The sequence below is a fragment of the Solanum verrucosum genome, unplaced genomic scaffold (assembly GCF_900185275.1).
Source record: "Solanum verrucosum unplaced genomic scaffold, falcon-dt-bn FXZP01000277.1, whole genome shotgun sequence".
Taxonomy (NCBI): Eukaryota; Viridiplantae; Streptophyta; class Magnoliopsida; order Solanales; family Solanaceae; genus Solanum; species Solanum verrucosum.
Genome location: NW_026019945.1, coordinates 901,251 through 973,339, shown reverse-complemented (window position 1 = coordinate 973,339; position 72,089 = coordinate 901,251). Strand labels below are relative to the sequence as shown.

At 33.3% G+C, this 72,089-nt stretch overlaps 4 protein-coding genes across 7 annotated transcripts; 2 read left to right on the top strand and 2 right to left on the bottom strand.

Moving 5' to 3' along the window:
• Positions 1–20,243: 20,243 nt before the first annotated feature.
• Positions 20,244–25,289, bottom strand: LOC125808286 (poly(A)-specific ribonuclease PARN). 2 transcript variants are annotated; one of them, XM_049488010.1, is made up of 7 exons: positions 24,865–25,289; positions 23,988–24,118; positions 22,691–23,019; positions 22,270–22,383; positions 21,865–21,991; positions 21,513–21,783; positions 20,244–21,066 (listed from the first exon to the last, which is right to left on the bottom strand). In XM_049488010.1, the coding sequence occupies exons 1-7, from the start codon at positions 25,233–25,235 to the stop codon at positions 20,262–20,264; spliced, it is 2,148 nt and encodes a 715-aa protein (XP_049343967.1). In that variant the 5' UTR covers positions 25,236–25,289; the 3' UTR covers positions 20,244–20,261. The 2 variants fall into 2 exon arrangements, with proteins under 2 accessions (XP_049343967.1, XP_049343975.1); XM_049488018.1 differs by lacking the exon at positions 24,865–25,289 and having other exon boundaries at positions 22,691–23,000.
• A 2,003-nt stretch (positions 25,290–27,292) lies between these two features.
• Positions 27,293–43,120, top strand: LOC125808276 (E3 ubiquitin-protein ligase UPL1-like). Its single transcript, XM_049487999.1, has 15 exons — positions 27,293–27,596; positions 28,975–29,070; positions 29,174–29,380; positions 30,460–38,388; positions 38,474–38,791; positions 38,963–39,164; positions 39,244–39,530; positions 39,628–39,941; positions 40,125–41,262; positions 41,357–41,503; positions 41,592–41,672; positions 41,807–42,032; positions 42,116–42,255; positions 42,711–42,817; positions 42,948–43,120. Exons 1-15 carry the CDS (start codon positions 27,564–27,566, stop codon positions 43,048–43,050), a joined length of 11,328 nt encoding a protein of 3,775 aa, XP_049343956.1. The 5' UTR covers positions 27,293–27,563; the 3' UTR covers positions 43,051–43,120.
• A 3,637-nt stretch (positions 43,121–46,757) lies between these two features.
• Positions 46,758–51,476, top strand: LOC125808371 (protein NOI4). Of its 2 annotated transcripts, none has more exons than XM_049488078.1 (3): positions 46,758–46,903; positions 49,112–49,297; positions 51,172–51,476. In XM_049488078.1, the coding sequence occupies exons 1-3, from the start codon at positions 46,898–46,900 to the stop codon at positions 51,214–51,216; spliced, it is 237 nt and encodes a 78-aa protein (XP_049344035.1). In that variant the 5' UTR covers positions 46,758–46,897; the 3' UTR covers positions 51,217–51,476. The 2 variants fall into 2 exon arrangements, with proteins under 2 accessions (XP_049344035.1, XP_049344039.1); XM_049488082.1 differs by having other exon boundaries at positions 46,778–46,903; positions 49,115–49,297.
• A 2,663-nt stretch (positions 51,477–54,139) lies between these two features.
• Positions 54,140–71,712, bottom strand: LOC125808355 (transmembrane emp24 domain-containing protein p24beta2-like). 2 transcript variants are annotated; one of them, XM_049488075.1, is made up of 12 exons: positions 71,431–71,712; positions 70,045–70,357; positions 69,575–69,715; positions 69,196–69,327; positions 68,905–69,114; positions 68,589–68,816; positions 68,169–68,516; positions 67,555–68,063; positions 57,262–57,466; positions 55,359–55,545; positions 55,168–55,275; positions 54,140–54,468 (listed from the first exon to the last, which is right to left on the bottom strand). In XM_049488075.1, the coding sequence occupies exons 1-12, from the start codon at positions 71,700–71,702 to the stop codon at positions 54,335–54,337; spliced, it is 2,787 nt and encodes a 928-aa protein (XP_049344032.1). In that variant the 5' UTR covers positions 71,703–71,712; the 3' UTR covers positions 54,140–54,334. The 2 variants fall into 2 exon arrangements, with proteins under 2 accessions (XP_049344032.1, XP_049344026.1); XM_049488069.1 differs by lacking the exons at positions 67,555–68,063; positions 68,169–68,516; positions 68,589–68,816; ... (3 more) ...; positions 70,045–70,357; positions 71,431–71,712 and adding an exon at positions 57,562–57,664 and having other exon boundaries at positions 57,262–57,471.
• Positions 71,713–72,089: the final 377 nt, after the last annotated feature.

The window sequence follows — 72,089 nt, the reverse complement described above, 5'->3', positions numbered from 1 at the left end:
CGCGAGGATATTACTGCGTGGTCTAAAATCATTACCACCATCATTGTCAGTCTTAAGAATCTTATAGTCATCTCTAATCGAGTCATATCAAAATCCGTAAGTGCTAAAGAATGCATCTTCGTAAGTGTGTCTAAGTTCAGAATTAGGAAGTAGTATTGATTCACTTGTGGAACGGTTCCATAACAACATAATATTTCGTAGCACCTCTTTGGCTAATAATTTAAAGGGAAACCACTAAACTTTTGTAATGGTTGAGCCGATGATAAAGAAGAACAATAACATGAAATCGTATCAGAATGTGGTCGCGCAATAAGATTTTTTTTATTCTTCTTAGCATGATTGAAATGCTTTGCTTTAAAGTAATTCGAGGTGATCAATGTATTCCAAGATTTTGATGCACATTTAAATTGAGGAAGAGACTGGACAAGTAATTTGATGAGGATTTCCACAATTATTTCTTCTAAGAAGTGGATTTTGATGGCCTAGATAGAATAATTAAACCAAATTATTTGCTATAAACAAATAACGAAAGAAAATTAACTTAAAACAAGAAATAATAACGTGTGCATAATAAAACTCACCCCATCAACATCCATTTGATTTATCTTTAGAGCTTTCCTTTTCTCTATTTGCAAAGCGACAGCAAATAAACAAAAAAAAAATGTGTGAAGATTTTGGATGACGATGTTTATTATAAAGATTTTTCCTCAATTCCTTTTTATTGTGAACCAAAGTACGAACAAAGTTATTTAATAGTTTCATATATTAGTTAACTAGGTAATGTTGCCCGTGCTATGCACGGGCACGGGCCTAATAATATAAATGGTATGTTTTGGGGCTAATAATGGAGATTTTGAAGCGATTGTTTGCGTGGATAAAGGAATAAGTTTTTTTTTATCACAAACTTGTACTTTATTTGACGCTATTCAAGGCACAATAAGACTATCCACATACAACATTTTTGAAATATTTTATGTTGTCAATTATCATGATTTATAGTATTTTTACGATAGATTCACTTAAAGAATGAGTGGAATTTTTTGTATTTTTTTTCAAAACATATTTTATGTTGTCAATTATCATGATTTATAATATTTTTACGCATTTTTTAACTATAAAAAACCCAAAAAAAAATAAGACAAATAAATTAAAATGGACCCAATATACTCCCTCCGTCCCTATTTAGTTGTCCATATTTCCTTTTTTAGTTGTCCCTATTTAGTTGTCCATTTTGACAAATTAAGAAAGGACAACAAATTTTTTCCTATTATACCCTTATTTACACTTCTTGAAAATTGTAAAAGTGTATGTTGTTTCTCTCCAATTTATTTCACTTGAATTCAAAGAAGTGGTTGTAATTTTGAAGTGAAAAGTTGTCATAAGGGTAAAATTGTAACTTCAATGTGCTAATCATTGTTGCCTTAATCGGTGTGTCATTTCTAAAGTGGACAACTAAAAAGGGACGGAGGGAGTATGTTATTTTTGTTGTCTCAATTTATGTCACACAAATAAAATTTGGAGAGTCATCCAAATTTTAATTTTTTTTTTTAAAATGTTTTAAGTTATTAATTATTGTGATTTATAATATTTTGATGTAACTTTCAAATAACCAACATTACTGGTCACTTTGTCCTGATTTATGTGATATGGATAAAATTACAAAATTAACCCTTTTAAAATGTCTTTCAGATATTTTAAGTTGCTAATTATTATTATTTATAATACTTTTTTGGTAATTTTAAAATGATATGTGTTATTTTTTCTGTCCTAATATATGTGAGCCTGAAAGAATTCTGAGAGTGAACCTATTTTATTAAATAGCTTTTAAATATTTTAAATTGGTAATTATTGTAATTTTTAATGCTTTTTAAGTCATTTGTAAATGATATATGTTGCTTCCTTTGTCCCATTTTATATAGTATAAATTATAAAATTTCCGAAACCAACTAAATTTTTAATATATTTTTAAAAATATTTTAAATTATTAATTATTGCGATTTATAATATTAAAAAAAAAAGTACAAAACTTGTATCAGCCTAAAAAATGACCACGATAATTCGAAGCCTACAGAAAGCAATATGGTTGTACGTAATTTTTAAATACTTAATATATATTACTCCACTTGTCTCAATTTACGTAGCATTGATAAAATTTCAAGATTCAATCAAATGTTGTTAATTGTTAACATTTATAATACATTTTACGTAGTTTTCAATAATTTCACATTAAACAATACATATTACTACTTTTGTCTCATTTTATGTGACATTGATAGATTAATTTTAAGAATCAGTCAATTTATTTTTTCTTTTTTTTTAATAAATATTTTAAGTGGTCAAAATCACTATTATTGTATTTTATAGATAATTTTTAACGATAGATTAATTTCAAGAATTAATTGAATTTTTTATATGTATTTATTTTTGAAATATTTTATGTTGTCAATTATCATGATTTATAGTATTTTTACACAGTTTTTAAATATAAAAAAAATTAAGACAAATAAATTAAAATGGACGCAATATATGTTATTTTTGTTGTCTCAATTTATGTGACACAAATGAAATTTGAAGAGTCATCCAAATTTGCATTTTTTTTTAAAAATGTTCTAAGTTATTAATTATTGTGATTTATAATATTTTTATGTAACTTTCAAATAACTTACATTGCTGGTCACTTTGTCCTAATTTATGTGATATGGATAAACTTACAAAATTAACTCTTTTAAAATGTCTTTCAGATATTTTAAGTTGTTAATTATTATTATTTATAATACTTTTTTGGTAATTTTGAAATGATATATGTTATTTTTTCTGTCCCAATATATGTGATCCGGATAGAATTTTGAGAGACAACCTATTTTATTATATATCTTTTAAATATTAAATATTTTAAGTCATTTGTAAATGATTTATTATATTATATTATTATATATTATATTATATATATATATATATATATATATATATATATATATATATATATATATATATATATATATATATATTATATTTATTTCTACTATATAATAAAAGGGGTTTTATTATGATATTATATAATAGTAGAATATATATTATATAAACTCCCTTTTATTATATAGTAGAAATTACAATTACAAAATTAACCCTTTTAAAATGTCTTTAAGATATTTTAAGTTGTTAATTATTATTATTATTTATAATACTTTTTTGGTAATTTTAAAATGATATATGTTATTTTTTCTGTCCCAATATATGTGACCCGGATAGAACTTTGAGAGTGAACCTATTTTATTATATATCCTTTAAATATGAAATATTTTAAGTCATTTGTAAATGATTTATTATATTATTATATATTATATAAACTCCCTTATATAATAAGAGATAAATATATATTATATAGTAGAAAAAATGATTTATTATATTATATATTATATATTATATAGGGAGTTCATGATTGGACATTACAATGTCCCATCATAAACTCCCTCTTATATAATAAGAGAATTAATATATAAAGTTGTTTTGATAGTAATTCTTAGTTTTTTTTGTTTTGTTTTTTTAGCGTTGATACTTTTATTTAAGTATGTGTTTAATTGTATAAAAACGATGTATGCGTCAATATTTATTGTGTCTTTCATTATTAGCTTAAGTACGTTAAATTAGTAAGAGTAGTTTATTTATGTTAATAAACTACTCTTACTAAATAAATCAGTAATATGTTACAACGGTCCAAAAATGTTTATTTATGTTAATAATGATACATGGAGAACTTATGCCAGGGTTAACACCGAACAGATTGTTATACATGAATTACTTACTTTGAATGGACATATTTATCTTTAAATACTAATTTAATTCTTGCATAACTTAATTTAAATATTATTTAATGCTTGTCAATCAATTGTACATTAATAACAGCAGGTTTTTATGACTGGATACAAAATTTTAAGATATAAATAAAGATTTTTGACTTTTGTAATTTTAAATTAAATTTGTGTGTAGTATTTTAAGTTTTGACATCTTAAACTTGTTAACTAAAATGTTAAAATCGAAAAACTTATAAACATATACTTGTTAAGACGGTAAAGTAAAATACTTAAATTAGGGAGGGAGTATAATTAAGATGGCCATGGAAATATAATAATTAATGGTTCACTCGTCAAGGGTGATTCATACTACATTAATCAAAATTCCAAATCAACTTCAGAAAGAGAATCAAAGAAGAAGAAGTAAATCTAAAAACTTAAAAAAAGAAACAAAGGCCAACCACAAAGCCTGACAGGAAGTATAGCAATAGACTAATAAATAATACTCCCTCCGTCTCTATTTAGTTGTCCATATTTTCTCTTTTAGTTGTCCCTATTTAATTGTCCATTTTGACAAATCAAGAAAGGACAACAAATTTTTTCTATTATACCCTTATTTAAAGTGAAAAATTGTCATAAATAAAGTAAATAAACTTATGAACTTCACAACATTGATTAGTTATCTTGAGTGAATTTATTTTGGAATTGTAAATTGTACTATAAGGGTAAAATTGTAACTTCACTATGTTAATCATTGTTGCCTTAATCTGTGTGTCATTTCTAAAGTGGACAACTAAATAGGAACGGAGGGAGTAATACAGTTACTAACTTTAAAAAAATATTAAATGACCTCAAAGTCAAATTATAAACAACTTGGCAGATAAATAAAATTAAAACTAAACAATTATCATGTATAAGTCTCCCCATATATAGAAAGTTGAGTAGAAGCAGGGGCGGCTCAACGTAACTGGGGGCCTAAAACGAAATTTTCTTTGAGGCCTAAAAAATTTCATACATATTTATTTAAAAATTATTTTTCTAATTGTTTAGATGCACATTATTACTTCAACTTTTTAATAGATGATTTATTTGAGTACTTTTTTAAAAAAAAATAATTAATTTTAGGTAAGATTTTATCAATTCAATGCTGAAAAATATCATTTTACTAAAGTAATCATTATATGAATTATTAACATAATTCTCTAAGGAATAAGTTGACAAACCTAAAGCAAAATAAGAGTTAGAACCATAAAATCTGATTCAAGACGTTGATAACTTGATATACCTAACTTTGATTGAAAATTTAAGTAAAAAAAAATTGCGATTCACTTTGTTCAACATTGTTCGACTAATGATTTAGATTTATGATAGAGTATTACTTTAACTTATCAAAGATTTGAAGAAAAAGAGTGAAAAAGGAGTTTTAAAATAAATAAATAATGTGAATGTCAGAAATGTAATAAGACAAAACAACGTTTTCTTGATTTCTTCTATTTGAGTGGAGTTAAGGAGAATAAAATAATATATATATATATATACTTTTTATTATAAATAATTATTATTTTTATAAAAATAAAAATACATTATTTATTCTTCGTTAAAATTTGAGGCCTCCCAAAATTAGGGGCCTAAGGCATGTGCCTTAGTTTTTCTAAGCAAGAGCCGCCCCTCAGTAGAAGTATCAGCTTTTCTATTAAAAAAATGGTGAAATTATATCTCGTTGACAAAATGATCTATTATATTTTGAATAAATCAGAAGCAAGAATAGTCAGAGCACATAGGTCTTTTCCTTTCTCACCATAGTACAGGCCTCTCCTATATATACCCCCGAATTGTCTTCTCAAAATACATCCAATACTCCCCAAAAGGTAAAAATTAGTAAGCTCTCTCTGTTAACCTAGCTCATTTCCTTATTGAAAATTCAAAGTAAAAAAGAAAAAAGATGTCTGGGCAGTGCTCATTGTGTTCTGATGTTTTTGGTTTAGAATGTAGTGGTGATGATAATTGTTTTTTTTTTAAATATGGACTAAGAGAGAAGATGATGGAGAATAATGAATATGTCGTCAGCTTCAAAAATCTCATAGACAATGTTTACCGTCGCTCTATGGATCTGGTTCAATTCCAAACTCAGCTAACTTGTCATATCAAGTAATAGCTTGAAACTTTTTAGTATTACTCCTCTTTTTTTTCTTTTAAATTTCTAATGAAACTTTTTTTTGTTTTTTTATCATTTTAAACAGTAGCCATATAATAGGAGCGGAGGTAGCTGCTAAGATTGCTGCAGCACAATTTTCTGCTTCCCAGGCCGCAGCTTCTGCTTCCCAGGCCGCAGCTTCTGCTGCCCACGCTGCAGCTTCTGCAGCCCAGGCCACAGCTTCTGTGGTTCAGGCAGCAGCTTCTGCTGCTCAGGTTGCGGCTTCTGCGACTCAAGCCTCTGCTACCGTCGCAGATCAAGAAGCAGCTACTGTTGGAGCTGATGAGGTGGTCAATGAAAGCGCTGGTATCAGGTTCTGGAATAAGACCAAGGCCTGTTTAGGTCATGCTATTCATCTGTTGGTGATATGTACTGCTGCAGCGTGTGACTGTGCATAGTCTGGTTACTGCATGGTGTTTTTCATGTGGGTTGTGGAGGCACCACTCGTGCAGCTTTGTCAAGGAAGGAGGTCACTGCTAATTAATGCTTATATTATAAATAATTGGCCTGCTGTTTTAATTTGTTGTTGCGATTTAAGTAAACATTTTCATGGATCCTATGTTTTGAATTTAGATGGTGTTAGGCCCATCTTTCACTTTGTGCTTATGGATACATCGCAATGTTTTGGTTTTAGTTTTCATTTTGTTTGATTAATTTGCTGCTCTAGATGCTTTCAACACAGATCTTTGTGGTATATCTTTTTGTTTGATTTAATTTCTTGCAAAAACAAATTTTGCGTTAGATGGTAGATCTGTTAGAACTGGCAAAAGGCGAATGGGCTGGTGGTCTCCTTGGACAAACCTCTCTCATGAGCTAGTTTTTGGAGTTGAGTTAAGTGCAAGTGTCATATTTTTACATGGTATCAGAGTCAGATCCATCCCGTTTGGACTCCCGATCCACGTCCCAGTTAAGTTTTGGGTGTGTGAAGGGGGTGTTAGAGTGGTCAAAATTTCACATTTATTGGGGAATAGCTTCATTAGGCCTAGATATATTGTTACAATGTTTATTTGATGGTTGAGTTTTTTTTATTGTCAACAAGAACGAAGGTCTGTTGAATTGGTGGGTAAATTACATGAAATAATGAAAGCAATAGTCTTTCGATCGAGTTTGATCAATCTCTTTTAGCTCGTTAATAGCAAAAAGGTTCACATCCCCTCTATCTTCTGTAAGAATTTTTACTTATATATCACATGGTAGGTCTAGCAAAAACCCTATTGATGATGGCATTTAAAAACAAAAAATTGTAAAAATAAAACTACGTCACATAAAATGAGACGGAGGGAGTAATTTATTTTGGTCCCGGTAAACAAGAAGGTCTCTACAAATCATTCATCTGACTAATAATAGCAAAGAGGCAACTTGACATGCCTGTAAGTCAGATTCGTGTGATCGCAATTCACGGTTGGGTGCCAATTAGTATCCCACTTCACTGTTTTTATTGCTTCTATCCCTAATTATTTGTCCATTTTATTTTCTTTCTAGTTATCTCTAATTACTTGTTCATTTCTACAAATCAAGAAAGGATAAATAATATTTTATCTATTATATCATTAATTAATTACTTTGAAAAAATAAATTTTTTTGAAAATCTTAAGTTTTTAATTTATCAATTTCATAATTAATAGGGGTAAAATGGTAAACTCTCTATGTCAATAATTGTTTCTTAATCTTAATAGGTGTGTCAATTCAAAAATTGACAAGTAATGAGGGACCGAGAAAGTATTTGATTTTTGAGTTTTAAAAGGGATATAGACTCACGATTATTCGGTAATTGAACTATCCTACTCAATTATTTTCAGAAAGTTAAAGTCTACCTGTTACCTTAAAAGGATTAAATTCATATTATAACAAAGTAAAATTTAAGTATTAACTAATGAGAGCTCATATTTGATTTAGATATTTATATTTAATATTTTTAGTGTTGTACAACGTATTAGTGAATAGTGACCAAATCAAGTACGATACTATATTAAAGTAACAATTAATTGTGATTGAAACTTTCACTATCATTTAAATTAAGATGATATTAATACACTTGCATGCGGTCTTTAAATCCTAAGCTGTGATTTGAGTCACCGCAGTATAGTCTTCATGATCAAATCTAGTCTAAATAGATAACAATTATTTTTAAAAGAAAATTGTTTATAGCAAGAACTTCATTTGTTGCAACAATTATATTTGAGGAAGACATTAAAACTTACTACTTAGACATTTATTTTAATGCTATAAATGTATTCATTTCCCATACATAGATAAAATTGACAAAATAGAAATTTGTTTAATAAAGTAGTCAGTACTAATCATATTTAGATTATTGTGGCTAAAAATTTTCGATCTCCACAAGGTATACTACTTAGACATTTATTTTAATTCTATAAATGTATTCATTTCCCATACATAGATAAAATTGACAAAATAGAAATTTGTTTAATAAAGTAGTCAGTACTAATCATATTTAGATTATTGTGGCTAAAAATTTTCGATCTCCACAAGGTATACTACTTAGACATTTATTTTAATGCTATAAATGTATTCATTTCCCATACATAGATAAAATTGACAAAATAGAAATTTGTTTAATAAAGTAGTCAGTACTAATCATATTTAGATTATTGTGGCTAAAAATTTTCTATCTCCACAAGGTATGTCACATCATTCATTCAATAGGTACAAACTTTAGTTAAGATGGTTAAGTGAATTGCGTGAATAATTTTATATCGATACATAATATCTCCGTAAATGTGAGACAAAGGAAAGTAAGAGAGTGAGTGAGTGAAAGAAAGAAGAAATAGGAGATAAAAGATTAAAGAGTAAAAAATAGAAAATGATTGGGCACTTATGATGGAAAAGATGGGGACAATGATCATAAGAAAGGAATATATCATAAATGCTGTACGGGAAAGGAGACAAATAATAAATACTTTTATTGACTAAATTTTGTTGGACTACATCCTACAGGGGCACGTGGTGTTTTTCATGGAAGTTGGTGAATGAAGGAGGTCAATGCTAATTAATGCTTATAAATAATTGACCTGTTTTAATTTGTTGTTGCGATTATAGGTAAACGTTTTCATGGATCCTAATGTTTTGAATTTAGATGGCCTCAGCCATCTTTCACTTTGTGCAAATATTTTGTTTGATTAATTTGTGTCACACAACAAAGAGATGCTTGCGGTATATCTTTTTGTTTGATTTAATTCTTTTCTTCTTTCTTTTTTGCTATTACGAAGTAAATGATTAGAAACTGGTTTGTGAAGGAGCAACAGAAAATTGACAAAACCAAATTTAGCATTTTATGTAGAAATATAAAAATGTAGAGAGTTAGAATAATATGATTTAATTATTGAATTTGATAATCGTGTATTTATCAAAATAAAAATATAGAGGTTTTTAGATAGTTTATTTATGTGGATAATGGGCAGGTATTTGAATTTTAGGTTAAATAATTGGTCAAATCGGGTTGAGCTATAGGATTGCGTCATGTGTACTCAATATGTCTTTCGTAAGTGGGAGGGGTAAATGCGCACTGATTTTTGGACGGCAACAGTACTAATGAACGAAAGGTATGACAGAGGTATTTGTATACCATTAATGATAATTCGAGGGTATATTTGTCCCTTTCCCCATTAAAAAAAGTCATAATTGCATCATACTAACACATTACACATATAGAAATATATATTCAAAATAAAATACAAACAACTCCTTTTGTTAATCAATTACATTTCAACTTCTAGACATTTAGTTTATACTAATATTAAGTTGCATATTTGTTAGTATTTTAATTTTTATATATATATATATATATATATATATACATACTTCGATATGATATTCAATATTTTGATATGTTATTTTTAAATATCAAATACTATATTAAATATAAAAAAATATTAAAATATATACCGTATAATATCAAATATCATAATTTCAAAATCATGATACTAAAACTTTAATATGATATGATAATTCCGTATATATCATATCATGTGCGCTCTTAATAATCTCTTGGAAAAGTGGAGGTACTATGCATTAAATGCAAGACAGAGAATATCAGAAACTTCTGGCCTCTGGGTAATATATACTACCTTTATCTCTAATTACTTGTCCACTTTTGAATTGATACATATATTAAAAAAATAATTATTGACATAATGAATTTATCATTTTATCTCTATTAATTATGAAGTGGGTGACTTAAAAATGTAAGGTTTTCAAGAAGAAAAGTGGAAAAATATTTAATGAAACAACAGTCAAATCGTACTTGTATGAGGCGTTGTGTGATTGACAAATCGTAGTTGACTTAATTGTTCTTTTCTTCTTCCTTCTTGCTTCAGTCATTTGCTATTAGCTTTCTTTTTTTCTTTATTCCTCTTCCAACATATTTTATTTTTCCCATTTTACTGAATATTTTTTAAAAAAATTTACATAAGTTCTTATCTATTATTTGTAATATGGAATATTTTAGTATCTTATTGGATTGATTATTTGAATTTTTATTTTATTGGTAAAGGTTCAATTCTCATATACTTGTATACTGATATTGTGTAATATTCTTCACTGTATCCTCTATCTATTTTTTTAAAAAAATATATATTTGTATGACACTATTTAAAATCTTTTCTTATTTAAAAAATTTAATTTTAGTGAATGATCTTTCAAGAAATTGATTAGCCGATCTAATTAGTTTATCTGTTGTTCCTTTTCGATTAGTGAATTTTCAATGATTTTTTTGTGATTAATATATAAGTTTTGAGCTGGATAATTTTATATAAAATGTGCTAAGCCCGTGTTGTAGATAATTAGAGGTTGTGAGCCTAAAAATTCGAAATTAATTATTTGAATTGTAGGATCTATAGAAAGAAATCGACGAATTGTGTACCTTATATTTTGCAGTGGAAGTCGATTGCTCCAAAGTCCTGCTTTGAATCACTAGGAAGCAAAGTTTGATTCACAAACTAAATGTCTATCTTCAGACAAAAAAAGTTTCTTTTTTTTCTTCTGGTTTGTGTTATCTTTTGTTTTTACGTTGTCTGTCTCCCCTTTTAGTGTAAAGGAATAAATCCTTTTTATTAAGAGGGGCTGAGAAGTTTTTAGTTTTCATAACGGTTCCCCCCTTCTTTTTCAAATAAGAGATAAGTGTTCTTGTCTATTATCAGATTTCTTGGGTCTGATCGGATCGGTCCACATAGGTGACTCACGACCCAAAACTTACATGAATGGTTGTTTATATTTTGAAAATTGTCTATTAAAATCCTTTTTGTTTCTTTTTCTTTTATTTTTTGAATTTATTTTTATATATAAATTCCCTTGTATTTTATTAGAAGTTTATTTAGTTAAATTAGTCTTATTAGTTATGTTTTAAAATATTATGTTTGAATATTAATATCTTATGCATTTATTTAGTGATAAAACAATATTAAAAAATAATATATATAATTTAAGAGAAAAGAAAATTTATTTTTATGATAAGCAAAAATTAAGATGAGGCAAAAATAAAATTGGTTTCAAAATAGATAGTACTAAAATGGTGGAAAATGAAAAGGGAGGAAAGAGAAAAAAAATGGTTGAGAAAAAGTGAATTGACATTGTGGTTTCACATATTACATTAAAATGAATATAAAAACGCGCTTTTCATTAAATGCACAGAGAATAAATTGTACGAAAACTAACCATACTTACATTAGAGATTGTCTTTTCGGAGGCCCACCTATAGATAGACATTCACTTAAAAAAATAATTTTTAAAATCAAAAATAAAAAGTCTAACTTGAATTACTTTTAAGTTAAAAATGTAAAAGTATTAGGAAAACCTAATTTTGATTTTCTTAACTTATTTTAAGTTGTTTTTATCCTTGTTAAACACTTTCTAACTTATTTTAAGTTATTTTTTATATTTGTCAAACACTTCCAGAAGTTAAAATGACTCTAAAATAGGTTTGACCAACTTTTAAACCAATCTAAACACCCTCTAATTACTTTGTAGTTTTTCACATTCTAATGATTGTTTGATAGAGTGTATAAAAAATAATGCTAAATAAAGTTTATTAGTAATATTTGCATTAGTAATGCTTGTATTAGTTACACGTAGATTATTTCTAGTGCATTGTTTGATTTGGTGTATTAAAAATTACATGTATTGTACAAAAAATTATTTACCAAAATATCCTCCAAAATTATGGTGAAAAGACGTAAATATACTTTCGAGGGGTAATTTTGTCTTTAAAATGCTAATAAATGCATTAAATTCCTTTGTATTACTAATACCTACATAATATTACTAATACACTCCTTAATATAGAATGCATAACTAATACAAATATTAGTTATACCTAATATAAAAAAGTGCACCAAATAAAATACTACTAATACATATATTGGAATAACACACACATTAAGTTTTTAAAAAAAAAGAAAAGGAAAGTGTTGTTAGACAGTTGTACATTCAGTAATTAGGAAGACATATAAAGCAACAAGATACAAAAGCCCGGGCCCAACATATATTACTTTATTTGTTTTAATTTACATGATTTTGTTGTTAATTATTTTTATAATATTTTAAACGTATTTTTCAAATAATATATGTGGCACATGTGATATTTTGAAAATTAATCAATTTAAGTATATAATTTTAAAATAATATACGTTATTTCCTATCCCAATTTACACTTGAAACTTATGAAATTCCGAGAGTTGATCAATTTTTTATATGTTTTTAAATACTATAAGTTGTGGTTTATAATATTCATAACGTACTATTCAAATAATATATGTTACTTCCGTTATCCCAATTTATATGGCACATGTGAAATATGGAAAGTTAATCACAATTTAATATGTTTTTAGAGACTTGTTTTAGAATACAAATTTAAAATGCCGTTTTTTTCTTTTTCAAACTTTTGTATCTAATCAAATAATGTTTCTAAAATTGGAATAAACGTAGTATTAAATTTAAAATTTATATTTCTCATTAATTAGATCAATTATTTATATTTCTGAATAATCATAGGTTATAATAATTTACATTTCTCATTAATTATTAATTATAAGAAGTTGGAATAAACAGCAGCAAACAAAGATAATTATAAGAAGTTGGAATAAACAGTAGCAAACAAAGATAATGAAGGAAGAAAGAATGACTTTAAGCATCTTTAAAAGACATAAAAATGTAGCTTTATTTACAGAAAAGTACAAAACAACTGAAGTAATTAAATACAACATTAAGGGGAAAATATAAATTGGAAAAGTACTGCAGAAGCATTCTAAAAAAGCACCAAAATAATATAGAAAAAGAAGGGCAAAATATAAATCTACTTGTATAAGTATGGAAACCACATGTATCATGTTGACTGCGAGCTGTGTGATTATCACGGCTTATATATTAGTAGTAGATGAGGGTAAAAATTAAAAAAACAATGAACTTTATCATTTTATTCAAAGTGCCTAATGATTTTCACCATGCCATGGTAGATTGCCATTTGCCTCTACGTGAAAGAGGTACACTATAATATGCTTAAAATGTAATAATGAAAAAGCAATAACTCTAACTCTACATGCAATATCAAGTAACTAGTGAACTTGTACGTGTGGCAATAATAAAAGACGGTCAAATTTCAATAATTACATTAAGTATAATATAGATAGAAAAGGTTTTTACAATCTCTCTCCATATATAAATACTTACAATAAAGTCATAATATACTACTTTGAACAAAAAGATATTACTCCTATAAACTTACTATTGTCAGAAATTTATATAAAATATAAAATAAAGAAAAATCAAAAGAGTATATAAACCAAATGCAACATCTGTCTTATTACCTTATATTAAAAAGTAGAAGAAAAAAACACAAAATTAATACACAATTTTTGGTAAGTTCTTATTCTTAAAGTGAAATTTTTCCTATATAAATTCAAATGGTCAAACACCAAAACAAATATGAATATTCAATGAAAAAAAGCTAACTCAATTATTGATCCATCTAAAAACTGTATCTTATTTCTCGTTGAGAATTTTTTAAAAAAAACACAAAATTAATACACCTCATTGATTATTCTTCTTTTCTTTCTTTCTTTTGAAGTTGTTTAATTTGTGTTAACATTTCATGTCTTTCTTTATTGATGGTTTGGTATGGTGTATAGTTTGCAGATGCTTGAATGAAATAAACTTTGTTTTTTAATTTTTCAGATCACATCTTTTATTAGAACAAACACATAATTTGAATTACTTAATACGTGCAATTGGTCACTTATATAAGTGAATAGTTTCCAACAATGCTTTGCCTATATTGAGAATAATAGACTAATTATGTTTATGTTAGCACAGGCCATGCTCCTCTAGTATAATATATATACTATACTTCTACCTAACTTAGCAGAGACACAAATCGGCAACTTAATTATTGTTTTAGTGACATGCAACATGACTAAAAAAAGATAGTACTTCACATTCAGATATACTTCTACTTAACTTACTATACTATAATTAGTAGTCCTTTTTGTTTCTTTTTTACATTAATGGTATATTGTACTTTAAACGCTAATCAAATTTATAAAAACTCATGTTCAAATTAATTAGAAAATGTACCATTGAATATTGATCCTTAATACAATTTTCTTCCTGAAATCTATCGATCTATTTCAAATTTTTTTTATTCTTTTCCCATCAAGATGTATAAATCCAATTTATAGACTACTTTCTTTTCTTTAGATAGATTGATCAATCTCGTTTGCTCGTTAAAGGTAAGGTCCATGTTCCCTCTAATCTTCGGTAAGAATTGTTACTTATATATCACGTGGTAGGGTCTAAATAAATCCCCAACAACCAATGACCAAACCAATAGGCTCACTACCTTCCTATTGATGATGACTTTTGAAAAAAAAAAAAAATTGTGTTAGCCCTCTTTAATTATCTGAGAGGATATAAAAATGAAAGAAGGTACAAAGACTTGGTAATTGGTATACATGTAGTCATTCCTGAATTACCAATTTAAGAATGCAATTTTACTCTTTTTATCACTGAAATATGAACTTTAGCACAAGTTGTCAATTTTTCTTCTCACACATTCATCTGTTAACTACGTACAAATCCTTTTCTTAAACGCCAATTTTTCGTGCAAAATCCTTATCGTTTTAAATTGTAAAACTATACAACATATTTATCATTTTAATGTAAACAAACAAATTTACACATTTATGTAATGGAAAGAAGCTAGCTAAGCTATTATTGAACAAATCTCTACTGGCTGTATCACAGTCATTATTTCTGAAACAAGTTTTCAATAGGGACCATTACGTTTTTCAATAGGGAATGATAATTAACATAAGAGCCCTACATGTTTGTTTACAATACGTGTCTACGTGTGGCATAATTTGAATTTTTGATAGTTAACAATTTTAGTTTGATTGTGAATTTTGACATGAAATATTCTAAGTTTTTTAAATTTAAATTTATATATTTGAAAACTACGTAAAAAAATATATTATAAGATATAACAATTGTCAATTAAAAATATTAAAAAAATATATGAAAAATTACGATCAAATGACAATTAACTAATACCGGTAATGAGGTTTAGCACTCTTTGTTAATGTGCATGTTTATTGCCACTAAATTTTTTTTGTTGTTGTAGTGGTAACCCACTAACACTATGAGTAAAGTTTCGAGAATGTTGGATGTACGCACACCTTATGAAGTAAAAATGTAAATAATGAAAATTTTTAATGAAAAAATATAATATAAAGTTTTAGGATAAGAAAACCTGGTCCAAAAATTTAAGAAGTTTATATAATGATGTTGAAAAATTTAAGAAGTAACTAGTGAACTTGTACGTGTGGCAATAATAAAAGACGGTCAAATTTCAATAATTACATTTAGTATAATATTTATAGATAGAAAAGGTTTTTACAATCTCTCTCCATATATAAATACTTTCAATAAAGTCATAATATACTACTTTGAACAAAAAGACATTAGTCCAATAAACTTACTATTGTAAGAAATTTATATAAAATATAAAATAAAGAAAAATCAAAAGAGTATATAAACCAAATGCAACATCTGTCTTATTACCTTATATTAAAAAGTAGAAGAAAAAAACACAAAATTAATACACAATTTTTGGTAAGTTCTTATTCTTAAAGTGAAATTTTTCCTATATAAATTCAAATGGTCAAACACCAAAACAAATATGAATATTCAATGAAAAAAAGCTAACTCAATTATTGATCCATCTAAAAACTGTATCTTATTTCTCGTTGAGAATTTTTTAAAAAAAACACAAAATTAATACACCTCATTGATTATTCTTCTTTTCTTTCTTTCTTTTGAAGTTGTTTAATTTGTGTTAACATTTCATGTCTTTCTTTATTGATGGTTTGGTATGGTGTATAGTTTGCAGATGCTTGAATGAAATAAACTTTGTTTTTTAATTTTTCAGATCACATCTTTTATTAGAACAAACACATAATTTGAATTACTTAATACGTGCAATTGGTCACTTATATAAGTGAATAGTTTCCAACAATGCTTTGCCTATATTGAGAATAATAGACTAATTATGTTTATGTTAGCACAGGCCATGCTCCTCTAGTATAATATATATACTATACTTCTACCTAACTTAGCAGAGACACAAATCGGCAACTTAATTATTGTTTTAGTGACATGCAACATGACTAAAAAAAGATAGTACTTCACATTCAGATATACTTCTACTTAACTTACTATACTATAATTAGTAGTCCTTTTTGTTTCTTTTTTACATTAATGGTATATTGTACTTTAAACGCTAATCAAATTTATAAAAACTCATGTTCAAATTAATTAGAAAATGTACCATTGAATATTGATCCTTAATACAATTTTCTTCCTGAAATCTATCGATCTATTTCAAATTTTTTTTATTCTTTTCCCATCAAGATGTATAAATCCAATTTATAGACTACTTTCTTTTCTTTAGATAGATTGATCAATCTCGTTTGCTCGTTAAAGGTAAGGTCCATGTTCCCTCTAATCTTCGGTAAGAATTGTTACTTATATATCACGTGGTAGGGTCTAAATAAATCCCCAACAACCAATGACCAAACCAATAGGCTCACTACCTTCCTATTGATGATGACTTTTGAAAAAAAAAAAAAATTGTGTTAGCCCTCTTTAATTATCTGAGAGGATATAAAAATGAAAGAAGGTACAAAGACTTGGTAATTGGTATACATGTAGTCATTCCTGAATTACCAATTTAAGAATGCAATTTTACTCTTTTTATCACTGAAATATGAACTTTAGCACAAGTTGTCAATTTTTCTTCTCACACATTCATCTGTTAACTACGTACAAATCCTTTTCTTAAACGCCAATTTTTCGTGCAAAATCCTTATCGTTTTAAATTGTAAAACTATACAACATATTTATCATTTTAATGTAAACAAACAAATTTACACATTTATGTAATGGAAAGAAGCTAGCTAAGCTATTATTGAACAAATCTCTACTGGCTGTATCACAGTCATTATTTCTGAAACAAGTTTTCAATAGGGACCATTACGTTTTTCAATAGGGAATGATAATTAACATAAGAGCCCTACATGTTTGTTTACAATACGTGTCTACGTGTGGCATAATTTGAATTTTTGATAGTTAACAATTTTAGTTTGATTGTGAATTTTGACATGAAATATTCTAAGTTTTTTAAATTTAAATTTATATATTTGAAAACTACGTAAAAAAATATATTATAAGATATAACAATTGTCAATTAAAAATATTAAAAAAATATATGAAAAATTACGATCAAATGACAATTAACTAATACCGGTAATGAGGTTTAGCACTCTTTGTTAATGTGCATGTTTATTGCCACTAAATTTTTTTTGTTGTTGTAGTGGTAACCCACTAACACTATGAGTAAAGTTTCGAGAATGTTGGATGTACGCACACCTTATGAAGTAAAAATGTAAATAATGAAAATTTTTAATGAAAAAATATAATATAAAGTTTTAGGATAAGAAAACCTGGTCCAAAAATTTAAGAAGTTTATATAATGATGTTGAAAAATTTAAGAAGTAACTAGTGAACTTGTACGTGTGGCAATAATAAAAGACGGTCAAATTTCAATAATTACATTTAGTATAATATTTATAGATAGAAAAGGTTTTTACAATCTCTCTCCATATATAAATACTTTCAATAAAGTCATAATATACTACTTTGAACAAAAAGACATTAGTCCAATAAACTTACTATTGTAAGAAATTTATATAAAATATAAAATAAAGAAAAATCAAAAGAGTATATAAACCAAATGCAACATCTGTCTTATTACCTTATTAAAAAGTAGAAGAAAAAAAAAATTGACTTGATAATACATAAGCTAAGGTAATACTATATAAGTAATTTTAGAGAAATCAAACTTTCTGTATAAACGAATCCTCTTTGATGATCACCATGATATATAGAAAGCAATTTAAATGGTCCTTTGAATGTCCTAAATCCAAAAGAAAAACCCTTACTGTAATGAGCAGCACCTCACCATCTGCAAACATATATTTCGATATGATATAATATAGACAGGCCGCTCTTTCTTGTATAGTAAATAATTGAGTCCAAGATTCCTTAATACCGTAATTTTTCATTACTCATAACTTAAAAGTGCTCCCCTCTATATGTTGGCAAGTACAATAAGCACAAAGCATTTCATGTATTACTGAAACAACACATTTTATAAGCCTCATATTGGGAATATTGCAAATTTCATGTGGCAATGATATCTCTATGTACACCTCATTTGATATATTAAATGAAATCACAAAATAGTTGGATAAATCATCCATCCAATGAAACGCACCACGAACAAATGCTAAAGAGTCATCAGGGCGTAGACCATTGTGAAAGGCACAAGGATGTTTGTCAATTTTTCTCCAAGAATCACTCTTTAGCGCGAGGATATTACTGCATGGTCTAAAATCATTACCACCATCGTTGTCAATCTTAAGAATCTTATAGTCATCACTAATCGAGTCATAGCCAAATCCGTAAGTGCAAAAGAATGCCTCTTCGTATGTGTGTCGAAATTCAGGATTAGGAAGTAGTATTGATTCATTTGTGGAAGGGTTCCACAGTAAATAGCCATCACGATACAAAACAAGAGACAAACCATCACAACAACATATTATTTCGTAGCGCCTCTTTGGATAATAATTTAAAGGGAAACCACTAAACTTTTGTAATGGTTGAGCCGATGATAAAGAAGAACAATAACATGAAATCGTACCATAATGTAGTCGCGCAATAAGAATTTTTTTATTCTTCTTAGCATGATTGAAATGCTTTGCTTTAAAGTAATTTGAGGTGATCAATGTATTCCAAGATTTTGATGCACATTTAAATCGAAGAAGAGACTGGACAGATAATCTGATGAGGATTTCCACAATTATTTCTTCTAAGAAGTGGATTTTCATGGCCTAGATAGAACAATTAAACCAAATTATTTGCTATAAACAAATAACGAAAGAAAATTAACTTAAAACAAGAAATAATAACGTGTGCATAATAAAACTCACCCCATCAACATCCATTTGATTTATCTCTATGCAATATTTGTTGCCATAACTCAAACTTGTGAATCTCGTTCAATTGTCAAACAAGAACAAAAAAAAATTAAAAATTAAAACAATACTTCACAACAACCTTTAAGATCTGGAAAAATCTGCTTCTCCCTTTTTGATGAAGTATAAGGAAAGAGTTGAAGGTCATAATTGATTTGAAAAGAGCTTTTCCATCTTTAGAGCTTTCCCTTTCTCTATTTGCTCTGATTATTGATGTGGCTAAGAAACACAATTTCACGTGAGAAAGAATTGTGTTTTATGGAGAGTTATATATATGATAAGACCTTTGTACCCGCAATGACAGGATCAGAATTTTTCATTAAGGAATTTAAAATATATACGAAAAAAAATAAAGAGGTTTAAATCTGCTATATATAAATTGAAAAAAAAAAAAAGCATTTAGCATTGTGTAAAACTTATTATAAGGAGAAGAAGAACAAAAAGGTAACAAAATAGAAAGAAACACACACTTAAATGAAGAGACAAATAGACTGATGTCTGCTCATGAAGAAGCATTAGAATGATTAATTGATCTTTTGTTCTTTGATAATCTAAGTTACACAATCTCACTATACATGCTGTAGTCTGTAGATATCAGAGAAACAAATCTCTATACCTGCCCAAAAATGATCTAATAGATATACATGATACATAAACTAGGAATAACTACTCCTATTTGCTTGCCAGAACTTCATCTAGATAAAAAGATTCCGCTGATCGATCTGTTTCAGAGCAGCCATATGGTGAACTCATCAGATCATCTGCTTTCTCATCGAACATCCTAGGTTCTGTTTCTTTATCAAATACCTGGTTCCCCTTTTTTCCTCGTTCAGCCCTGGACGACACTGTTTTGTGCTTTATACCAACAGCTTCAGCTTGATCTGCGAATAATTTCTTTGAGATGGATGAACTGCATATTTGTTGATATACATCGTAGGTAGCTGCATGAGTGTTTTCTCCGTTCAGAATATTTGAAAGAGGATGCAACACGGAAATTGGATCACTGTTCCTACTTAGAGTTTCCTTCAATTCTAGAAACTTAGAAACCAGTTCTGGCTTGCTAAACAGAATAAAGACAGCGCTTTCATCCAAATGGTAGACTGAGGAAACAGAATTTGGGCCAAAGGCTTGTGCTATACAAGCTCTTATCTCCTTTGCTTTTAGTTTAGATGGCAATCCCCACAACAGAATGATGCTAGGAAATGAGAAATTCTGGTACCGACTTTTGAGGTTACTAGAAGCTGAGGAGTCTGGTGTACATTTCCCACTACTTAGATCAATGACGTTACCACTAACCCAGCTAAGGTAAAGGCGATTGATATAATTCTGAAGCTTTGTCTCCTTCACTAAATCTCCACCAAGCACATGGAGGGTGAAATCAATGCCTAGATGATTGCACGCCTGTGCAAAAATGCATCCAGTCATGAATGCATCATATCCAGCTTCATGCTTGGCTCCTGAGTTCCAGTTCGAGGATCTGCAAATCAACTTAAAAAATTAGTGACAAGGATTATTCACATTGTTCATTTTGATTTATAAATTCCAGTACGAGGATCTGCAAATCAACTTTAAAAATTAGTGACAAGGATTATTCACATTGTTCATTTTGATTATAAATCGAGATACAGCGCAATAGGTTAATGCTATAGGAGTGCTGAAAGAGGCGAAAATTTTTTCTTCACAATCCTAATCAGATAGACCAAAGATGCAAAGCAAACACAGTTGAGACACACATAACATCACAGTGTCAAATGCATGCAGAATTCTAACAGGAGAAAAAGAAAGATATGCGTAAAAGATGTAAATCAAAATCAATTGTCACGCTAGAAACAGTCAGGCAAATGGAAATGGTAAGCACGTACTGAAATAACAAATTGCATCACGTAGATTCAGTCTCAAGAGTAGAGTAGGATTGGTGGTAACCTTTTTTCATCTACTTGAACCTCCACTTCTACACATGGTCTATCAGCCAAACTAGATGTTTTGATACCTAAAGCAATATGAGGACAGATAGAGACAAATGCTCTGGATAGTGAGGTGTTGCTTTTATTTAAAGTCTGTCGAAAAACACCGTTTGCATTCAAGAGTATCTTGGTGTCCACTATGGTAGGAAAGAGCTTCTGAAGGGAAGATACATAATCCTCAGCGGTTGAAGGTAGTGGACCAATGAATTTACTGTACATATGCGCCACATCTGCACTCATTGTATAAAGTGTTGAGCAAAATTTGAAATATATAATGTAGCCTTTCCATAAATAAAAAAGGAAATATTTACCAAGAAAGCAATTGTGACCGACAATCAACTTTCGCTTTGATGAAAGAAGATCAATAACATGTCGAAATCCAACAGCAGATTCGACCTTCATTTCCGCATCTTTACGAAGGCCGTCCTTCACCTCTTTCTACTTGATATTAAGACATGAATAGCTTTGATGAGATGTAATCAAGGTACTGAGAAGATGAGGAGTCACTTATATTGGAAAAAATGAAGAGAATAGATCTCATATTGGGAAAAATGATACGAATAACAGCAGTTAATAAACAAAGAAGCTTATTACTAGTACTCATAGATTCTAAAAAAAAATTGGAATAGCACAGCAACAGTCACAAATGTATTCATTGCATCCTTATCATGTTTCAACAAGAATTTCTGTATGATCAAAGCCTTTTTATGCCTTACCATCAGTAGATTTCTGTCATCATTGGAATCTGTATAGACAATCAATTGCTGTGGAGATGTTGCTTCACCTGCTACTCGGATATAGGCAAGATCTTTGAAATGCTTTTTAGTGACCTGCATTTTCAAGGTCACCAAGTCAATCATCATCACAAAACAATATCATATCAACTACTATATACTTTAGCACCTCTCTCATTTCTGAGGAATTGCCGAAGAACAAAGAAAAGGTTTAACTTATACTATTGTCAGGTAAGTGATTACCTCCTGCTTAAATAAAAAGAATGCATCATCTTATACAGACCTTTAGACAAAAAGTGAACGGTTGCTAACATTGGATAAAAGAAGACGCTCTGACAGTCTCACATCATAAATTGATTATAGTACAAAAAGAAAAGAATGAAATGGAAGAGGAGCTCGTTACCGCTTTAATCACCCTTAGTTGGCGAGAAGTAAAATCACTAAGGGCAAGGCCTGGACGGGTCTTGAAGAAAACCATTTGAAATCTCTGACTTGGATCAGTTGATATTTGTTTAATTTCAGAGCTACTGCTTCCCTTACTTAACAAACTATCACGCCATTCCCTTATTGTGTTCTTCATTCTCTCAGCAAATAGAACATCTGCCATCCTAACCAGTGGGAAGTCTGCATCTTCACTCAAGCCAAACACGGAATCTGATGATTCATCCATGTATATTGAACTTATACGTTCCAGTGCCTCCTTTTCTTGGCTTCTGGATAAATAAGAGATTCCTGAGATTACATAGAAGTGTAAAATCTCAAAAATGAAACAAATGAAGATATAATTGAGCTAGCAAAACTGAAACTCAATGTGTACATAACTCTTATATAAAACCAAATAGTGACCTAGTCTGGAAATTTAAAATCCTAAATGCTTCAAAATCAACAAAGTATAACACCTCACCAACCAAATTTGACAGTATCAGAGCGCTACTTGGAGATAAATCTGATGATATTGGTGTTATCTTTTGGTGTTTATGGATAGAGAGGAACAAAAGATGTTTTGATGGAATTTCAACTTCTAGAAATCTTTTGCGAGGCAGATGTCTAGTTAGCCTTTTTAGTTGGTCCAAACTGACCCCTGTAAATAATTTAGAACTCTTCTTGGATTTTGTTAGCTCTATAGCTTAGAAAGAGGCTACAAATCCTTTTTTTTGTGTGCTTAACTGATCTATCCTTGTAAAGCTTGCATCTTCTTGATGCCTTGAAATGAATCTACTTACTTCATCAAAAAAAAATCTGATGATATTGGTGGTCACTAACTAATAAAAGAATGTACTTCCAAAGGAATTTTATATGAATAAATGAATTCCATATTTGTTCTTCTGGGTAAACATACAAGTCCATGGTACCATTTAAAAGTTGATATGGGTTTGCTGGTATTCATGATTTGATAGTTAAACCTTTCTTTTTAATTATAGTCACTGGAGATCTTGGTAAGATGAGAAAGTTAAAACCCAAAAGATAGCAAGAGACTTGATCTGATTTGGTATACCAAATCTCAGGATCACCATCACAACTTGAGTCATAGGCTTGTAGACAAGTTCAGTCAGAGTTCGGACCAACCTCATATGACTCAGACAAGCAGATGTGGACTCATATAGGTTGAAACTAGCAACTAATATAAAATTGCCAAATCACAACATACTGTGATCTCATTAAGTTGTCCAAGAGAGCAAACGAAGGTGTTAAGGACTTACCTTCACGTACGCACAAATTGAAATCAAACTGGTATTTTGCCAAGAAATCAAGTGATGTTGTCTGGCAAAGGAACTCACGGGATTGGTTGCTACCAGGAATTTCTTGCCGTGGGAATATGTAGAAGTTGTGTCTGCCAAGAGAAACCAGAGTATCAGATTTGAAAAGTCAAAATGTAACATTAACCGATAAAGACAATCTATGCTGCTTGTTCCCCTTGAAAAAACACATTTATTCTGCCCGTATTGGGCAGAACGCCCAAATAGAGAGGACTTGATATTGACATCGCAGATATGTTACCATTTTAAAAAAGCATTGATACAGAAAATGCAATATGCAACATCTCGAAGTCAAACTTATAGGTTGCTGCTAAACAGGTGATGATTTGTATTTCATCAAAAGCAAAAGAAACAAACTTTTCCTTCTCTCAACACTGAAATGCTCACTTGATCTCCCTACTTGGACAAACAGGCTCAACCATAAATAATGCAGACGGTTCTCACAGTATTGTCGAAGGTGCCATATGCCCTGAAGCAAGGCTCAAAACATGTTGAGTGTTTTGCCTCGGTTAATGTGTGCTTCAGTGTCCTCATCGAGGCTCTAAGATAAACTTCTCCTTGCAAATGAGCGGTTTTCGACAAAAAATGATACTTCACTTTATGTTAAAACAAATCAGTTTCTTTGTTTATAAAGAATTAACTTGGACAAAAGACATCAATCAATCAATAAACTAAGCATCAAATCCAAATTAGTTGCAGTAAACTATACTTATCCTTGATATCCTTCAGAGAAACATTAGAAGATCAGTTCTAAATTAGTTGAATGGGATTCTCTGTATCCTTCACTGAACAAACACGAGAAGGATGAGCGAAAACTTACGGATGAGCGATAAAGGATTGCTTGTGAGAATCCCACCGGAAGGGACAAACACCGAACTGAACGACGGCGAACTTTTCGGCGGAATCCTTAACTTTGAGGTAGCTAATATCATACCGGTCGTAATCGAATGATTCTCTCCAAGGTGCACTGGTGACTCCGGTCATTTCCAAGTCTACAGCTACGAAATCGGCGTCCCGTAGAAGACCTCGTAGGTCCTTGAGAGCTGATTCAAAGTTTGATTTGGTAACATTCTTAATATCGAAGGAAGAAGATGAAGAGAGTGTGCGGCGGCGCGTAGTCAAAACGGTGGTCGGAGCGTGGGATAATTGGCGCGTAGTTGATAAAGATTTCCACATACACAGCTTCTTCATTCTCTGCTTAGTCCTTCGCGTTCGTAGCTTAGGGATGAAGGTCCCTAATTTTTTTCTTTTGGAGAAAATTGTAAATGCAAAAAAATCTAAATATATTTTTTATTCATCTTTTTTATTTTTTAAAATCCTTATGATTATATTTTAAGCATATTTATGCCTTTGAATAACTATCAACAATGAATACCAATAAAGATTATGGTCGAGTAGTAAATATTTCTTTATCGAAGATTTAGCTTCGAGGGCCTCTGAGTATGGACTATCCCAGTGTAGCTTAAAGTAATTTAGGATCAGTTCAATCGAGGTTATTTTGTAACGAGGCTCATGGAACCTCTCTTCAAGGATAAGTCATCTTTCTATCGGACACCCTCATAATAACTCTTGAAAAATCAACAATCAACCTCAAATATTGTGTTAACCTACCTCAAACCGAACATAAAAGCTTAAGCATGTACTACTAAATAATTTTTCAGTTTTAAGTATATAGGACTCTCTCCAATTAACTAAATGATTATGTATAAAATTTTAAAAATCAAAATATTTATCATCTTAAGAATCAAAATAAAATTAATATGGTGAATGAAAAATAACGTTAAGAGAACTTAATGTAATTAAAGAAAAAATAATATTAAATTAAAATTAATGAATAGATAAGATTTGTTTAATCAAATTATTCTTGATTAGGGTATATTAATAATTATTCTAACATGAATGCACAATTCATTTCTGTAAGAAAGACCCTCCATTCTTTGTGATAATTATATATATATATATATATACTGACAAAGTATCATAGAAGATTGGTTTATTCTTTCATCAAAACACCCTTCAATCTTTTATGATACATCCATGTGTTATATATCATATACTGATAGAATGTTATGGAAGATTGATTCAACCCTTTCAGAAAAAATTACTCTTTAGTCCTTAATGATATCCATATAATACATATCATACAATATCATTGATGATTAATCACAAGATATATCATATACTAAAAAGATGTCATAAAGGATTGGTTCATTTTCTATAAAGAGAATCCATTGATCTATAATACCCATGTGATATATACAATATATTAAAAGAACATCATAAAAAACAAATGTATCCCTTCACAAAAAATACTTTTCAATCCTTTATAATGTCCCCATAATCTATACTATTTGCCAAAAGAGAATCACAAGATCGACTCCTCATATCAAGAATATTTTTTTTATAGTTCTTAATGATACTTATATTTTTTATTTTTTTAAAAAAAAACTCAATTTTTTATAATATCACATAGTATATATCATATATTAACAATGTATCACATAGGACATGTTCAACTTTAGAAAACACTATTCAATATTTGGTTATACTCACCGATTACCACAATATATATTATATGCTAATGGATATTATTGAAAATTGATTGATTCATTCAAAATAATAAAATAAAATCTATATAAAAAAATATATTTTAATCTTAATTCACTTTATGTATACATATTTTAAATTGAGCAAATGAATCTGACCAATAATCTCAACCAACGTAATATCTTAATTATATTTTAGCATGCTACATCAAATTACAATTCAAAAAATTAAAACCATATATATAATAGATTTTGTGATATTTATACTAAATTATTAGTATGTGAAAATAACATAATCATCTCAAATTTCAGTAGAACAATAAGTATTTTGTCTTTAATTATATATTTCGTATTTGATCCTTAAACAGTAAATTATCTTGACGAATTCAAAGCGAAAACTATATAGGAGTAATATACAAAAACCAAAATAATAAAATAATATTTTATATTCTTATAGACTAGCGACATTTCTGATATAGAATATACGTAAATTTCATCTATATAAAGTAAAAAAACAATTTATCAACAAATCCTTATACCCTATAGTTTAATATTTCTCAATTTCTATCCACATTCACAAATACAAAACAGAAAATAAAAATTTCCCTATATATATTTTTTTTTTCCTCAAAATTCTTTGGAATTCCTATATATATAGGAAAGCAAGTGGCAACACTCCACAGCTTTCTATCTTTCTTCAATTTTCTCCTCTATCTCTCCGCGATCCTCAGTTACCAATCGTTTAACCAAAAACCCTTTCTCGAAAACCCTAGAAATCGCTTCGATCTTCATAAAACCTCATTGCCCCAATTTGTGTTATTCAATCGAAAACTTACATATATCAATTTTGATCGTTCCAAACCCTTCATACCTTTGTCGATTTTATTGGATCCATTCTCGTTCAGGAATCGGCCTGTTTCAACCGTTTTTCTTCTGAATTCGGCAATGGTTTTATCAGTTGGTTGATATAAAGATGAAGTTAAAGCGAAGGAGGGCTGTAGAAGTGGTAAGTTTTGATTTTTGATCATATGTTAATTCGACGTGAATTGATTCGAAGCGCGATTGTTCCGTGGTTTTTTTAGGTTTGCGAGTTGAATTTTGTTAGTAATTTGTTTAATATAACTAGACATGTGTGCTTGGAGTTATGGAATTGATTGATTGATATGTTGTAGCTTATGCCATATAGCTGGCCCTAAATGTTTTTGCTATCATTGATTGATATGTTATTAACTTTTCAACTGGTTGTAGTTCAAGAGGTCTTTTTTGTGCTACTGACACCATGGTGACGGGTGTGAAGTATAGGAGGCTGGTTTGTTTGTATGTGTGTCTTATGTTTTTATGTCTGATCATACTAATTTGAGGTAAATTGATTTTTTTTTTGTAAAGTTGAGAGATTTTTTTAGATATAGTGAGCTTAATTTTGTTAATAGTTTGTTTAATATAACTAGATGAGTGTGGTTAGGATTTTTGGATTATATGTTATGTGAAGGTTTATGGAATAGTTGATTGATTGATATGTTATAGCTATACCATATAGCTGGAATGTTTCGGTATCGTGGAGTAGTTGATTGATTGATATGTTACAAGTTTATGGTTTTCTGGAGTTGAAACTGCACTTTTCAACTGGTTGGAGCCCAAGGGGTCTTCTTTTGCTACTGGCACCATGGTGACTGGTGTGAAGTACCTGTGGTGAAATTGGCAGAAGGTTGACTTTTATGCAACTGTTTCTTTCACTGGCAAAGAGAAAAGTTTCGCCCCATTGAGATCAATCTGATTTGTGTTGGTGTAGACTAGTACTCCAGTGAATAAAAGCTAGTCTGGTTTTTGTTAGTGTATCTTCTAGTAAACCAAGAATATCTAAAATGTTTTTTGTTAGGCATTCATTCCTGATACTCGCATGGCGGTTAATAATGTTTTATATGCACATTTAGTAATTTGAACAACATTCCCTTTTTTCTTTTGAAATCACAGCAAGTCTCAAGTTCTGATTTGGTGCGATTGCTTATATGATTTTAGATATCTGCATTTTGAACTTCAAAAATGACACCAAGAATATACTAATCATAGAAATTGCATAGTCAGGGCTGTCGGGCTGATCTGTGGAATTTTGGACTTAACATCCCAAAATCTTCTTTTATTTGTAGTTTCCAAGATATCATTTTAATGATGTTTGCTCATTAATGTACTTCAGCCTAGATTCATTTATCAAAGTTCAGAAGTTTAGTTGAGTAATTTAGGGAAAGATGTTCTCTTGAAGCACTATATTTCATTGTTGATTTTGTGATGCTGTTTTGAAATGTGCGGGCAGTTATGTTTAACATATACTGCTTAAAAGAAATTTAAATGTGCACTGATCAAATTTGTTTTTGCCCTTCCTTTTTCAGCCTCCAAAGATCCGATCATTTATCAGTAGCATCACTGCTACTCCATTAGAGAATATAGAAGAACCCCTGAAAAGTTTTGTTTGGGAGTTCGATAAGGTACCTATACAGATTTTATGTTGACGATATTATACTATTCCCCCTTTTGCACGTCTTCTCCTTTCTTAATTTATTTTCCCTGTTCTTATTCTTGTGTATGCAGGGTGATTTTTATCATTGGGTTGACCTGTTTAATCACTTTGATACTTTTTTTGAGAAATACATCAAGTCTAGGAAGGATTTGCAATTTGATGACCACTTTTTGGAATCTGATCCTCAATTTCCAAGGGAAGCTGTCCTCCAGGTCCTTCGTGTTATAAGGATAATATTGGAGAACTGCACAAATAAGCATTTCTATAGCTCATATGAGGTACTGAAGATGCCTAAAGCGACTCTTTTCATTTTGTTGCTCCTGCTTTTATTCTGGAAAAAGAATATACGTATTGGCATATAATTAACTGTCTGTGTGTCTGCATGTTGCCCTGTTCTTTGTAATTCAAAGTTAGTGTGCTCTACCTTAGCACTATGGTTAAGCATTGGATTGTTCTTCTTGCAAAGCTTGATTACTATTGAATCATTATTTTCTCCTCTAGTGTTTAACGCTCAGCATTATTCTTAGGTCATAAAAGAATTTATAATTTGTAAATAAAATAAATATTTGGTACTCCATTTTCACTATTGAAATGAAACAAGGCGGATTAGTGGAGGATGCTTTTGGAGAATAGTAAATATGGAGTCTCTAGGATCTTTTACAACGATAGCAAATATGTGTTTTTGGTAAAATAAAAAATGGAGTTACATCATGCAATGGTGTAATACAAGGATGTAAGCTATGGAATTTAAAATCATTTACCTTATCATAAAATACTCTGAAGTTTATAGACATTAGCAAGCCAATTAGTTTTTTCTAGTCATCAATTGGTATAAACTAGAGAAGGTAATGTTTCCTGGCTCTATTTCCTTGGAAGTGCATGTCTTGTTGTATTCTGGTTTCTTTTTGGGGACAGATTTGTATCAGATGTATCTTTCCTATCTTTAGATATGTGGAGTTATTTATCAGTGTCTTTTCCTTAGTACGTACCATGTGAGCAGTGGATGCAAAGATAAGGGGTTGTTAAGCTTTTCATCTTATGCTTAGCAAAGTAAAGTGGATTTACATAGGTTAGAAGTGGCACATATTGTGGTGGTATTGTTGATGAACTTATATGCCTAAGGGCGATTATTCAGTTTTAGTTTCTGAACTGATTTTAAGATGTAGGAAGTGCCTATTTTCTCTGAATAAAATAATGTATATTAACATCTTAAAACTCTTTCGGTCTCCATTTTTGCTCTTGATCTGGTAAAACAATGTAGTTCTTGGTGTTTTAATAATATCCCCTACGCACATTACAAAATTTTATATTGTTTTGAATTTGAACTTTTGCTCTTTTTTTTCTCTTGGTGGTGCAGCATCACTTGTCAGCGTTGCTTGCTTCCACCGATGCGGATGTGGTTGAGGCGTGTTTGCAAACTTTGGCTGCCTTTTTGAAGAAAACAATAGGGAAATATGTCATTAGAGATGCTTCTCTTAATTCAAAGCTGTTCGCTCTTGCACAGGGTTGGGGAGGAAAAGAAGAAGGCCTTGGGTTAATTGCGTGTGCTCTGCAGGACAGCTCTGATGCAAGTGCTAATGAGTTAGGCCGCACCTTACATTTTGAATTCTATGCTACTGAATCTTCAGATGAGTCCAATGCTCCCATTGGTTTACAGATCATCCATTTGCCTGACATTGACAACAGAAAAGAGTCAGATCTTGAACTTTTGAACAGTTTAGTCTTGCAGTACAAGGTTCCTCCTAGTTTGAGGTTTCCTCTTTTGACAAGATTGCGGTATGCTAGGGCATTCAGTTCCCCAGCTTCTCGACAGCAGTACACTTGCATACGCCTCTATGCATTTATAGTTCTTGTTCAAGCATGCAGTGATTCAGATGATTTGGTTTCATTCTTCAACAGTGAACCAGAATTCATTAATGAGTTGGTTACCTTATTAAGCTACGAAGATGCGGTTCCTGAGAAGATTAGAATTTTGTGTCTGGTTTCCTTGGTTGCTCTCTGTCAAGATCGGTCACGCCAGCCAAGTGTGTTGACAGCTGTAACATCTGGGGGGCATCGTGGCATTCTTTCCAGCCTTATGCAAAAGGCCATTGATTCCATCGTTAGCAACTCCTCAAAATGGTCTGTTCTTTTTGCTGAGGCTTTGTTATCTCTTGTTACCATTTTGGTCTCATCTTCATCTGGGTGCTCAGCAATGCGAGAAGCAGGGTTCATCCCTACTCTTCTACCGCTACTTAAAGATACGGATCCTCAACACTTGCATTTAGTTAGCATGGCTGTTCATGTTCTAGAGGCATTCATGGATTATAGTAATCCAGCTGCTGCACTATTCAGAGATTTGGGAGGTTTGGATGACACCATAGCACGCCTTAATGTGGAAGTTTCTCGTGTTGAAAATGGTGTAAAGCTGGCAACTGCTAGTAGTGATCTCGAAAGTTCTGACGTTAATAGTTCACAGATTGTTACTGGTACTTCTTCCGAGCCAGACAGCATGCAGGCACTTTGTTCTGATGTGTTGGTTGCTTATCATCGGCGATTACTGATGAAAGCTTTACTACGTGCCATATCTTTGGGAACCTATGCTCCTGGAACCACTGCTCGTATTTATGGTTCAGAGGAGAGTTTGTTGCCTCAATGCTTGAGCATAATCTTCAGAAGAGCTAAGGATTTTGGTGGAGGCGTGTTTCATCTTGCTGCAACTGTGATGAGTGATCTTATTCACAAAGATCCCACCTGCTTCCCTGTATTGGAAGCAGCTGGTCTTCCTTCTGCCTTCATTGATGCCATTATGGATGGGGTTGTTTGCTCTGCAGAAGCTATCACCTGCATACCTCAGTGTTTAGATGCATTGTGCTTGAATAACAATGGTCTTCAGGCTGTGAAAGATCGCAATGCTTTGAGGTGTTTTGTAAAAATATTCACTTCAAAAACATATGTCAGAGCCCTTAGTGGAGATACTACTGGATCTTTGTCTAGTGGCCTGGATGAACTAATGCGGCATACCTCTTCGTTGCGTGGACCTGGAGTGGAAACTATGATTGAGATCTTGAAGGAGATTGCAAAACTTGGATCTGTTCTAGAAGCTATTACACCCTCATCTGACAGTCCTAGTTCTTCTAACCCTGTTCCGATGGAAACAGAAGGTGAGGATAGGGGTGTGGTTTTGCCGGAGCAAGACTCACAAAAGGCTAAAAGTTTGGAGCATGTTGAACCATCTTCTGATTCTTTGGTACCAAACATAGAGTCTTTTCTTCCTGAATGTATAAGCAATGCTGCTCGTCTGCTTGAAACAATTCTTCAGAATTCTGATATATGCTGTATTTTCGTTGAGAAGAAAGGAATTGAAGCTGTTCTGCAGCTGTTCACTTTGCCTGCCTTGCCACTTTCTGTTTCTATGGGTCAGACCTTATCTGTTGCATTTAAGAATTTCTCTCCACAACATTCTGCTTCTCTTGCTCGTGCAGTTTGTTCGTTTTTAAGAGAACATTTGAAGTTAACAAATGAACTTATAGTTCAAATTCAAGGATCTCAGCTTGTTAAGGTGGACTCTGCTAAGAGGATAACTGTGTTGAAGAACCTTTCAAGTCTTGAAGGTATTTTATCTCTCTCCAATTCTTTGTTGAAGGGAAGTACTACTGTGGTTTCTGAGTTAGGAACTGCAGATGCTGATGTCTTAAAGGATCTTGGGAGAGCATATAAGGAAGTACTTTGGCAAATTTCCTTGTGTTGTGATTCTAAGGTGGATGAGAAACAGAACGTGGAAGTAGAGCCTCAAAATGTAGAAGCAGGTTCTTCCAATATAGGAGGTAGAGACAGTGATGACGAGACTAATATTCCTTCAGTTAGATACATGAATCCTGTTTCTATCAGGAATAGTTCTCACACTCAATGGGGGGTAGAACGTGAGTTTCTTTCTGTAATTCGTTCTAGTGACGGTTTTAATCGTCGTAGTAGACATGGGTTAGCACGAATTCGTGGTGGAAGGACCAGTAGGCATTTGGAAAGTTTACAAGCTGATTCTGAAGTTGCTCCCAGTGTTGTGGAGAGTACAATCCAGGAGGTGAAGAAAAAACCTCCCAGTGTTCTGGTTTTAGATAATCTGAACAAGCTCGCTTCTAGCATGCGTTCTTTCTTTATGGCTCTTGTTAAAGGATTTACATCTCCAAATCGTCGGAGAACTGAAACAGGATCTCTAAGTTCAGCTTCAAAGAGCATAGGAACTGCCTTAGCCAAAGTTTTCCTCGAGGCTCTTGGTTTCTCAGGATATTCAGATGCCACTGCGCTTGATATACCACCTTCTGTCAAGTGTCGATATCTTGGTAAGGTTGTGGATGATATGCTGACCCTAACATTTGATGCCAGGCGTCGTACCTGTTATGCGTCCATGATTAACAATTTCTATGCCCAAGGAACCTTTAAGGAGCTTCTAACAACATTTGAAGCAACCAGTCAGTTGTTGTGGACACTTCCGTATTCTGTACGGACATCTGGAATGGTTCCTGAAAACAGTGGTGAGGAAAACAAATTATCTCACAGTTCGTGGCTTCTTGGTACTCTGCAGAGTTATTGCCGTTTGCTTGAATATTTTGTCAATTCGGCTTTGCTCTTGTCTCCAACTTCAACATCCCAAGCGCAGCTCCTTGTTCAGCCAGTTGCTGTCGGTTTGTCTATTGGGTTGTTTCCTGTTCCAAGAGACCCAGAAGTGTTTGTCCGTATGCTGCAGTCTCAGGTTCTAGATGTTACACTTCCTATTTGGAACCATCAGATGTTCCCCAGTTGTAATCCAGGGTTTATTAATTCTATTATTATGCTTATAACTTACATCTACTGTGGTGTTGGGGATGTGAAACGAAATCGTAGTGGGTCATCAAGTTCTGCAAACCCACGTGCAATGGCTCCTCCACCTGATGAGACTACTATTTCTACCATTGTTGAGATGGGCTTTTCAAGAGGAAGAGCTGAGGAGGCATTAAGACGAGTTGAAACGAACAGTGTGGAGATGGCTATGGAGTGGTTGTTTAGTCATACTGAAGATCCTGCTCAAGAAGATGATGAGTTGGCTCGTGCACTTGCCTTGTCACTTGGGAATTCATCAGAGACTTCCAAAGCCGACAGTATTGATAAAACGGTGGAGGTTCTATCTGAAGAACAACAAACTAAGCCACCACCTGTTGAAGATGTCCTTGCTGCAACAATTAAGTTGTTTCAGAGTGCTGACTCAATGGCTTTCCCGTTAATGGATTTACTTGTGACTCTTTGCAATCGGAACAAAGGAGAAGATCGTGCAAAAGTGACTTCATATATGATTTACCAGTTGAAAGATTGCCAGCTGGAATTTTCCAGGGACACTGGTGCCTTGTGTATGATAACACATACTTTAGCATTGCTTCTTTCTGAAGATGAAAATATACGGGAAATTGCAGCAAAGAATGATATTGTCTCTGTAGTACTTGAGATATTGATGAAGTTCAAGGCTAGAGCTGAAAATGAGATTATGGTTCCTAGATGCATCAGTGCACTGCTGCTAATCTTATTTAATCTGTCGCAAACTAGGCCTAAGATCTCCGGTGATGACACTGAAAGAGTCATAGCTGCATCTTTACCAGAATCTTTAGAAGAGCATCTCCCATCCCAAGTTCCTGAAGCAGTTATTGAGAAGAAGTCAACACTAGTCTCCGAGGATGATGAATCATCCATTGGTTTTGAGAAAATATTTGGGGAACCTACTGGTTATTTGAGTATAGAGGAGAGTGGTAAGGTGCTTGATTTTGCTTGTGACTTGGTTAAACAACATGCGCCAGCCATGGTTATGCAGGCTGCTCTTCAGCTGTGTGCACGCTTGACAAAAACACATGCTCTTGCCATTCAGTTTCTTGAAAATGGAGGAATGACTTCTCTTTTTGATCTCCCAAGATCTTGTTACTTCCCTGGATATGATACCATGGCATCTGCCATTGTTAGGCATCTTCTTGAAGATCCTCAGACCCTGCAAACAGCCATGGAGATGGAGATACGTCAGACCCTTGGTGGAAGTCGTCATGCTGGTCGTACTTCTGTTAAAACATTTTTAACATCTATGGCACCTGTGATATGTCGAGACCCTGGAGTCTTCGTGAAAGCTGCAGGTGCGGTTTGCCAGCTGGAATCATCTGGAGGGAGATCTATCATTGTCTTATCAAAAGAGAAAGACAAGGAGAGAGAGAAAGAGAAAGGCAAAACTTCTGTAGAGTTTGGAGCTTCTAATGAGTGTGTGCGAATTTCTGATAATAAAGCCCATGATGGATCAGGAAAGTGTTCTAAAAGTCACAAAAAGATCCCTGCGAATATTTCTCAGGTAATTGATCATCTTCTTGAAATAGTAGCAGCATTTCCTACACAGGGATTGGTTGAAGATTGTGTGGGAAACGCCTGTGCTATGGAGGTTGATGAGCCCATAGTCAGAGTAAAGGGGAAATCAAAGGTTGATGAGGTGCGGGAGGTTCAGTCTGACAGTGTATCAGAGAAATCAGCAGGGCTTGCTAAAGTTACTTTTGTACTCAAATTGTTGAGTGACATTCTTATGATGTATGTACATGCTCTTGGGGTTATCCTGAGAAGGGATCTGGAGATGTGTCAATTACGGGGACCCCATCAGCTAGAGAATCCTGGTCATGGCGGTATTATTCATCATGTGTTGCAACGGCTTCTTCCCCTTTCAATTGATAAATCTGCAGGACCTGATGAATGGAGAGACAAGCTGTCTGAAAAAGCTTCATGGTTTCTCGTAGTTTTGTCTGGCAGATCTAGTGAAGGTCGTAGGAGGGTTATTAATGAACTTGTGAAAGCCTTGTCTTTATTTGTGAAGTCTGAAAGCAACTCTGCCCGTAGCAGTTTATTGCCAGATAAAAAGGTCCTTGCTTTTGTTGATCTGGCATACTCCATTTTGTCCAAGAACTCATCCTCAGGCGACCTACCTGGTTCTGGTTGTTCTCCCGAAATAGCCAAAAGCATGATAGATGGAGGATTGGTCCAGTCCTTATCTGGTGTCCTTCAAGCAATTGATTTGGATCACCCTGATGCTCCAAAGGTTGTGAATCTAATTCTTAAAACATTGGAAAGCCTAACAAGGGCTGCCAATGCTAGTGAGCAACTTTATAAAACTGATTCTGTGAACAAGAAAAAGACAACTGCCGTTAATGGTAGATCGGATAATCAGGTGAATACAACATCAGCCTTTCAACATATAGAGGCCAGTGGAAATGGAAGTGGCCAGCCGGAGGTTCCTAATTCAAATGCAGGGCAACTGCTGCCTAGTGCTTCTGAGAATCACAGCAATGAGAATGTGACTACAGACCCGTCCATGGTGCAAGAATTGCGAACTGAGCAAGAAGCAAATGCAGGCGATCCTCCTCTTGAGCTTGGGTTGGATTACATGCGTGATGGGATGGAAGACAATGGTGTTTTGAACGACACAGAGCAAATTGGCATGGGTTTCCACGTTGAGAATAGGGCACATCATGAACTGGGTGAAGAAGATGATGATATGGGAGATGACGGTGAGGATGACGAGGATGATGATGAGGGTGAGGATGAGGATGAAGATATAGCTGAAGATGGCACTGGCTTGATGTCTCTGGCTGATACAGATGGGGAAGAGCATGATGATACTGGCCTGGGAGGTGAATACAATGATGACATGGTTGATGAAGAGGATGATGAGTTTCATGAAAATCGAGTTATTGAGGTTAGGTGGAGGGAAGCCCTGGACGGCCTTGACCATTTACAAGTTTTAGGGCAATCTGGAACAAGTGGTGGCCTTATTAATGTTGGAGGTGAGACAATTGAAGGGTGGAACGTTGATGACCTCTTTGGTCTTCGCAGGACCTTTGGCTTTGAGCGCCGGCGCCAAACAACTAGGAATTTGGAACAATCTGTTACTGAAGTTACTGGTCTGCAACATCCTCTCCTCTTGAGGCCATCACAGCCTGGTGACTCTGCTCCTGTCTGGTCATCTCTTGGGAACTCATCCAGAGACTCAGAAACCTTATCTGCTGGTAGGCTGGATGTAGCTCGGTTCTACACTTTTGATTCTCCAGTACTCCCATTTGATAGGGCGCCGTCTAGCATTTTCAGTGACAGACTCAGTGGTGCAGCACCCCCACCTTTGGCTGACTTTTCTGTTGGTTTGGAGTCTCTACACGTTCCAGGCCGGAGGCCTGGTGATGGTAGGTGGACTGATGATGGCCAACCCCAAGCAGGTGGTCAGTCTGCTGCTATTGCCCAGATGGTTGAGGAGCAGTTCATTTGTCAAATAAGCAGAATTGCTCCAGCTACTAATCCTCCTGTTGGATTGCTGGAGAGAGAGCAGGACATACCTGTAATTGGTGAGAATCAACAGCAGACGGAGGGTGATAGCACTGCTGGTCAACAAAATGATGATCGCCATAACAATAGTGGGCAAGAATCTAGTCAACCAGTTGAAGTTCAGTCTTGTGAAAGGGAAGAATACAATCTGGAGGTTGTTGCTGATCAGGTAGGTGAAATCCCAGAAGCTGTTGATCCTATGGAAAATGTACTATTGGACAGGTCAAATGATGGTCACGGAAGCATGGTGATTGGAGAAGGAAATGCAAATCCAAGTGATAACATAGAGGGAACTGCAGGTTATTCTGTGTCATCTATACACGGTGAAGGCATTACGATGCATGATAGGACTGCTAATGGGGATGTACACATATGCAATGCGACCTCGTCTGATGTACACAATGACACAACCACTGTAACAGACAGTCGTGCAACTGATGAGCCACCGTTAATATCTGGGGAAGCAATGCTGGATTCCAGTGCTCATCGTGTTTCTGTAGTTCAGGAGGATACAGATATACACATGTACGGTACAGAAACAGAAAGGGAGAGTGACCCACCATTGCCTATTCTGCCAGAGGATCCATCAGTGACTCAGAACCTTCAGGAAGTTCAAGATGCTAGTCAAACTGATGAAACTAGTTTGAATAATGAAGCTTCTACTGCAAATGCTATTGATCCAACCTTTCTAGAGGCACTTCCTGAAGAACTTCGGGCAGAGGTTCTTGCATCGCAGCAGGCTCAGGCTCAACCTCCAACTTATACAGCACCGACAGCTGAAGATATTGATCCAGAGTTTTTAGCAGCTCTCCCTCCGGATATTCAAGCAGAAGTTCTTGCCCAACAACGTGCTCAAAGAGTCGTACAGCAGGCTGAAGGTCAGCCTGTGGAAATGGATAATGCCTCAATCATAGCCACATTTCCAGCTGATCTGCGTGAAGAGGTCTGTACCTAGAGTGTTTTCGGCCCATTCCTCTGAATGTTATAACGTTTTGTTTATGCTTTTTTTTTTTTGTGGTGTTTGTCAGGTTCTGTTAACATCATCAGAAGCTGTTTTGTCAGCATTGCCATCTACGTTACTCGCTGAAGCGCAAATGCTTCGGGACAGAGCTATGAGTCATTACCAAGCACGCAGCTTGTTTGGAGGCAGCCACAGGCTTCATGGTCGTAGAAATGGTCTGGGATTTGACAGACAGACAGTTATGGACAGGGGTGTGGGTGTTACAATTGCCCGGAGGGCTTCATCCTCTTTTTCAGAGAGTTTGAAGTTGAAGGAACTTGAAGGCGAGCCACTTTTAGATGCTCATGGCTTGAAAGCATTGATCCGCCTCTTGCGATTAGCACAGGTAAATTGCTTCGTATCAACCGATCAAGCACCTTTGAAATGAAAATGCTTCTGTCATCAAACAACTGGCTTGCTTCTGTAGAGTTGTAATTGACGTTGTAATATTTTGGTTTTTATATTTTACAATGTGTGCTCAACAACTTAAACTGAGACATTCAATATTTGTTTTCAGCCTCTTGGGAAAGGTCTGTTGCAAAGACTCTTGTTGAATTTGTCTGCTCATAGCAGTACAAGAGCAGTTCTAGTCCACCTTCTTCTTGAAGCTATTAAGCCCGAGACTGGAGGGGCTGTTGGTGGTTTAACAACCATTAACTCACAGAGACTTTATGGCTGTCAGTCGAATATTGTTTATGGACGATCACAACTATTTGATGGTATCTGTCTCTTCTTAAGTGACGTTGTAGGTCTCTGTTTACAAATGGTCTGTTGCTAACCATTTAAGTCATTTCCCAGGTCTTCCTCCACTGGTATTGCGGCGGATACTGGAGATCTTAACTTACCTCGCTACCAACCACTCTGCTGTTGCCAGTCTTCTTTTCTACTTTGATCTCTCGCTTATTCCAGAGTGGTCAGATGTGAAGTGTTTGGAAAACAAGAGGGACAAAGGCAAGGAGAAAATTGTTGGAGGAGATTCCTCCAATCCTTTTAGAAGTTCTAACAAGAGGGATATTCCATTGGTTTTGTTTCTGAAGCTCTTGAACCAGCCACTTTTTTTGCGCAGCATAGCACATCTTGAACAGGTAGGTTATGGTCAAATGCTTTGATGCTACTGAAATATTTAGGTCTGGCGATAGTTAATTCAGATACATTTGTTGTTTCCTTGAATGTACTGTGTAGGTCATGGGACTCCTTCAAGTAGTTGTCTATACTGCAGCATCCAAGATGGAGTGTCAGTCTCATTCTGAAGAAACAGTAGACCGTTCTCATAATGAAACAGTTGACGGTTCTAATAATCCTGATGGCAATGAAACTATGAGTGATATACAGAAAGATCCTGCGTTGCCAGACATAAAGTCCCCTCAAGATGATAGCGGCACTGGTTCTGCCAACCCTGCATCTGATGCCAATGGAGGCACAAACATTCATGACATCTTCTTGCAGCTGCCACATTCTGATTTGCACAATCTTTGCTGTCTTCTTGGTCATGAAGGGTATTTTTCTATTTAAATTTCTGTACCTTGATTTGCCTAAATGTTTTTTGTTTCTATCTGTTCGTGATTTGAAATCTTTCATTTTCCGTTCCTTGATTTCCCATTTTGGTTTATCTTTCCTCTTCACTTCTGAAAGATAATTGTTGTGTTGCAACTATCTGACCTCTAGTGTATATCGTTTAGGCTCTCAGATAAAGTTTACATGCTTGCGGGTGAGGTGTTGAAGAAGCTAGCCTCAGTTGCTGCTCCCCATCGGAAGTTCTTCATTTCTGAACTTTCAGAGTTGACTCAAAGGCTGAGCAAGTCAGCTGTGGAAGAGCTTATCACACTTAAGAATACACACATGCTGGGATTGAGTGCTGGATCTATGGCTGGAGCTGCAGTCCTTCGTGTACTACAAACTCTTAGTTCACTAAGTACAGCTTCTGCTGATGGCAATACAGACACATCTATGGAGGAAGAACATGATGAGCATAACATCATGTGGAAGTTAAATGTTGCGCTAGAACCTTTGTGGGAAGGCTTGAGTGAATGCATAGGCACCATGGAGTTGGAGCTCACCCAGAGCACTTCTTCTTCAGTTATGTCAAGTACCAACACTGGGGAGCATATACATGAAGCCGGTTCTTCATCTGTATCTTCTCCATTGCCCCCTGGAACTCAGCGTCTGTTACCTTTTATTGAGGCTTTCTTTGTTCTGTGTGAGAAGCTTCAGGCAAACATCTCAATTATGCAGCAAGATCATATCAATGCAACTGCAAGAGAAGTGAAAGAATTAGCCGGTACTTCAATCAAGTTGTCCTCCAAGTCTGTTGGGGATTCACATAAAAGAGTAGATGGTGCTGTAACATTTGTAAGATTTGCGGAAAAGCATAGGCGCTTGCTTAACGCTTTTGTCAGGCAGAACCCCGGCTTACTGGAGAAATCACTTTGTGTGATGCTGAAAGCCCCACGACTCATTGATTTTGACAATAAAAGAGCTTATTTTCGCTCCAGAATAAGGCAGCAGCATGAACAGCACCTCTCAGGTCCTCTGCGAATTAGTGTTCGGCGGGCTTATGTGTTGGAGGATTCTTATAATCAGTTGCGTATGCGACCCAATCAAGACCTGAAAGGACGGTTAAATGTGCATTTTCAAGGTGAAGAGGGTATTGATGCTGGTGGTTTGACAAGAGAGTGGTATCAATTGCTATCAAGGGTCATATTTGACAAAGGAGCCTTGCTGTTTACGACTGTTGGGAATAATGCAACTTTCCAACCTAACCCAAACTCTGTTTATCAAACTGAACATCTCTCATACTTCAAATTTGTAGGCCGTGTGGTAGGACTTCTGGAACTAATTTTAATATCCAAGCCATAATTTTATCCTCGTTTCACATCTTAATCTCAAGCCTTTGATGTGATACTCTTTATAGGTTGCCAAAGCACTATTTGACGGGCAGTTGCTGGATGTTCATTTTACCCGGTCATTCTACAAACATATCCTTGGTGTGAAGGTCACATATCATGATATAGAGGCTGTCGATCCTGATTACTATAAGAACTTGAAGTGGATGCTGGAGGTGAGATTTTATTAAGATGCAGTAATTTGTAACTGATCTACTATTTCATCTATGGAACTTCTGATGGTTTCTTGGTTTCCTATACCAGAATGATGTGAGTGATATACCAGATTTGACTTTTAGCATGGATGCAGATGAGGAAAAACTCATTCTTTATGAGAAAACAGAGGTCAGTATACGTAACGTTTTGAACCCCCCACCCCAAAAAAAAATTGAAAAAAGCTAAATGAGCAACATCAAGTCATATATTGCTCTGTTCAGGTGATACCTAAAGTAACTTTTTTTTAATCTTGCATGATCAAGGTTACTGATTATGAGCTTAAACCTGGAGGAAGAAATATAAGGGTCGCAGAAGAGACAAAGCACGAATATGTTGATCTCGTTGCTGACCATATTCTGACAAATGCTATTCGCCCTCAAATAAATGCATTCCTTGAAGGTTTCAGTGAATTGGTACCACGTGAACTTATCTCCATTTTCAATGATAAAGAGCTTGAACTTTTGATAAGTGGTCTACCAGAAATTGACAGTAAGTGGACATGCTTCTCCACCATTGCTGTGTATACACCATGTTGTTTCCTATGAAGCTTCTAATAATGATTCTATATGCAGTGGAAGATCTGAAGGCCAACACTGAATATACTGGATATACCACAGCATCTACTGCTGTTCAGTGGTTTTGGGAGGTCGTTAAAGGTTTTAGCAAGGAAGACATGGCAAGATTTCTTCAATTTGTGACTGGCACATCCAAGGTTAGTAGATATCATTGTACCCACAGTTTTTTTTTGTCACATATAGAATCTGCTAAATGGCGATATGATTTGTTTCTATTGATGTGGAACCAAACTTACAAGAACCCCTTTCTCCCTCCTTCCCCACCTTAGTAAAGAACAATTTTGTACCAAAGTCGGTTTTCCTTGAGAAAAGATCCTCTTCTCTTCGCAAACCAAATATCCAGGTGCTCAAAATTCTGCTATGTGTTTTGCTGAATTCTGGTAATTTGTGATTGCAGATTGATGTTTGTTTCCCCAGTATATCTACTGTTCAATCATTTAAAAAAAGACCTTACTTTCCCTTTGTTTGGTGGTTCAGGATTCTGTATGCCCTTTGGTTGTTTTACATAGTATGTGCATGCACATTCCCCTGTAAATGTCTCTGCCCTGTGGATTTCTTCGTTGTGATTAATTGTGGGTGCTGTTGGCCTTAGGTTCCTTTGGAGGGTTTCAAGGCATTGCAAGGGATTTCTGGCCCTCAGAGATTTCAGATTCACAAAGCTTATGGAGCTCCTGAGAGGCTTCCATCTGCACATACCTGGTTGGTGCTTGTATATCAGACTTATTGTATGCTTATCAGTAGTTTGCTCATAATTAAGTAGATGCCATCTGGGTGATAGTATGTAGCAAAGCTTTAGTGACCCTTACTGTCATTTGTCTTTTCCTTCCAGCTTCAACCAACTCGACCTTCCGGAGTATACTTCCAAAGAACAACTTCAAGAACGTTTGCTTTTGGCTATCCATGAGGCTAGTGAAGGATTTGGTTTTGGTTGAGACAAGCTTCCCTTGTGCAGCTTTCCTGAAAATTGCATATATTTGATCACCCTGTGGTTGCCATGTAAATGTAAGTATGTCCTCTATTCATTTTTCTTCTCTTGTTTGGCTGTAGTTGGTAACTGAAACCACTCACTTGTTCACTGCTTTGTCAAGTGATGAGAATTCTGTTCTTTGATCTGTCGAATTTGTTTCCTTCACCTTCTTTGGATGAGGTTGTTGGAGTACCATTAGTTCTATCTATTTGTTGAGTGCTTAAAGCTTGCTCTACTTGATGGCATATGATTTGCACTTCTGTGGGGTGTCTGCAGATTCCTGTGGGTGTCCTATGATAAGCATGCCTTCTAATACATGATTGACGGAAATATATGTGACTTTGGCTTCTACATGTGCTCAAATATTTGCATGTTCACATCTGAAACTTCGGTGCTAGTGTGCCTTGACCATCTGTTTTCTCATTGTCTAATTTCCCTCATTGGGTTGTGTTCTAGTTGCTCTCCTGTCCTGTACTGCCCCACTCAAGTAGTAATAACATATAATTACTGAACCATTGTCGTGCATGCCTAATTTACATGAATTGGGCAATTCTAGTTATCAAGTTTAAGACTTATAATAGGTTTTCTGCTTGGTTGATTTACTGGTCAATTAACTCGAATTCAGCAAAGAAAAATGCTGATGACCTTCACTTTGTCTCATGCAGACTGGCTGATCGACATCAACTGCACAACATAGATTTGGAGAGGTATTGCTTACAAATTTGAGTCCATGCACAGCCTGCCTCAAGGATGTCTAGGTAGTTGGCCACACCACTCTGGTCATGTACATGGCAGTTTAGTATCTTGAGGGTAGTGAGTTATGCATTACAAGTGGTGATCTTCTTGCACAGTGGCGAGGAGCTCTGTTATTTTGTTGTTCCTTCCATTGCAACAGATTCAGAAGACGCTCCTACAGCCTTAATATCATCCCCGTGTAGATAAGTCGTTCTCTTTTTGTCGGGGGGTTTAGTGTAGGAGGTCTACATTTATTTTGGGAAATGGGTAGGTGCTAATTCTTTCATACTTTAGAACTTAATTAGTTACCTATGGTTACCGATTGGCATCAGATCAACTCTTACATCAGCTTATAAATGCTATGCTTGATCTGGTATTTCTTTTGGAAATGGCGAACATGGTCGCCCTTTTAAGTATTTTATCCTGGCATTGTCTATCTCTCTATTTGATTAGATTTCCTCACTGCTACTGTCTATCATGAAATTTGTGAGACCTTCAACTTGTACCTTTCCATAAGCCTAAACTAATCATGTCAACCGACTTGTTTTTGCTAGACCTTCAGCTTGTGTTTCGCATTTTACGAGTCAGTATATAAAGCAAATATAGTAGCAAAGATGGCATGTTGAAAAAAAAATGAAGAACAGAACATTAGCAACAACTAATAAATGAAATTAGGTAATACTAAAACCGAAAAATAAGATAGTAGGTGTTTAGGAGAATACTGATGAGGGAGTCACCCAACACTTGACTACCTACTATTTTTCTACTTCGGCTCCATCTTGTCCACAACGAAGGTCATTTTCACCTTATTTCACCTTATTTCGGATAGGTTTGTTTTTGATTTTATTGCTTAGTTTGTCCACAACGAAGGTCATTTTCATCTTATTTCGGATAGTTTAGTTTTTGATTTTATTGCTTAGTATGTACCATACATCCATTCAACATCCTCTCCTATACTAATCATGTCATCTACTCTAATCTACCATTATTATTTTTTGTTTGTTGTTGGTTTGGTTGTACGATGTCGCAACTACATTTTAATCAGCTAATGAAACTTAGAAGTACCTTATTGATAATTTGCCATTAACTTGTCATGTCAAACGAACTTATCCTCAGACCTCAATGGAGACCCTAGGAGGTGGTTCGAATTGTGGAAAGGTGGAAACTTTTTTTTTTGTTGCAAAAATGCATAATAAGATTACGTATAATATACGTTTGTAGTCCTTCCTCAGATTTCGTCCATTGCGAGAGTTTAGTGTGTTCTATAAAAATGTGACATTCTTTTTGGGGAGTACTATAAAAGAAAGGGCGTACGACACATAAGTTCTCATTCATTATTATATTTAAACATGATTTGTTGGTTGAGTAATGTTATTGAACTTATTTAGTAGTTGGAAACAGAATATATATGTAGAAATGGTTTTGTTCTGTTTTTTTTTTGTTCTACCAATTAAAGAAAATTATACTAATCAATGTAGATGTCAAATCTTGGCTTTCATAACACGACAAAATCAAGTAGGGTCTAATAATTGAGTAATGTGAATAGGTTATAGGCCTATTGGAAAAAAAGGACTCTCAAGTCTCAACCCAAAAGAAAAAAGCATGATTAGTTTTCTTAATCCTTTTTGCTTATAAGATGGATTATCAATCAGATTCTAGGGAACATATAATTATGACTATATACTTCTTTTCATGTTATCAGGCTTTGCGCAACTATACATCGTCACAATTGAATCACAATTTATAAAGTTAGTAAGGAGAATTTATTATTTTTTAAAATTATAATGGTATAAACTTCAAAAGTCTTATGTATTGTTCAATTAAACTTTCATATTCAATTCAAGATCAATGAGAACTTGATATAGGGTCATTTGCACTTTTGCTCTTATTTTGTGCTCAAATAATTTTTTTTACGAGGTATATGTTTATAATTTTGTATAGTAATATTTCTCAAGTTATATTTCATATTCTTAAGTTTGATTTTTAGGAACAAAAATTTAAAATTAACATATTTGAAAGGTATAAATTAAAATCAAAATCCTTTTAAAAGATAAATTGTGTAATTAAATGATTGAATATGAAATAAGTTGTATTCACTTATTTACTTTATATTGGTACACATTAGAAAAAAGTGGGGAGTCCGAATATTCCTTGTCTTGCGTTTTATACTCAAAAATTGACCCAATGTCTAGTTAGTCAAGTGTGTATGCAAATTGGTTTACAAATTCACATGGGGTTGGTCCACAAAAATAAAGATAATAACAAATTTATTCGTACTCGATAGTTATATTAATCACTAATTATTATCTCTTATTTCTTGTATATATTGTGTTTATATTTTTCTTGAGTCGCATTAATAAGACAAATTATTTTTCAATAAGATAAATGTCAATTAAAAATACAATGATGTATATAACTAAGACATTCTAACCATTCACGATTAGATTGGAACCTTATTCGTACATGACATGATCAATTAAATCAAGTACCCATTATGTATTTTCGTTGTTCAAACTTTAACAACACAAAAAAACATCGTTCAACACAACATGAAAAAAAATTCAAAAGCTCCGCCCCTCCATGTCTATCAAGAATTGGAAGGACAAAGGCCTTTGATGTCCCATCCAATCAAGAAATGGAGCCTCTCACAATCACTGACCAATATGTTTATTTCTCGTACTTTTTCTTCATTCATCGTTCAAAATCCTCTCTATCTACACAAGATAAGAATTAAGTCTACGTGTACTCTACCTTCTCTAGACACACATATTTGTATATTATTTATATAAATTTTTCTGATAAATATTTCTCATTTTATTTTAATTAATTTTTATTATTTTTAATTACTAAGCTTAGATTAATTGATTTGACATAAACATGTCTAGTTATCTTAAAAGAGTATAATAATGTGTAGTCCCATTTCCATATATATGCTCCTTATTCCCAAAATACACCTCAATACACCTAATACCAAATTACACACACAATTTTCATTTTCATACTTTTCTCTCTCAAAAATTCCTTTCTCTTTCGCTCTGTTCCAGTGAGGAAAATTCTCATTCTCTATAGTTGGATTCATGTCGGTATGTAATTTTTCCCCAAGATTGATTTTTTAATCATCTTGATTACTTGTTTCTGTTCACTCGATTTCACTTGCCCTTTATTTTTTTCAATTTTTGATAGCTGATGATGTGATATATGTGTGTTGATCAAGTAAATGGATGATTATGGTTTGTTTGTTTTTGGGGTTTTTTGCTTAATGGGTTTTCAATTTTTCATTGATGGGTTCATTTTTGTTGAATTTGCTGGTTTTTTTTTTGAGTTTGAGTTTGATCGAAAATCTTGACTTTCAGCTAGATCCTGTATAGAGCTTGGTTTTGTTGAATTTTGATTCTTGAAATTTTTGCTTTTCATTTTGGTATGACTTTGGATGGTTGAGCTGTGAAATGCCCCTACCCCTTTTCGAAAGGGGACAAGAAAGGGGCCAGTGGACTGCAATTGGAATGGAATGTTATGAGCTGGACTCCCAGTGACCTCCTGGATCACTGCTATCCAGTTGGGTTTTGTTTATTTTCATTGAACTATGTGCAAAAGGAAAATTGCTTTTGCTTTTTTAGGTTGTTTAGTTTTTTGATAAAGCTTTGTTGGGTTCCTTTTTTGATGACAAAGGAACCAGCAGCCGCTATCCTTTGGTGCTCACAGGGTAAAACTTGCTTCTATGTAATAACTAGTAAACCAGGATAGGTAAATCGCACTAGGCAAGCCCCGTGCGATGAGCTCAACCTAGGAGGTCAACCCCTTGCTGTCGCAAGCTGGGGTTTTCGGTGGATTCCTTATTACTAGTACTTTTAGTTTTTTTAAAACTATTTTTCATGTGTTTTATATTCAAAGGGTAGTTCTTGATGTGATGTGATGACTGTCTTAGTATGTTTTAACTTCATAACTGCAATTACCCCATTTTTCCCTAAGGTGGAGTCTACTTTTTGTAAAATATACACTTAGCTCAGTTACAACAACAGCATACCCAGTGTAATCCCACTTGTGGGGTCTCGGGAGGGTAGGATATACACAGGCCTTACCTGCCCCTACTTGTTGTGGGGTACTTAGCTCAGTTACATATCTAAAACGTATACTTCTATGCATACAGATGTTCCAAATTGGAGTGTATTTTTACTATTTCTATGGCCATATAGGGATATTCAAGTTTAAAATTTCTTGGATGCGCTAATTAGATAGGCTCTTTCCTACCAGTAGTGATAAGTTTTTGCATTCTATGTTCAGTGTTTGAATTTGTTGAGTTGACTATTTGCTTGTTGTTTCAATAGAGAAAATCTGGCGCACCCAAAGGGTAGCGGCTGCGGGTTTCCCTTGTCATTGAAAAAAAATAGAGAAAATCTGAACATATTAAAGTTAATGTTTGCATTGTTTCCTCTTGTGTGGATTTCATAAGCCGTGTCAATGCATGTATTTCTAGTCTGTTCTCCTTTTAATGCTTTGATCTGCTCATGCATCAACTAATGGGAAGGTGTATATCTCCAGTTGGAGTTAAGTCGAGTGGTTTTAGAAAGGTAGTTGACACTGATGGTTTTGTTATGATCTTTTGAGTACATTTACCTTCCTTGATTTATCATAGCCCTTTTAATGGCATTGAGGACTTGGATCATAGTGGTTTAAGAGCTTTTTAGAGGTAACATGCCAGCAATACCAGGGAACAATTTCTGGAATCAGTTTGATATGAATTCTAATTCATTTTAAGAAGAATAGAATTGACATTTTGTGGATGCATATTGTAGTTTGCCAGTTGCTGGAAGACTTCATAATATTGAACATAAGCAGTTCTGATAATTTGGATATAGACTTCAAGCAGGTGTTTTTTCTTTTGTTCTTAATTTGTTCGTACCTTCTCCACATCCTTTTGCAGTGGCAAAATTTTGAGCCTTTGGTGAGATCAAAGGAATTTCAGAGTTGTCCATCACTTTGTGCTTGCTTCCTAATGCATCAACTTCGAATTTTCATGTAGTATTATAGATTTGGAGAATTTTGGCCTTCTTCTCGCGTCCTTTGTTGATTATGGGATGGAGTCATAGATATGTATTCTTGCACGTTGTATCAACAAAATTGTAGCGGCATAATGATAATTTAGCTTCTTTCTCTGCGACTGCTATAGTATTTGTTCACGGTTCATTCATGAAATTACTCACTTGACTAATGGCAGTTATACTGTTCTGAAGTATTCTTCTTTTGGTCCAATTATTTACCTTACCTATTTGGCTTTCACATCTATCTTCAAGCAGGAAAAGGGTCGACCATTGCCTAAGTTTGGTGAATGGGATGTCAATGATCCAGCTTCTGCAGAGGGATTTACTGTGATTTTCAACAAGGCTAGGGATGAGAAAAAAACTGGTGGCAAGCCTGACTCACCATCAAAGGCTGATGGTAATAGAAAGGAAGGAGAAGAACCTTTAAAACCTCAAACTGTAAGTTATTTTGCTAACTTATTTTTCTAGATGAGTAGATTCAATGACTTATACCCTCTACACTTTTTGGTCTAAATGTTAACAATTCTTCCCTTTGCTCTTCACATAATTAAACTGCCATTAGCTGTGTGATTCTGCATCTTCACAGAGAGATTTTTTTTCCATTCAGAGGATAATTCATTTATCAAATAGGTGATATCCCATCCCACTCTATGGCCCTCTCAAAACAGTTGAAGGACGCCAATATCCAATCTACGATATAATTATCCACTCTACACCAACTAAGCCACTTTCAGCTATCTTCTGCTGTCTCATATTTTCAGAATATTTTGGTTGTAATATAGTGAATTGTATGTGCATGTTTATCAAAATCAAATTTCCATCACACTGTATAATCATCATTTAAGAATAATTTGCTAGACTAATGCAAAAGCTTGAGCATAATTACTTTAAGATCCCGATCATTAACTTGACCAGCTATAGTTTAGAACACATGGTAGTAGGTATTTTAGGCTGATAGCAATTCTTGTTGTGTTGAGAACTTCCCTTTGGCTGTGAGCATCAGTAAATTCTTATTGTACAGTGGTCAGATCATATATCATCTATTGGAACTTCCCGTATAAGCATAGGATTAAAACCATCATTTAGGGAACTCATGTAATTTATTTGCTCTAATCACTCTTCGCTTCTAGTCAACTATCTAAGGAAAAAATATGTGAGGCAATGTTTATCGGGAATCCTCTAGGATTTTCCAGATGTGACGTAGGCTTCTAAACGAATGAGGGCAACCATGAAGAGCAGAAGTCTTATAGGGATAACGCCTTGACATTTGTAGCTTTCATCCTGTGCATACTATTCATATTGGTTGTCCGCCTTGTATGTCTCTAGAACTTTAAGCGCACACTTCACAACTTTGATTGTTCATCTTTTACGTACTAAGACTGTAAGACATTAACTTAGCTTTTCATTCCAAGTGTTAAACTATTAACTTCTATAATTAATAATTGTTTACTCCATAGTTTGAAGATATAGTATAACTTTTATGACACAATATTTAATTTTCTTTTGTACATTTTTTGGTTCTGATTAATACAATTTTAAATGTACTTTCATGATATAATTTTTTTATGGGGTGGACCCTAGTATTATATACCTCTACTTTTTAACATTGGGCAGAAGAACCTAGCTTTTCTTACTTGGGGATGGCTGGGTTGTTCCCAACATGATAGTTGAGTGGTTCAGGCATAGAATTAACAACATAGAGATCGTAGTTTTCAGTGTGAGCCAACCTGCTAGCCTTGGTGGTACCTATGCTTGTGGTCTGTAGCAGAGTCGACCTGCTCGCAAGCTTGCTATGGTACCAGGGTCTCCGAAAAATGAGTGATATTCAACTTTTCGATTTCTACACTCGCAGTATTGAACTTTAATAGTTGCCACCTAGTATAACTTAATATTGAAGGGTTAGAGAGCAAGACTAATTATGTCATTATTCAAATGGTGTTTCCTTTACATAGTCGTTTTGAGGAAAAGAAAATACTTGTCAGGTTATCTAAGTAGTTGACCAGCTGCATTTTTTTTCCTTCAGTATGAGTTAAGAGTAGTTGACCAGCTCCATTGTGGCTTGGGTTAGGAAGAGTTGTCCTGTCCTTCATTGTCAAACTTTAGTTTTTGAATCATCAGGCTAGATTTTTCTCTCGTCTTTGCTAATATGACTAGATGAGCCGGGCTGCGAGCTTACTACAATCACGTGACTGCTTTTTAATGTAATGACAAATGGTGACCCATCTGATTATACTTTTCATATATGCTACTTCTCTCATTAATCTTTGAAGCATTCTTATTAGAATTTCACCAATATATTTGTCGTTTTGCAGAAAAAATGGTTTTGCTGTATGCAGAGCCCTCATGCAGAATCTTGACAATGTTCTCTGTATAAGCTGAATATAGGATGCATATTCATAATGAAACCCCACAACTTCTTTTGGATTGGTGCTGGAGACTGAGGCATTGCTCAAAGTCCCCTTTTGTCTTGTAAACTTGTGTTATATTGTTGGGGAAACAAAATGTGAAAGACAAAAATGTTTGATGTTGTACCTATATGTTGTATCTTTTTATTTTACCTTTAGCAGACGAGCACATAGTGTGGTTTGTAAAGCACCTTTCAACAGTAAATTTCTCTGTTGATTTCATGAGATTCTGTCGTTTTTTCCTAATAAGTAGAAAATGCGTAGTAGAAATTCCTATTTGTGTGTAACGCTTAGTGAAATATATGGTGAGAGGCTCGGTGAAATAGATATGACTGAAGATGCGGCCAAAGTATACTTCATATACCTATTTATGTGTTTGTTAAGTGAAAAATGGACATGGTCTCAGAGAGAGGCTCGGTGAAATAGACATGACTCAAGATGCAGACTAGAGTTTTGCAAATGGACAGAGTCTCAGAAAATTGATCTCATGAGGCCAAACTGTAGTCCAAATGCATACATACCTCTGTCTAATTTTATGATCTTCCTTCAAGCCAATTTTTCGAAAATAACCTCTTTACCTTACATGGTAGAAATAAGATTTGTGTACACTCTATCTTCTCCACATTCCACTTGTGGAATTACACGAGAGTATGTTAAACATCCTCGTGTCTATAACATACTGTTCAAGAATATGTTATTGTTTTTTTGGAAGAGAATAAACCAAATATGAAAGACATTTTAAAAAAATATATTATTGACAATATCATACTTCAACTGCAAGAGCACGGAAGCTGTTGAGTAAAAAAGAGGACACTGTACGTCTGCACGGAAGCTGTTGAGTAAAAAAGAGGACACTGTACGTCTTGCACGAATGGCTCGATAATTTCCTTTTAAAAATTAAGAATAAACAAATAAATTCAATACTGTCATTTTTTATGGTAATACTTTGACTTTCCTTTTAGAAAAAAATAAAACTCCACTATGTTATGTTAAGGCAAAATCCTTAAAAAAAGTGTTTACAATTTTCCAAAGTAAAATTCAAATTATGTCTATTATAAATAGGGACGTTGGTAGCTATGTTCATTAGTGAAAAACGTTAAGTTCTAAAGCTGTGAAAAATGGCTAAACTTTTCAAATCAATTATGACCTGCTCTTTTATTCGAACTTCATCAAAAAAGAAGACGATGTTTCCAGATCTTAAAGGTAGTTGTGAAGTAATTTTTTTTTTAAAAAATTTAGTTCTTGTTTGACTATTGAAGGAGTTCTAACCCTTTTTTGGATCTAGCGCATAATGAAAGCTTAGTACATACTAGATGTGGTTAAAACTTTAAATATTTAATTGCAGGAAAGCCGTCAGAAAATATATCTGATGAGATAAAAATAGCTATGATGAAGCCGTCAAAATGTATAAATCAGATGGATGTTGATAGGGTGAGTTTTATTGCACAAAGTTATTTCTTGTTTTAATTTGATTTTCTTTCATTATTTGTTTATAGCAAATAATTTATGTTGCTCCTACCTGCACGTATATACATACACACGTAATAATAAAACACTTGTTTTAATTGTTTTATAAGTAGGACATGAAAATCTATTTTCCAGAGGAAATAATTGTGGAAATCCTTATCAGGTTACCTGTTCAGTCTCTTCTTCGATTGAAATGTGTTTCAAAATCTTGGAAAACATTGATCACCTCGGATTACTTAAAAACAAAGCATTGCAATCATGCCAAGAATAATAAAAAAATTCTTGTTGCCCGAAAAGTTGATTCGATTTCATATTATTGTTCTTCTTTATCATTGGCTCAACCATTACAAAAGCTTAGTCGTTGCCCTTCAACATACGTAATATTATGTTGTTGCGATGGTTTGGTTCTTCTTTTTGGTGATGGCTATTTACTGTGGAACTCATCCACAAATGAATCAATACAACTTCCTAATCTTGAACTTCGAGAAGGCACTCATGAAGAGGCACTCTATAGCACTTACGGATTAGGATATGATTCGGTTAGTAATGACTATAAGATTCTTCAGATTGACAACGATGAAGGTGATGGTGATGATTTGAGATCACGCAATAAAATCCTTGCACTAAAGAGTGGTTCTTGGAGAAAAATTGATAAACATCCTCGTGTCTTTGGCAGTAGTGTATTGCATCGTCAGTTTAGCACTCATATGCGTCGTGAGGACTCTTTGGCATTTATTTGTGGTTCATTTCATTGGATCGGTAAGGATAATTTAAATAAGTACTTTATGGTATTATTTAATATATCAAATGAGGTGTATGGAGAGATGTCGTTGCCAGATGGAATTTGCAATATTTCCAACATGAAATATATAACACGTGGTGTTTCGGTAATAGAAGAAATGCTCTATGCTTATTCTACTTGTATAAATGTGGAGGGGAGCACTTTTAAGTTAGGGGTAATGAAAGATTATGGTGTCAAGGAATCTTGGACTGAATTATTTACTATACAAGAGAGAGATATCTATTATAATATCATGCCGAAATATATGTTTGCGGATGGTGAAATGCTATTCATGTACATGAATAAACGTTTTTCTCGTGGGTTTAGGACATCCAAAGGACCATTTGAATTGTTTCCCCCATATGCTCACTTCCTACAAGGATTTGTTTATTCAGAAAGTTTGATTTCTCCCAAATTACTTGTTTAGGCCTCATTTGTTTTTATTAAGATTGAAACGTCTCTGAATAATTAAGATCTTGTCTTAACCTTTTTTTCTTTTTTTGATGTCAAATTTTTTGTTTCTATTAACTTGCCAGTTGTGGTTTGCCAATGTTTTTGGTTTTGCTTATTTCAAAACTGTGTTTGTCAACATCAATGTTGTTTCAACAGAACTAAATCAAATTAGAGACAAAACAAAATAAAATTCCAAAAGGAACTGTAATTTTTCATTTGAGATTATTGAGCTTCCAACATTCAACTAAAGGAATTATAACAACTTAATCTCTGGCGAAAACCGTTCATTCTAGTTTTTACAGTACAGTAAGGCAATACACTTGAAGTTCAAAGATTCAGTAGTATAAATATCTTCAGTTCTGTCAAAAGCTACACTCTGGACTGCCCCAGCTTTCGGTCGAAAAGATGCTTTAGAAGGTAGACTTGTAGAACGCTAACGCCAATGAGAGCAGAAGATTCGAGTAAAGCTTTGTAGACTGCTCTTTTGCTCATTATTTCATTCACTGCATAAAATAGAAACGATATCAACGTATTAGAACTACAAGCTTTGGAGCATGCAGAGTATCATGAATCGTGCAGATTTGTGAACACGACTTTTGTCATTAGTATAAAATTGAGATGCCACGACTAACGCCAAGAGAAACAGATCATATAAATGAATATTCGAACAACTAAGTCGCGGATATAATATAAGTATCCTATCCAAAGAACACAACCTATGAAGTACATAAAACCTATGTTGCTCGGACTCTCCAAAGTTGTTGCCGCAGCCGTGAGTATCCGAAATGCACCCGTCGACATTTTTGAAGAGTCCGAGCAACATAGCATAAAACAATCTCGCACTTCTTTAGCATTACCAAGATTTTTGAGCTTAAATGGTCATGTGCTAAAGGTCATGACCATTCACATATTCAAGATGGACGAGAGATATGCATCCTCAAGCTTGTAAAATTGATCAACTAAAAAAAATGAAATTTAGATCTAACAAACTGAAACTGACGCAATAACGATCATTTCACCGGATTTATGACTAACATCACGTGAAAAAGTGAGGAAAATGGGAGAGGAGAATTATCTCATTGAAGTGTACACTAAAGGGAGAAGAGGACTGTTTCTACTAGATAAATGGCAAGTGACTGGTAAAATTTTGATTTGCTGAAATGTGGGAGAGTCATATATAATAACTATGCAAAAGCTAATACCTATTGCTTGTCGGTCTGTCTGGGCCTCGAGCCAATGCTGCTCAAACTGAATGTTGTATAAAGCTTCCTCCAGTTGTCCAATGTGCTCAAACAACGGTTTGAAATGCTCTGCAGTATCATAATAAAAAGTAAGATATCTTGTAAAGAGCCCCCAAATAACAAAGTAAGATGAAGCAAAGTGACTTGCTAACCATCTTTTGCGTGCTCATCGTGGTATGAGAAGTGGGCAGCATGTAGATCAAAGTCTATGGTTTCATGATAGGGTGACTTGTTGGTGAAACAGAAACGATAAACTCCTTCGTGATGGGCCACGAACTCAGTCTTCTCACTTATTTTGTCACGAAAATCATGAAGCTGCTCCCCGGAAGGTCCCTTCACCTAATTTCCACCAACATAGCAACAACATCAATTGAACAATTCACAAGACAGAATTTAAAAACACAGTTCTTCTCTAGAAGTGAATGTAAAATATGGTTCCTATGAAAAGCATAAAGAAACAATTGCAACAAAGTTCTAAACTAATGCCAAAGGTTTTGGTCTAGTAGTAAGAGTGCAGCACGTGATGTGTGGTAGGGCCCCCACCATGGGTTCGAACCCTGGTGTAGACAAAACCTTGTTATTTAAGTAAAGTTCCGAAGAAGGTTAGATGTGTGGGCCCATTATCCACCAAGCTTTGAACCGTGGGCCATAAGGTAAAAACCTATAGTGGAGTGACAAGAAAAGTTGACTGAACTAATCCTTACGTGGTTTTAAAAAATAGCTCATCAATTTACAGCTCCAAGATACAAATTTTGTTGAAATTGAACCCATATAATTCTAATTCTCAAAGTTGTGACTCAATTTCCCCCACCCCGCAAGGAAAAAGGTGAATAAAATTGATAAACTTTCCTCCACCAAATTGCAATTTATGGTGTTTTATGTGTACAAAAAGGATTGAAGTTGCAAAAAACACAAGAGAGACATGTAAAAATAAAGAAAAATATTGTTAGTTTCTCGTCAACAATTCGAAAATCAAAGTCAACACAAAATTGAAAAAAAAAAAAGCAATAGCGCTCGAACAATTCAAGTGTCTAATGAATCTTAAAATCAAAGTCACCACAAATTTGCAAACAAAACCAAAAAGCTTGAATTCCAAACCTCACTTTCATTATTAACAGTAGTTCATGAATCACAGCAACAAGATATATAACTAATCCGATAACTACTATATCACCTTTCATCTCAATTAAGATGAAATCTTTACAATTTTCAATCAGCACAAATTTAAAAAAATGCAAATTACATAACTATATACCAGCTGACAAAACAATTAAGCTCGAACAATTCAAGTGTCTAATGAGTCTTATAATCAAAGTCAACACAAAATGCAAACAAAACAACAAAGCTCGAATTCCAAACCGCACTTCATTATTTCAGTGCAGAATCAAAGCAACAAGATACATAACTAATCCGATAACTACTATATCACCCTTCATCTCAATAAAGACGAATTCTTTACAATTTTCAATCAGCAAAATCACCAAAAAGGCAAATTACATACCTCACAAGCTCAAACAATTCAAGTGTCTAATGAATCTTACAATCAAAGTCAATACAAAATGCAAGCAAAACAAAAAAGCTTGAATTCCAAACCGCACTTCATTATTTCAGTGCAGAATCAAAGCAACAAGATACATAACTAATCCCGATAACTACTATATCACCCTTCATCTCAATAAAGACGAAATCTTTACAATTTTCAATCAGCAAAAATCACAAAAAATGCAAATTACATACCTCACAAGATCTAACAATTCAAGTGTCTAATGATTCTTAAAATCAAAGTCACCACAATTTGCAAACAAAACAACAAAGCTCGAATTCCAAACCTCACTTTCATTATTAACAGTGCAGAATCAAACCAACAAGACATACAACCAATCCGACAACTACTCTATCGCCTTTCATCTCAATAAAGACTAAATCTTTACAATTCTCAATCATCAGAAATCACAAAAACTGCAAATTACATACCTACATACAAGCTAACAAACAAACAGAGAATAACAACAACAAAAGAGAACACAAACAAAAACATTAAAGTAATTTAGTTACCACAAGGTCAACACCCTCTTCACTATAATGCCAAGAACCTTCTGATTTGATAACAACAAACGAAAAATGAACTGATTCTCCCATTTGAACTTTAAGTGAAAAACATTCTTCTCTATCAATCACAAATCTAATTCCATAAACCCCTCCACATCTCCATGCCACCACCAATATAGTCACCAAGATCCAAACTTTCAATGACCCAATTCTCATCTGCAATTAATTCTCAATTTTAATTTCACAAAAAAAATCAAATTGACCCAAAAAAAACATCAAAATTGGATTTTTAGAAATAGGGTTTACCTTTTCTTGGCGAAAAAATTGGGATTTTGGACAAGAGTTTGAAACTGGTACGATTTTGTTGTGTTTGTTTGACTTAGTTTAGGAATACAACATATGACTTCGCTTTTGTCTTAAAATTTGATGAACTATACCCGTATTTGTATTCGGGTTATCCGTACCCGAAAACCCATATTAGTTGGAATTTGGTAATGGGGAAGTCAAATGGTAGACTTTAGAAGATTCTGGTCTTAAATTAAACATATATAGAATGTATCAGAATGACCTTTAATCTTATGATATTAAATGTCATTAGAAAAATTGTAATTAAAATTATGTTAAAAAAGGAAAGAAATAATTTTATTTTCTTAAAACGGACGTAGAAAAAAAGCAAAACAAACAAATTGAAAGTTGGAGTTTGAACATTTGTAAATGTAAAGTGATTCAACAAAATGCAAATCATAGTGTTATGTGTTCAAATTTGATATTACTTTAGGTCCTTAGTAATCCTTGAAAAGAAATATTTTTGGAAGGATTAAGTTAATAATATTTTAAATTTTCACTATTTAGTTTATTTCAAATAACGAATAACTAGAAATTAATCAGGTAAATAGTCTCTAACGTTTATGTAAACAAGTGATCCACAAGGAAAGCTCGTAAATCATGCGTAAAAAAAATCGCCCATTTCTTTTTCATTCGATGTGAAACTCTTCAATAATTACAGATATGCAATACATGTACAAACAGAAAGTGAAAAAACAACTTACTGAACTATAGTAAAAGTAGATATTTTTCCCTTATCTTGCATAAAGAAGAGAGCACTATACAAAGGCAAGTTAACAAAAACAAGAACCCCACAAAGCAAAATTTGCAGAGGCATAATTTCAAAAACATATTACAATCTCAATTCTTTGTCAATATCAATTTTTTCAAAAGATTGAGCATTGCCAGTGCTCAAAATGTGTCAAAATACTAATTTGTCTACCTACAACATACAATAATGATGATCATTCAACATGTAATATAGTGTATGATGAAATTATTCACAGAGCCTTTTTATATGTTAGGTAATAATTGGCTTTTATTTTGTCAATTTCATCAAACTTCTCATTGTATTTCTATTGCTATCGAAAAATTCACAATTCTCAGCCTACCGCTCATCAATAATTTTCAAGAGGTACTTGTGGAGATTTTTGTTATGCAAATTCATGTCGTCTTTCTTGTTATGGAGTGATGTAAATTGACTTGGGTCAGCTGAATAGGTAAAATTGAACAAAATGTTCTGGTATGTGCCTCATCCATTGACACTATCACCTAATTCACTGTTCAGAGTTTAAGATCCACAATACGAGGGCTTAAATGTTTTATTTAAGTTAATCGTAAGGTTTAAGGTTTAGGATGTTGTTTTCATCATCATGTCAGTATTAAATAAAAGCTAAATCACTTTATTTTAAGAAGGTATCTATATTGTGCTTTGATTCGATCTTTCCTTCATTAGTTAAGTCACATTTTCAAAAGGAATTGTAGTAGTCAATCGTCACTTAACAATCACAACTAATTAGTACAAAATCATGTGATTTGTTTATAGTAGTGAGACTTAACAACTCAAAATTGGTTAGTACAAAAAATAATCATAAAAAAGGAGGAAATTTTTATAAACGGAATGAAGCGTTTCTTTTGTTCTCAATTGACTATTAGAATTGTTTCCATCACTTATGAATTCAACTTGGTTAATTAATTTTATTCATATCTCGAATAAATCCAAAAGATTAATTCTGACTCCTGATCAAAATGATTTGTGATCGAGAGTTTCGATTAATAGTCAACTGATCATCATTATTCATTCATTCATTATACTAAAAGTGGGAAGCCACAAAGTTAAAAGTTGAAATACCATTTTACCCCTACATCAAATTAAAATATAAAAAAATATATACTTAATTAAATTAAAAAAAATAAGAATCACTTATTATAAAGTAAATTCCTCCTATTAAATATAATAATTTGTATGTTTTAATGTTTGCCTACTATTTAATTGAAAGAATTTTTAATCTTCTTATACATGTAGTCTTTTTATCTTCTTTATAAATTTTATCTTATTCTATTTAGTAATGGTAGCCTTTTCACTTTTAAGCCTATCTCCTTTTATTAATTATTTATATTATATTATTATTATTATCATAAATTTTAAAAGTGAGGAGATATTAAGTCAAAACTTAAAAAATAAAAATAATCATAAGAAAGTATTACATTTATTCTGAAAGAAAATCATCCAAGTTTTTTCTACCTTTCTTAGTTACTCCCTTCGTCCCATTTTATATGTCACATTTTTACTTTGCACTTGCATTAAGAAATGATGTAACTTTACCCTTCAACCCATATTTAATTTTTTTTTTGAACTCAAGTTTTCAATCAATGAATATGAGTTAATTTATTTTGATTAATTAATTTAACCAATGAACATGAATCATTTACTTAACTTTTCTAAGTTGGTCAAATGTATGTTTTCAATGCTAATAACTCACAAGGGTAAAAAAAGGAACAATATACTAATTTATGCATTGATTTTATAAAATGACAAGTATTATGGATCAACTATTTATAGAAAGGGATGACAAATGGGACGGAGGAAGTAATATAAATAACTTAATATAGTAGTATTTGACCTCATGAAAACGTGTATCATTTGGAATTCGAATCAAGTTTACTTAAGTAATTAGTATGTCATGTCTTGGAAAAGTCAAAGAGTTGCATTTGAAGTATGTAAATTAAATAGATACATGTACGTGTTTCATCTTCCAAATTAATTTTATGTTCTTAATTAATATTTGTCTTTAATTTGTTGTAACTCTTGACCTTTCAACTTTGTAAGTGAATCTTCATATTCCAAAGCTATATTTTTTTCTATAAATACAAATATTTCAATAGTATTTCCATAGAAAGATTTATATGTGGTACAATTTTTGTGTGTGGAAGACTAGAGAAGCTTTAATCAAGTGAAGAAAATTTCAAGACAAGAGGATTTGTGTCAAAATTATAAGACACAATGTGATTGTAGGGATCAATAATACTTCAATTACTAGAATATCAGAGCTTGATGTATTTGTTTTTTTTACTTATTTGCCGATATTAGAATTATGATAAGACCCTTCCATTTATGTAGTTGAATGTCACTTCCGTTAACTTGTCTTCCAAGATTTTTAACTTTTTTTTATGGTCAAAGGTTGAATGTTTATTACTATAGCTTTGTTTCAATTTGCATTATCAATAAAAAGAGATTGTCTTAGAATTTTTCTATTTTCGTTGGTAGCCTTATGCTAAACTTGCTCCTGTGATATTTTTTTTCTTTGTATTTGTAATTTCATTTTAAGAATGTATATGATTAAAGGGTGTATTTTCCTATAGAAAATAATACAAATAGGATCATCGTAATAGTCTATAAGGTATGTAAAAACAGACAATTAACACCTACAAGAAATTCTAATTTCAAATTATTAATAATACATTTTTTCCAACTTTAATTTTAAATATTTGTGAAGAACTATTCGTATATGTGCTTGTGGATAAATCTATATTTTTAAGACAATTTTTATAAAAATTATCATGAGATCCAAATTCCAAAGTCAAAAAAAATGCTACACCAAAATGCTTATGAAGTTAGAAGATCTTTTAACCTCCGATCAAATATTGCTCCTATTATATTTTTAACAAAAAAATGTAAAATATATTTTAACAAACTTTTAATTGTAAAAATATTATTATTGTCATTTTGGCTCTCAAGTAAATTAAAATCTGATTTATTTAATTAAATATTAATATTTTAATTCTTTAGCTATTTGCTTCTAATTAAGTTTCCTTAGTTATAAATTTGAATAACTTAATTGCATTCTACTTAATGAGAAGGAAAATTTCATCTTGTACTCAGGGGGGGACCCACATAGAACGTATCGGGTGCTCGAGCACCTATTAACTCCGACGGAAATTTTGCATATGCTTATAGAAACTACTGAAAAATAAATATAATCAATTCGTGAGCACCCACTAAACAAAAAGGGCTGATGGGTGTTTTGGTTCACAGAGCAAAGTTAAAGCTTATGTTGATACCCTCAACTTTGAGGGTTAAAATCCCGGTGAGCTGAGTTATTTTTTTAATTTTTACTCTTCTTTTTATACCTATTCATTGTTATTTGCTTGTTTCTTTTTTCCTTTTCAATTTATTGTTTTTTCACTTTTTTATTTTTAATATTTCATTTACTAACTAAACTATAAAAATATAAGTTTTTAGAATGAAACCCTTCTTGGCAAGCAACTTTACGTTAAAGGAAGTGAGCACCCATAGCCTTCAAATCCTGGATCCGCCACTGCTTGTACTAATTAATGTTAAAACATTTTATCTTCTTGAAATGTGTAACTATTAATTTAATTTTAACATTTTTACTCTGTTCTATAAGACGAGAGACATTTTAAGGAAGTTAATCATAAGGTAGTTTGCCTCTATGTTTGTTTTTGCTACTTTATTTTGTCTTTTAAAACAAATATAAAATTTATATATCGAACACATAATAAGGGAAGGACTAAATTCAAAAGTGTTTCTTCTTAATTATGAGTTAACTATACACTATAAATATTTATTATTTTACTTTTCATATTTTTGTTGTAACTCAAATACAATTTAAAAATAAATTATGTCATTTTTAATAATTCATATTTAACACGTGCCCAGATACTAGTCTCTTAAATAATATCACCCATTTTAATTTTATTTATTACCTGTAATAACTTTAGATTTTGGACTAATTAAGTCATAGTTGGCATAAATAATTAATATGTTTAGACTCAAATCAAAAAAATGTTGATTTATTAGTAAGTTTTCTTTTTTAGGACTCAAGAAAGACACAAAAATGAGAATTCAAAAAAGATAAATGAATTGGGTTCTTTCAAACCTGCACCCGCAACCGCCCCGCACTAGCTTTGAACTTGGAAAATTTAGTTTTAATCCACCCCGCCCCGCTTTATACCCGCATATGCCTAAACCCACCCCACCCCGCATATGTCTATGCCCGCCCCGCCTCATTGTCATGCCTAGGTAAAACTCAACAGTAACTAAAGCAGTAATTAACAAATTCAGTAACTTATGCATTGATACTTACTCCATAGACTTTGACCTGTATATACAAATTGAAGCCGGGCTTCCACTTGTGAAAATTTTCCATAGTAACACCAACACTTTTTTTATGCTCGGCAATTTCAGTGTCAAGTTTTTCAATCTTCTTAGCATCTCCATGAAAATTTTCCATAGTAACCCCAATACTTTTTTATGCTCATTGCGATTGGCAACTTCAATCTCAAGTTTTTTAAATCTTCTTAGCATCTCCTATTTTTTTATGCAATGCGCAAGCAAAGCTCCTTAATATTAAAAAAAAAAAACTTTAAACATTTTGAAATCAGATCTGATTAAATTTCCTTACCATACTTAATACTTACCTCATAGATGAGAAGTTGTGCATAAAAATATGACCCAATAGTTAAAGCCCGGTCTTTATATACTTCACTGGGATTGGACCCTGTTTTAAGATGATGATAGGTCTGAAAACAAACAAAAATCAGATACAAAAATAAAATATAACCAACAATAAATATCAACACTTACTTTTCCGGTTCCGATAACAAATTTTGTTGCAAAGGTGTTACATTTCACCGCGTGTTCAAGCTTATGAGCTAGTGCTATGATTAGGTTTGGTGAACCAACATAAATACTTCATTCATTCTTTCTAACTCAAGAAACGAATGCATAAATATTTCTTCCAGAAGAAGCTATGAGTGCACTGCTCTACTGAAATTGTTGTATCAATGGCGTACTATTGAGACGCTGGAGTTCTGTGAAGACGCCGATCGCAGAAGCAAAAGGTATATTTGTCACTTGTTCTACTTCATGATAAACAATATTTGCATAACAATATTTGCATTTAAGCGTATAGTTCTACCCCACTTCGCGTAGTGGGCTCCATTTATTTATTATTTAAAAAATAAACAAATCTAAAAAAAAAAGAGTTTTATCAATTGGGCCGTTATAGTAGAATTGGGGGTCCGATTGGGCTGCTATAGTAGAATTAGAGGTCCAATTGAGCCATTATAATTTAATAGTTTTTATTATCTTATCATTCAAATCAAACTAAAACATGAATATAATAAACACTTAAAATATAACAATTTAATAGGCTAATGTAATCATTTCAAAACATTAGAAGAACTTTTATTAAAAAAGTTAAGAGAAAAAAATACATAAAAGAATTAATCTATCCTGATTTCTCTAATTAACCCAACGACCAATTAATACCCTTAATTTCTCTAATTAATACAACGACCACTTAATACCCCTTAATATCTCTAATTAATCCAATGACCCGACCACTTAATACCCATTTAGGTCTCTAATTAATCTAACGACCACTTAATGTCTCTGATTAATACTCAACACCAACAAACCGCCGCCAAACATGCAACACCAACCCCAATTGCAGCGTTAACAAGACCAATGACCATCGTACGAGCGATACGTTTTATTACTTCCCATATTTTTTTTAACCTCATTGTTGGCCGCCGTTGCACTCGGACTTAATCCAAGTTCAATGTTGAAATGAGGACGAGGAGGGGGCCTGAAAGGAGGAGAGGCTAGATGATAGACCACTGGAGCAACACCATGAAGATGAAAGGTTTTTATTACTTCCCATATTTTTTTTAACCTCATTGTTGGCCGCCGTTGCACTTGCAGTTGCACTCGGACTTAATCCAAGTTCAATGTTGAAATGAGGACGAGGAGGGGGCCTGAAAGGAGGAGAGGCTAGAGGATAGACCACTGGAGCAACACCATGAAGATGAAAGGTCATTGGAAAGGCTAGAGGAAAGGCCACCGGAGCAAGACCATGAAGATGAAAGGTCATTGGAAAGGCTAGAGGAAAGGCCACCGGAGCAAGACCCCAATGATGAGAGGCAACTGGAGCAAGACCCCATTGATGAGAGGGCATTGGAGCAAGACCCCATTGACGAGAGGGCATTGGAGAGGCGGCCGTCTCAGTTTTGATCTCAGGTGACAACTCATTTTAGATCTCTGGTGCTAGCTCTGTTTCAACCATTCTATAACACTGATCTAAAAAGGTGTTCACTATGTCTTTTTGTTGAATAAAAATACAGTGAATCCCAAGGCACTCATGCTTTGATTCACCAAAAGCAACATCGCATATAGGGCAATCTGCCATGGGGTTTCTAAAGTGGTTTCAGATCAAAGGAAGGGTTTTAGTAAGATAAGGAAAAGGGTTTTAGAAGGGGAGGGGTTTGGGTTGGGGTTTTGGAAAAAGGTATTTTATAGTTAATGAAAGATGGGGCTTAATTCTTATTGTTATTTAATTTCATAATCATTGTATCTTTTTAAAAAAATATATAAATTAAAAGATATAGTGTTATTAATACTATTATTATATTATTAATAACAACTTTCTTTCCTTTAAATACGTATGTACGCTATTTGTAATTTTACTTAACAATAGTATTTTATTACGGTATATATTATCCTCCTTTATTTTTCATTTTTATTATTCTTTCACTTTAATTTAAAATTATTTTATATATAATTATTTAAGAAGAATTTCATTTATGTAGGACTTTTATTCAATACAAGGTTTGAAACTTTGAATGTCTTTAGAAAAATATGAGTAACTTTATTGGAGAATAACCAATGTAGCAGTAAACAATATTTGCATTTAAACGTATAGTTTTACCCCACTTCACGTAGTGGGCTCCATTTATTTATTATTTAAAAAATAAACAAATCTAAAAAGAAAAGAAAAGAGTTTTATCAATTGGGCCGTTATAGTAGAATTGGGGGTCCGATTGGGCTGCTTTAGTAGAATTAGAGGTCCAATTGAGCCATTATAATTTAATAGTTTTTATTATCTTATCATTCAAATCAAACTAAAACATGAATATAATAAACACTTAAAATATAACAATTTAATAGGCTAATGTAATCATATCAAAACATTAGAAGAACTTCTATTAAAAAATTAAGAGAAAAAAATACATAAAAGAATTAATCTATCTTGGTTTCTCTAATTAACCCAACGACCACTTAATACCCTTAATTTCTCTAATTAATACAACGACCACTTAATACCCCTTAATATCTCTAATTAATCCAACGACCCGACCACTTAATACCCTTTAGGTCTCTAATTAATCTAATTAATCTAATGACCACTTAATGTCTCTGATTAATACTCAACACCCACAATCTGCCGCCAAACATGTAACACCAGCCCCAATTACAACGTTAACAAGACCAGTGGCCACCGTACGAGCGATACGTTTCATTACTTCCCACTTTTTTTTAACCTCATTGGCCGCAGTTGCACTCAGACTTAATCCAAGTTCAATGTTGAAATGATGATGAGGAGGGGACCTGAAAGGAGGAGAGGCTAGATGATAGGCCACTGGAGCAACCCCCATTGGAAAGGCTAGAGGAAAGGCCACTGGAGCAAGACCCCGATGATGAGAGGCAATTGGAGCAAGACCCCAGTGATGAGAGGGCATTGGAGAGGCGGTCGTCTCAGTTTTGATCTCAGTTGCTGCCGGCTCAGTTTCGATCTCATGTGCTAGCTCATTTTAGATCTCTGGTGCCGGCTCAATTTCGACCATTCTATAACACTGATCTAAAAAGGTGTTATGCATTTTGGTTCAAACTTTGTAAGAATCGGATAAACGCCTATGAACGAAACGGAGACTCGATAAAGAATGGAGAAATTTTTGAAGAAGAAGAGACACATAATGTTGTTGCTGGATATGCGCAAAAAGAAACTGAAACCATGGAGAAAGAAAACAGAAACAGAGATATACAGTATTTTATTACGGTATATATTATCCTCCTTTATTTTTCATTTTTATTATTCTTTCACTTTAATTTAAAATTATTTTATATATAATTATTTAAGAAGAATTTCATTTATGTAGGACTTTTATTTAATACAAGGTTTGAAACTTTGAATGTCTTTAGAAAAATATGAGTAACTTTATTAGAGAATGACCAAAGTAGCCGTAAACAATATTTGCATTTAAACGTATAGTTTTACCCACTTCACGTAGTGGGCTCCATTTATTTATTATTTAAAAAAATAAACAAATCTAAAAAAAGAAGAAGAGAGTTTTATCAATTGGGCCGTTATAGTAGAATTGGGGGTCCGATTGGGCTGCATCTACGTTTCTTTGAATAAAGTTCAATTGTTAGTATAAAGTTTATTTGCATTAAAGGCTTCAAGGTTTTTGAAGAAAAAAAAAGAACATGGACTATGCGATGAGCAATCATTGAATCAAGGCGGAGAAGTTCATTGTTTTGAATCAAAATTCGCGTTACAGAGGCATAAAGAGAAAAAAGTTTCAACTCCCACGACTTAAATTTGTGATCTCTATTTAAAGGTAAAGGTAGGAGGGATTTCATATGTTTCATCTATAAGTGAATTTAAAATTTGAAATTTATGCAATTCTAACCACAAGCCAGACCGGGTCAAAAGAGATTTAAAAGGAGAGTGAAGGGGAAGAGGGGGCAGCCCTCAACCGACCATCCAATTCGCTCCAACAGTTAGTCATAGTCTCCATTTAAACGTGTAGTATGAAATCATAATTTTGATCATGAGCATTTAAATATGAAACTTAGTTGCACGCTTTCAAAGTAAATTGGAGCTAGTGTTAACTAGCTATTGTCGTTGAGGTCAATTATAAATGTCTGTCGTGTATTAATTAGTTTGTTCTTTTAAAAAAAATATGAATAAATAATTTGAGTGAAAAACAATGCATTTAATTGAAAATCGTCATAAATTAATTATTCAACATGCTTTCTACGCTAGGAATTACAAGCATCATAATAAGAGGATTGTCCAAGGTCATATAAGGAAACCACATATCCCTATTTCATCCGACAATTACATATATGCAATACATGTGCAAACAGAAAGTGCAAAACCAACTGACTGAAATGCAGTGGAACTAGGTATTTTCCCCTTATCTTGCCTAAAGAAGAGAGCATTATACAAAGGCAAGTTAACAAAAACAAGAACCCCACAAAGCAAAAATTGCAAAGCCATAGTTTCAAATACATATTCCAATCCCAATTCTCTTGTTAATATCAATTTTTTCACCAACCCCATTAGGCAAAAAAGATTGATCATTGCCAATGTTGACAAAATTGTAAGCATAGGTGAAGCACTTCCAAATTCCATTTTCTCTTGTTTGTATCTCAACAACACATCATCATTAGTTACTTTTGGAGTGACTATGAATGTTGTATTGGAAGAACCAAATAACTTCAACATTGTATCAAGAAAGGCAAACATGTAGGAGCTTGTTCTCTTGTAAAGCCACATTCTTTGTTCATTCCACCATCCAAGAATTGTTCCGCCGCTCCACAGGAACTCAGCAAAACTATATATTAGTTCCGCGATTATCACATATGCAAATGGCAAGAACCATTTGCTGGAGACCTGAAAGTTAAAACCAAAAGCAAAATTTGTCAAATTTCTTTTGTAGACCAGTGATTCTGCTTTATGTTTGTTAAGAAAATGTGATGATAAAGAGGCAAAAAATACCTGTGGAAATAGGGGAATTCCTTTGAGTACACAAAACGAAGGGACGATAGAGTAGTATAGAGTTGCCCAGCAATTTGGAGACCAGAGGCAGTAAATGAGATATCCCAACACAAGGCCAGGATTGAGCTTTCCAAGTCCATACCAAACAGGGCTATACTTAGAAAACAGAATCATTAAATCGCCCTCGGACCATCTCTTATGTTGCACTAATATCTGATCCAACGTCGTTGCAGTAACCCCTACGAAGGCATCCCTTTTTGGACGATAATAAACAGATTTCCAACCTTTACACTTAATTGTCAACCCGGTCAGTACATCTTCGACTGGACACCCGTACTTCAAACCAATCTGCCATGTTAATAAAGTTCACTAAGAGTGTGTGACCATCTCATCTAAAATTTGAAATGCAGATGGACATACCTCATTTCCCCATTGAGTGTTGTTTAGGTCGTACGTGGAACTAGCTAATCCTTCTAGTCTTTCTTCTAACTCATGCATGTTTTCTTCCATCTTCTCAGGACATGCACTCTTCAGATCAATCCTAGCTTCCGTGCTATACTCTCTACCGTAAAGTGTGTCTCTCCTATGAAAGCAGCCAGTTCCAACATACAAAGGGCCTCCGTAACCATCAGAACCGTGGGATTCCACCTTAAGTTGACGTAAAAGTAACGATACGAAAATTTCAGGAATGAATATTCATCAACACAAACCAAATAGAGATGTACAGTGTACTAACCTCATTAATTACTCTCAGAGAACCATAAACTTCATTTTTAGTGGCATTTCCGAAAGATTGTGGAAATTGCACGAAAGCAATTTCACGACTTCTTTCTTCATCCATAAAAAAGCAAAGAGCATCTTGAATCGCGTTTGAGTTGTTCGAGTACATATCACAATCTACATTCAGAATTACTGGCGCATTGCTGATCTCTGAGGACACCCTGAGCTGAACATTGTAATCAACAAAATCATCCACAGGTTTATTCAAGATTTCACTTATGTGATGAGCAACTGGTACTAGACTTACCAATGCATTCATCGCCCCGGCTTTGAAATTATGGAAGTGCTCAGGATGCTTCTCCCGAGCCACATAGACCAACGTTGGCAGTCTTACCCCATCAACGTCCTTTGTCTCTTCGTCTCTGCTGTCGTTTAGTATCTAGTACGCGAATGAAAGCAGACATATAAGATATCAGATATGTAAAGTTGCAGTTATTCTATCCATAATGTGATAGTCAACAGCAGAGCTACCTTTAACGAAAAGAGGATTCAAACATTCAATTGAATCCCCTTCATCGGAAAATTATAAAAAAAAATTGTGTATAAATAAATTGTTGAATCTCTCTAAACATACGAAACGAGTACATAGCCTAACTTGAACCAATATTTTTGTTACTTTTTTGTACCTGCAAGATAGCAGCATGGTTTTTCTTGGATGAATATAAATTCCATTTGGAAAATCCTTTGTATTTTAATTTTTCTTGATCTGAGACTGTCCCAGCCTTGCATACAATGTCAATTTTGTTTGCCATCTCCTCGTATAATCCCTGCAGTGTTAAGAAAAGACGTTGGCTATCAAAATCCGTATATTCCTCAGCATTTATGCTTGACATTCAACAGTTTTGGATCAATAAGTTTTGATAAACAAAATAAATTCTTTAAAGAACAGGCAAATCCTGAAATAAGAGTATTTGATTGAACACCGGAGTTTAAAAAAGAAAGACGGACTTTTGACACATACCAAAAGCATCTTCAGAATTTTAAGGTCTTAAACATGCCATGATAGTTCTATGACTATAAGAGCATGAATGTGTCTTTCTTTCTGAAACAAACTATATAGAAGTTCATGTCATAGAAACGGGAACAAATGGAGTACCTTCATTTTGGAAAAATCTGCATCAAATTGATCCGAAACAGACAGAGATGCAAAATAGGCAGCAGGAGACCTCGGCTCAACGTTGAACTTCTTGCAATAAGGAAGCCAATGCTTTGCAAAGTGAGAAGCCTCTAGCAAGGCATAAAAGGTAAGCTCGGAACCAGCATCATCTGAGAGATAAACACTGAGCTTTTCTGGTGGATAATTGTAAGCCAAGACTGATAAAACTGTATTGATCACCATAATTGGTGGCTCTATTGCAGGATCAGCTGTGCACACGAATACATCAACTCTCGGCAACTCATTCTCGTACCTATTTCACTCAACAGTAAATAAGAACGTTAACAAAACTATGTTCTCTTTAACAACTTGAACTTAAAACTCTTAGACGAGATCATCACACAATTCAACGTGGGCACTAGAGCAGGCAATGTTTTGAGTTCAAATTCCAGCTCCAATTCCATTTAAATTTTTCTTTTGCATGCTTGATCCATGAAAGACGAGTTGATAATGTAGTTAAATGAATAACTAGTGTTTTGTTATATCTAACAGTTCAAATGTTTAAACGAGAAGATCACACAATTCGACATGTTTGATTAAGAGCAGACAATTTGGTTCTGAATTCAAATTCCATGTGCACTCTTAATCGAAAAACCTTTTTTTTACATGTTTGATGACATATAAAACAATCAGGCCTTTATATGAGGGGCGAGTTTAAAATATAATTAAATGAATAAACGAGTACTCTGCTCAATAAACTACAGCAACAACTACACCTTAGTCCCAACACAAGTTGGGGTCGACTATATGAATCTAACAACTAGTACGCCTCAAGCACAAATAAGTTGGGATCAGCTCTATGAATACTCACTACTTCATAACAGCTCAAACTATGTCATCATCATAAAGGAGTTCTCAGCTGATCAGTAAATAACAACAACAACTACGCCTCAATCCCAAACAAGTCTGAACCGGCTATATGAGTCCCCGTAGCTTCATTTAAGCATAACTCATATCATCGTCATAAACAAGCACTCAAAATCAACAAACAACAACAACTACACCTCAAACCCAAACAAATCGAGATCGGCTAAAAGAATCAGATCATCACTGATTCATTTAAACTCATCTCATATCATCATTACAAACAAGTGCTCAACTCAATAAAAAAACAACAATTACGCCTCAGTCCCAAACAAGTTGGGATTGGCTACATGAATCATTTAAAAGTCAACTCATGTCATCATAATAAACAAGTGCTAATCAGCTCAACTAACAACAACAACTACGTAACAAGTCGGAATCATCTATATGAATCATCACGAATTCACTAAACCTCAATCTAACAGATTAAACTTTTAGATGAGATCGTCATATATAACATACCTCAGCAAGAGCCTATCTCGAAATGTATGACGATAAATTCTGTTCCAACGAACAGACTGAGTGATGAACCAGTAAAAACTAAACCATAGTTCAGCTCCAAGCATTCCAATCCAAACATATCTACCATTTTCACCTGAATTTGGTATATTACAAAGTCTATATATCCAAATCAAAATAATCCCACAAAAAAGTGAAGTTGCAAATAGCCTATATAATATCCTTCCCTTTCCCTTCTTTGTCTCAAATAAAGGCTCATACTTCAACTTTTCCATATGACTTATGACTCTCTCTTTGAGGATTATCTTCCTCTATCTTATATATATAATAGTTATTTAAATATAATTTTGCATTAGCAAAGAGAATCCTTACGTTTGTGGTGACATTTTGTTCAACTATGACGTTTGTCTGTATTACTTTTTATTTTGGACCACTTTTCATCTATAAATATTTAAAATATATAAAATTAAAAGATATTTTGATACCTTTAAAATAAATTTTACTTTCTAAAACTTAGTACCAAGTTTGACAATCAATTTGTAAAGTTGTAATGTTTTTGAATATTAGCAAATATTATTTTTCAAAAGCTGAAAAAATATAAGTTATTGTAATAAAGTAATTTATCAAACACAATTTTATTTTTTGTGTAGATTTCCAACATA

Bases quoted from the DNA above. Each gene is read 5' to 3' on its own strand.
- LOC125808355 (XM_049488075.1), bottom strand. From the start codon at position 71,702: ATGGAAAAGTTGAAGTATGAGCCTTTATTTGAGACAAAGAAGGGAAAG. The intron at 68,517-68,588 runs GTATGTCCATCT...TTAACATGGCAG, and splicing joins ACACTCAATGGGGAAATGAG to ATTGGTTTGAAGTACGGGTG. The intron at 55,276-55,358 runs GTTAGCAAGTCA...ATGATACTGCAG, and splicing joins CGATGAGCACGCAAAAGATG to AGCATTTCAAACCGTTGTTT.
- LOC125808286 (XM_049488010.1), bottom strand. From the start codon at position 25,235: ATGAAGAAGCTGTGTATGTGGAAATCTTTATCAACTACGCGCCAATTA. The intron at 21,784-21,864 runs GTAAATATTTCC...CAATGAGTGCAG, and splicing joins CGGTCACAATTGCTTTCTTG to ATGTGGCGCATATGTACAGT. The intron at 21,067-21,512 runs GTTACCACCAAT...GTTGATTTGCAG, and splicing joins GTTCAAGTAGATGAAAAAAG to ATCCTCGAACTGGAACTCAG.
- LOC125808371 (XM_049488078.1), top strand. The intron at 49,298-51,171 runs GTAAGTTATTTT...GTCGTTTTGCAG, and splicing joins AACCTTTAAAACCTCAAACT to AAAAAATGGTTTTGCTGTAT.
- LOC125808276 (XM_049487999.1), top strand. From the start codon at position 27,564: ATGAAGTTAAAGCGAAGGAGGGCTGTAGAAGTG. The intron at 41,263-41,356 runs GTAGGACTTCTG...TACTCTTTATAG, and splicing joins TCAAATTTGTAGGCCGTGTG to GTTGCCAAAGCACTATTTGA. The intron at 42,818-42,947 runs GTTGGTGCTTGT...TTTTCCTTCCAG, and splicing joins CTTCCATCTGCACATACCTG to CTTCAACCAACTCGACCTTC.